The 72,089-nt window shown below is 43.6% G+C and overlaps 2 protein-coding genes across 3 annotated transcripts in view; both read left to right on the top strand.

Annotated features, from left to right (window-relative positions):
• Positions 1-662, top strand: part of en2a (engrailed homeobox 2a) — a gene marked incomplete at both ends in the record, with an annotated part of 2,682 nt that extends 2,020 nt beyond the window's left edge. Inside the window, one exon of the mRNA XM_084461540.1 lies at positions 346-662. Coding sequence (XP_084317666.1) covers positions 346-662 — 317 coding nt within the window. The remainder of the gene's footprint in view (positions 1-345) is intronic.
• Positions 663-34,805: 34,143 nt separating this feature from the next.
• On the top strand, positions 34,806-66,250 carry rbm33a (RNA binding motif protein 33a). 2 transcript variants are annotated; one of them, XM_084450601.1, is made up of 19 exons: positions 34,806-34,945; positions 35,857-35,938; positions 36,479-36,527; positions 37,104-37,177; positions 39,112-39,430; positions 44,277-44,429; positions 44,702-44,873; positions 45,611-45,813; positions 47,091-47,493; positions 48,715-48,776; positions 51,238-51,367; positions 56,076-56,425; positions 57,096-57,413; positions 57,759-58,049; positions 58,515-59,192; positions 61,519-61,707; positions 62,992-63,195; positions 63,703-63,791; positions 64,951-66,250. In XM_084450601.1, exons 1-19 carry the CDS (start codon positions 34,927-34,929, stop codon positions 64,997-64,999), a joined length of 3,834 nt encoding a protein of 1,277 aa, XP_084306727.1. In that variant the 5' UTR covers positions 34,806-34,926; the 3' UTR covers positions 65,000-66,250. The 2 variants fall into 2 exon arrangements, with proteins under 2 accessions (XP_084306727.1, XP_084306726.1); XM_084450600.1 differs by having other exon boundaries at positions 56,076-56,437.
• The last annotated feature ends 5,839 nt before the right edge of the window (positions 66,251-72,089 follow it).

The following is a 72,089-nucleotide window of genomic DNA, read 5'->3' as shown; positions in this document are numbered from 1 at the left end:
TTCCTGCAATGGCCACAATAAACCATAACCACGCGCCCGTCCACACGCAGGCACATAGCATCGTCCAGCTATGAAGTAGGCTATAGGCCTAATGCTTCTTCAGCACAGGTGTGGAACCGAAAGCTTATTTACAGTCTTCTTCGGTATTTTTTGTGCGTATGTGCGTAATGATAGACGATGGCATACAAGTCCTTGCTTTGCATTAGCCTACGACTACATTCCTTAACAACACGCATTGAATCGGTTTATTATTGGCTTTGAGTTTATCAGCTTTCAATCGTCAGCTTTAAAAAATCTGTGATTTGATTGGTTTTGAATAAAATACATTATTCCCTCAAACCACAGGTCCAAGATCTCGTAAACCAAAGAAGAAAACTGCCAGCAAAGAGGACAAGCGACCAAGGACGGCCTTCACAGCTGAACAGCTACAAAGACTAAAATCGGAGTTTCAAACAAACCGGTACCTTACCGAGCAGAGGCGACAGAGCCTGGCGCAAGAACTCGGTCTTAACGAATCTCAAATCAAAATTTGGTTCCAGAACAAGAGGGCCAAAATCAAGAAAGCCAGCGGCACAAAAAACAGTCTGGCCTTGCACCTGATGGCACAGGGACTGTACAATCACGCGACCACGTCAAAGGACGACAAATCAGACAGCGATTGATTTCAAGAGGGGGGAATCTGTTTATTAAGCCTACAATGCAATAATTTCATCGAATAAAGGGCCAGTGTATAGAATATACCAGCATAAATTGAGAAAATATATAGAGATATTTCTGCAATATCATATGAGAAGATGTTGTATAAAAGTATGTTTTCAATATACTGTAAATGTTGTTTTCGTCCAGGAAGTATAAATGCTTCATTTTATACTGCTACTCATTTTCATTTTACATATAGCGCTTTCAACTGGCACTTGACGTTTAGATCTGTCAGTGAAGTGAAAACTACTTGCTTAAGTCCAAAGAATATTTTCTGCTGCATCCAGGCAACTGTGAATCTTAATAAATGCTGGCAAGATTTTATTTCCATGGTTGTTGGTTTTATTGGAGTTGTGTTTGGTGTAAAAAGGACATAGCAAGGACTTTGAGAGTCAGTTCTGAGCAGACATGATTGGACAGAACATGGATTTTGATACTAGGCCTATATTTTGGAAATTCTTCACAAAGGAAGTTTGTAATCATATTTGACTGAGATGGTAGCGCAGTTGTGGTTAACGTGCGACTTAGCCTGCCTAAATGCTAATATGTAGCCAATACACGGTGGTCTCACATAATCACATCTAAATCAAGTTGATTTCTATTCAGAATGTGCGTGTTCTACGTAATATCAATGTATCGATGCCTCTATACATAGTTTTTGAAGAGCAATATGAATCACCTTTTGTAGCAAAGTGTTTCGAATGATATAATGCTGCCTATAATGTGAGGGAGAACTCTGTAGCATACTGACAATGATGACAAAATGTTTAGCGCAACCTTAATGGCTACTTTGTGTCAGAAGTAGACACAAGATATGCGTCATCAGATTTCTTTCTCTATATACATTTTATTACATATCCATATATCCGAAAAAAAGGCAAACGTTAGTGACTGTATAACAATTGTTGAAAATCTCTTATTGTTGTTGAAAGGACTTCATATGTGTATTTATATAGATTATATTGACAAAAAATCTATCCAATGACCAGTGTTGCTTTAGAGTAGATTTCTGAGGTGTTCACACTGCTTGTTTATCTTGCAATAACTTCTTTTTGTGAATGGAAATAGTTTATGGGGCCTTTGCATGAAAGTTGCAATTTGTTGTACTTGGGCAAATTACTGTGTTTATAAACTCTGGTCTTTGGCGACGAAAGTATGATCGAGTATGATCAAGTTTTAGACTGTATCCATACCAAATTGTGGACTTTTGCCTTTTGAATTGTTTTGTTGTGTATATCTGCAAAAAGTGTGTGTGAATTAAAATCCACCAAACTGAACACACTTTGCCTTAAAGTTCAAGTGCGAACTTTTTATGAAACAGAACTGTGCCGAATCAGAGAAGCAGTATTACTTAAATGCAGACTATTTGATTCAAGTTTATTGCCTTTACGAAAACTGCTGGTACGACATAATGAATTTACTCATCAGCGTATATCTATCTATATATGAACATGTTTAAATGAAATTACAACACAGAGTTGTAGAATACAATGCTATTTTTATTTTAAGTTGGAAGTATTCTTTGGTATGAATGTACATAATTTGTATCATGTATGTAGGCTATTAATCGTGTAATTAACTGCCTCCTGGAAGACTGAAAAAGAAAAGTTAATAAACTTTGAAGAGTATACACTTAAACACTTGTCAACAGTCATTTTATAAGGCCCATGGGCTGGTGCATGATGGCCAAACGTAAACACAGGAACATCTGAAGCTCAGAGGAAAACCTGAACCTCCATTACCAATGGGCTGTATCCATGTCGATGACGTCACGATTTTGGCAAATTTCGCTTGGCCAGTCACCATTGACTCACATTCTCATTCTGGTTACATATATAGGCACTTCAAGTTATCAAGTTGTAACCAGAATGAGAATGTGTAGGCTATGGATAGAGAGAGAGAGAGCGCGCCTAGGCTATATATATATATAGCCTATATATATATATATATATATATATATATAGGCCTATAGAGAGAGAGAGAGAGAGAGCCTATATATATATATATATATATATATATATATATATATATATATATATATATATATATATACATATATATATATATATATATATATACATACATACATATATTAAATATAAAAATAATGTGATCCTGCGTAATTGTGTGCACTTGATTGGAGCGTGGTTTTACCTCCCATAGGCTCCCCTACACCAATACTGAAGCGGGTGTTCAGAGGTTTCCACTAGCCTATAAGCCCTTCGTGGTGATGGTGATGGCGCCTGGAAGCCAGGATGGCGACACTAGGCTAATGGTGATGCGCCTCTCTGATGGCCTCCCTATCCTATCTATCCTAGCATATCAAGCGTATGGTGGTTCAAGGAAAAAGGTGACTGGCAGCATTCCACAGGCCAGGATCACTTAGATTACTAGCATTTCATTTGTGCTAGGGACCTTGCTATTCATCCAAATGAAGCCTAGCTTAACCGACATTATAACCAGGTTATTGAGTCCTGACAGGCGGCGCATAGCCCTTGTTTTCATGCGCTATAAACCCCATAACAACAGTCAAAGTAGTGTATAGTGTCTAGAAAACTGAATTATACAACACATAAATCATGCGGTGAAATGTGTATTGTTTGTTTCAGCACTCAGTTGTGATTAAAGATCAATTTCTTTCATGTTATAGAGACGGGGTGTCCAGATGTCCAGTCCCTCACGTTACTTGGTGCAGGGATTTGCTTTGGAATGCCAAATTGTAATGCAAGAGTTTATTTACAGTCCAGACATCAGGTAGATTGAATTACTTTTAATATTATGAAAATGACAACAAAATATTGAAAGTAAACAAAATATTGAAAGTAAAGAAGTTAGGATAATTGCATTGATTGATGCATTTAATTAAGGACATTGCCATCTCTCACTACTTGTCAAACACCATATATCCTAAGATATTTCAACAAATATAAACAAAAATATATCTTGTAATTATCAAAGCCCAAAGAACATTTCTGATCTAAGATTCTGATAGGTATACTCAAATGGGTTTTGTTTTTGTTTTTTTTTAAAAGAAAATAAAAAAAATGTTTATTTGAAGGGCTTGAAGTCAATGTTGATTGATGCACTCCCAAACAGAGACAGTATAGACCCATATCATTAACCTGCACAATCAAACAAAACAGAACCACTGGGTTTACTTTAAGTCGCACAACCCACAACAAATAGGTCATTCGCCTGGTATACTACCAAGCTTATACACAAAACATACAGGCTTTCAACCAAACCATTGTACACTTGCTTAGCCATTCGTGCATTCCAGGTCCCAAACACAAATGCAAACAATGAAGCAAATGCATTCTGTGATTGTTTTTATTGTACAAATAGCATTTTACTCAAGGAAGGTGTGAATATTGCTGATGGTGTCTTTACATAGACATAAACAAAATATAAAGTTCAAAAGGAATATCACTTGCTCATTGTATTATATCATGTTCATGGGTTTGAAGATTAAAATATTTAGTGTCTCAAAACAATGTCAAAAAGAGTCAACATATTTCCCTGCCCCCTTGCACACCAAAGACGCTTCTTTTAAACCATTTCTACAATGCTTTATTTGCCTTTCCATATTTGCGTGCTATAGTCTTTGAATGCAACATATCAGTCAATTACTGTCATGAAGGAAAGGCCATGTCTTGCAGATGGTCAATCCTCACTCTCTGAAAGAGTGCTGTGCTTCTGTGGCCAGGCAGGAATGTGAAAGAAAAGGAGAGGGTGAGAGGAAGAGAGGGAGGGAGAGAGAGAGAGAGAGAGAGAGAGAGAGAGAGACCAATGAAGGTCAAAGCTTGCTGCCATGGCTGCAGGTGGCTGGGGCCCCCCCACCCCAGAGTAACTCATTCTCCATGCAGAGATCTCACCCACAATCTCATACTTGCTCTCCCCCCTCTCTTCTCCCTCTCCCCCTTCCTTATCCCTCTCCCCGTCTCTCACACACACCCACAGACACAAACTCATAAGTGCCCGCACCTATGAATACACTCACTCACTCACTCACTCACTCACTCACTCACTCACTCACTCACTCACTCACTCACTCACTCACTCACTCACTCACTCACTCACTCACTCACTCACTCACTCACTCACTTGTGTAATTACATACACACATGCTCTATCTCACACACAGATGCTTTTTATTGGCACTTTTCAGTCAATAATTCAATAGGAACCACCATCAAAGTCCACTTTCCAATGCAGCCTCAAAACCACATCAGATTATAAATCTCAAAAGATTTAGATTCAATTTACCCACTAATAGAATCCCATGATTTGAATATGGAGAAACCAAGACGAGCTGGCATTTTGAACAGTAAAGTAGCCTACATAGTGGATGGGTGTCATGTCTGCTCAAAATACTGCATTAGGCCTGCACAACCTTCAGAACTGAAGCAAAATCTCCAATTATCCTGGATGCCATTAGGATAGGCTGTTTAGCTTCAAGACTAAAATAACAGATCTATAGATGCATTCAAATACTTTTCTATGCCAAAGAATAACTTTGTTCACAAGACTTTGCAAAAGTTCAAGGCCTACAGGTGATTAAGTGGAAGTCGAGGCAAGAGCAAGAGAGAGAAAGTAGAGGTAGAAAAATAACAGGACTATTGATGTCCCTCGTCTACTCTACACAACGGGAACCCATCGTGCTATGCCCTCCCTCTTCCCTACTATGTCATTTACCCAAAGTTTTCTAAATGCTTCCTATAGCCAGAGAGGAATCTGCTCAGAGGTGCCCGGACCTTTGTGGCAGAAACATAATTAAAGTGATGAAAGATGTAAAAGGTGGAGAATGGGGATGACATCAGGCCAATTTCACACTTGGCACTCCGATGGTCCGGGCCCAAGCCAGGACCCTCGCCTCGCAACGCAGATCAAAGCCCTGCTGTCGCCGCACTAGTGCGAAGAAAGAAACAGCAAAGGGACACCTAACTATGCTAATCCCCAGGACAAATATATTTTAATCTTGTTAGAATACAAGTTAATGCAAAGGCTCAGTAGACAGACTTTGTGGGGGGAATGAGAGTGGACGAATCCAGCTTCTACCTGGATGTAGTCAGGTCCAACTTTCCTGTGGGCAAAGTCAGGGCGCTACCAAATTACATGCTCATGGCACTCACCCACAGGCCACTGAGAGAAGAAGAGCAGTTTTCATTAGGAGGAATGATGAGACAAACATCCCACTCGGAGTGGTGTCAGTGACCCTGTCTGAATCCCCACCAGGGCAGCGAACATGCAAAGGAAATGAGCATTTGGTGGACCAGCTTGTCCACTTTCTCACCAGGCCCCCTCTTTCTCAATAGCACCTTGGTAACCCTTGATCTGTCATGGATGGAAGGCAGGGCACTGGGGCCTGTAGAAGTCGGCTGAGCAGACAATGGGAAAGCGGATGCATTCTAGAAAAGTCACACACAGGCGACTCTCATTTCACACACTGTGTTTGAGTGACCCTTAGAAGAAGAAAAAACGACGCAACATTTTTCAAGTTTTGCCTTTTAAGGAAACTTGGCGTTCCTCTCAAGCTGTTTTTCTCATGATCTCCAATGGCAATTTCTATGGTGGACGTTCTCTAATTCGAGAGGATTTTCATTGACAAGAAAATGTGCTCTCCCACGAAAACAGATTGTGCAAACTTGTTTGAAAGGCTTTCAGTGAACATTTTTTCCCTAGAACACACATAAGGACAAGAGTTGGGTTCCGTTCCCATTCCAACTGATATTGAAACTTTACAGATTGCTCGAGTTACATTCAGTTAGGTCGGTACATCTGTATCAATGTTGACTAGCTGTAGTAAAACTCTGCAATGTACATTTAAGCAACATCTGAATGTTTGGGGTTTGTATGCAAAGACCATGTACAACACATTAAAATATAAAAGATCAATCTGTAAAAATGGCATCTGCTATATTTTCGTTGAGACTATTTCAAATGAATGAATGAAACCGAAAACTACTCAATATAAATACTTTTTCACTTCAATCAATAGTATAAAAACACAGTTGGCCACAATTGCACTATGTTGTTATATTCCCAAATATGTTTGAATCCCTACATATTACCCCTGCATAATTACAGTATGATGATATACAATTCTTTATAAATGTTATCTTTCATCCACCTTTTCTCCAGATTACTTAAAGAAGAGATATAAACTCAAGGGTGGAGGCCATTTGATATCACATGCGGCAAACACATTTCAGCATTAAAGAATTAATTTCATTTGAGATGCTATTAGGAGGCTGATGATTTGGAAATTAAGACCTGAAGGGCCAGCTCAACTCATGTTCTATAAATAAGCAGTTCTTTCCATACCAACCAACATTGCTAACAGTCATTGATATGGCATTGGCCACTCAATCTCAATTATGATTAGAATGGACTGCACCATGTGGCCAGAAAAAGGTAGAAAGATTCATGATGCAGTATTTAGTGCCTGAGAAATCTGGTCTGGTATTCCACCTAACCCACCTTTGCAATGTTAGTGTGTTTATATACGAACAGACCCCACGCTCACAACAATCTTATTCCAAAAACAACAAGGATCTGCCTGTGGAGGAGTCACCTTCACGGCAGAACCTTCATCCATTTTATAATATGATTTGATCGTGTTGAACCACTGTATAAAGACCGCAATGCGGATTTTGTGCAAATCGTTGGTCTGGGGTTCCTTTTCTATGTGTACAGAGAGCCACTGAAACACTCATTCCTTCTAGGAGCCGTCACAAGCAAAGCAAGTTTTGCATGTACGTATTGCCAGGCCAAATCATTGAACAGGCACTGGGTTTGCAACCAAAGAGATCACAGAGTGAGCTATGTGTCAGATAAACAGGATATGTAGACAAACTGATCAATCAGGTCGTGCGGTCGGAACTACAAGATGCAACTTTTTAATCAATTTGCCACGTGGCCGCACTTTTATAAGATATTAAAAAAAGCATAAAGACAATGGGGTGTAGATTTCCACATTGGGCTTCTTCATTGTGATATCTCCTAAAGATACGCTGTTGTATCTTTTTTTTGCAGGGCATGTCTTCTTCTACTGTTTTTTTGTTGTTGCTGGGGCAGGGCATGTCTTCTTCTACTGTTTTTTTTGTTGTTGCCGTAGCGACACAAAGCCAGACAGGGTCAAGGGTGCATCCGACTCACCTCAGCCCCCCTGCTCTCTTTGGGGACCGGCCTGTCACTCACTCTATGGCTACGCATCCCGTCCAACAGAGGCACACAGACAGGGCCCCCACACTGCATCAACACCAGCAGCATCAGCGCCCAGCTCGTCCCCAGCGTGACATCTTCCTCGCTGAGAACTGCTGCCACCTCTCCGCTCTGTGGAGAAAAAAAACCCAAAACAAAGACACACATACAGACACACTTGGTGAGCCAATGGCAGGATGTCATCCCTACAGGATAACCAGGGATGTCTAAAAATAGATGTTTGATTTGACGCTTCCATCTCCTGGTCCACCGTTCCAGTGCTCTGTTGATAGTGTACTATACAATGCCTTGCCATGCCTTTCCATCTACTCCTCAGTTCTGTAAAAGCGAAAAATAAGGGTAATTGATGCTGAAAATAATGATTCCTGAACAACATTCATAATTGGGGATGCATATAATTTGTTACATTTGTAATTTGAGGGTAGTCGCAAATGGGTATTTTTGTTGTTCTTCATTTTAATTTCTTGAAGGAGGTTTCGGAGTACTTGGCATGAGTCAATGTATTTGGCTATTTGACAAGGAGGTTTTCATATTTCAGAGTTCATACAACCCAAAATGCCTTTCCTACAATAAAAAATGAATTAGTATTTATCTGAGATATTGCGCAACTTCCGAGCAGTCTTGGTGACGAGACAGATCTGGGAATATGATACTGTGGGGGGAGAAATGGCGCTGAAAATCTCATTAAAGATGAATAGTCTAGATCAATGGCAAAATCTTGGCTTGCCTGCACATTGAATGATACAGACCAAATCTCCATGATCAGAGCTGGATAAAACTGTAAATAGGAAATTACGGTTGCAATAGTTTGGTGATGCGGATGGCAAAAACAAGATGTAGAGACTCACCTTTCTAGCATGACACAGCGTCTGCTGTGTACTTAGTTACACTTGAAAGGAAAAACATCCATTATTGAGCCGTATTTGCAAATGACACCCCTGTTCACCAATCCCAAAGCATTTTGGTACCGCCAACCATTTTCAGAGACTACACCAAACCCATCAAGGAGCCCCTGTGCCATCAACCACTCATTGTGGCTTCATACAGTATGGAGAAAATGGTGGCTAAAAGATGCCCAGCATCTGTGTTAACACTCATCTACCTGTGCTGTCCTCTGTATACCTTATTTGTATACCATGCGCTCACAAGATTAACCCTCAACGTTGACCAGTAACTAAATACATTATTTCGGCCTGTTGTGAAGGGGGAACGCCATGGTTCAGTGGTGGGAGCCTCTCTCCTCCACACTCATTCACTCACTCACTCTGCTGCGTGCTGCCATTTTAACTGCTCCTGAGTGGCGGGCGAGAGGGCGGGGTGGCTGTTGGCGGCCATGATGGTGGGATCACTACACCAACTCCACAGGAGCAACAACCACCAGCGCTTCCTGCTTCGGTCTGCACGGTGATGAGTGCACACCAGCACCATGAAAGACTGGATTAACACTTTACTGATCAAGATTCCCCAAATACTGTACATCTAGTAGGCCTTTATTTCTTATCTTGAAACCGAGCATTGTATAAAGCGTTTCAAATATATTTATGACGACAAACTGCTTATAGATTTTTGTGCGCATTTATTGACAGTTCTATAAATTGAAACAGCAATCATTTTATGGAAATTGAAAGAAATATCAAATACATGGATGTCATCATCAAATAAATTCATAGACCATTAAAGACAAAAATGTCAACAGACCAAATATGATTGCTCAATGATATTCAGGTACAATTCAATATTCAGTCATTCAACAGAACTCATGCATTACTATAGTAATACTTGCTATGTTGAATGCTCAGTTGGTTAACATAGTTGCTTTCTTGGATAACAACAAAGCAAGATTGCTTACAACATTTTCTCTTTTTCAGTTTGCAATTTTTCAATGGATTTGTTTTCATATGATATGCTCACCAACTTTACATTAATCTGTAAGATTATCTCACTTTGTAGACAAAAATCAATGAAAATCTGATGTTGAAAACAATACAACAATTTGACAGATCACGAATGAATTGCTGACTATGAGCAATTCTGTGATCCATATTGATAAATGTATAAAATATGAATTTCAGTGATTACTTACTGAGAATGCCAGAGGACAATCCAAGTAAAAAATAAAGAAGATCCAGGAAAAACTCTGGCTTCTTAGAATAATTTCTTTTCTTAGGATATCGCTCCCTGTGAGGTCATTCTTCCTTCCAAAAGCAATATCTCGTAAACTGTTAATCTACAAAAAACAAATGTTTCTTTCTCTGACATAAGTGTTTAATGTAAACTAAATCTAGGCAAAATAAAAACTTCAGGGAAAACTTTTGACAATACATTCTGAGTAGTTCTTTGCAGGAGATTGTGTACTATGTGGGTCACTTCCATACCCCTGGCTTTCCACACGCCCCTGAATGGAAAAAAAACATCCAGAGTTACTCTTAACCAACTACATTTGAGGTCAGAGTTCATCATGTCCCCTTGGCAACACCACAGAAACGGGCAACGGTGTCTAGACAGGTCATAGTAACCCCCCACCCCTCTCAACCCATCCCCTCCCTGACTCTTTCCGGAAGGAGGTGTCAGCAGTAGCCAAGTACAGGGTAACCAGGGCAGAAGGGCAGCCTTTAGCCCCCAAGGGGTCGGACCGCCGCCTCCGCCCTCCGCTGATCAAAGCTGATGGTCCTCCATGCCAGGGCCTTGGTCAAAGGGGGCAGGGGCCGGGAAGATGAACTCTGAGTTTCTGTAATCTGGATGTGTCCAGACCCAATTGTCTCCTTTCACAGCTCAGAATGGACTCTTCCGGTGCCACTGATTACATTAGGGAGGGGAGTCTCTTTCACAGGAGCGTCCAGACAAAAGAGGAGCTTCCCTGCCCCTCCGCCATCTGGTCCCAGAATAAGAGAAAGGGTCCAGAGAAGAGAATGGGCCCGGCACACAGCCTCGCCGCGCTTTAATTAAAGAGATGGTATTTGAATACATGGGATGGCTGGACAGATAAGCAAACATATGTACAGTAACACTCACACTTTCACGCAGAGATTATAGGAACAATTTGCATTGGCAAATAAAGTTAGAGTACAGGGATTCAGGGCCCAGAATCACATTGGATGGTTTATGCTAATATGGATTTTAACCACAGAAAACAACAAAAATCTAAATTTGGCTCTTAAACAGCACTGTTGAGCAACGTCATATTGGAAATCATAATAGAGATTTTCTCAAATTAGTCTCTATTACATCCAAATATTACTGTGTAGATAAGTGGGGGAGTAATTTTGACTAAAGAATAATACGCATCAATCCATCAGTATTAATATTGGTTCATCAAAGTCTGTGTTTTTGTCCAAGTGAGATATTTGAATGAGACATGGCACCATGCAAAACACTAGAGTACTCGCCCAACCATCCTTAAAGAGCTCTCTCTCAATGATATCTATCAATGTGTTTCCACTGGACAGCCAAGGGAAGCCAAACATTCAGAGCATGAAGATTGAAGGATCTTTTGGATGGTAATCTAAGATGAAAATGTGTCTTACTAGATAAGTAACCAGGTTCAGCCATGCATGAACCTAAAATGTGTAGGTATAGTTGTCTGAAATGACTGAAACAATGGTAAAATACCAGTGTAACTAATGTGTATTTTTGAGAAGAGCATTCAATTAAAAGCATATCAACAAGCAGACACTGACTTCAGGATGGATATATAAATTGGCATGTATCAAATATCCCTTCAAGTACCACTGCAACGTGAGTCAATTTGAACAAGTGATGAACAATAACTCTTTAAATCTGTATTATTTTTTTATATAGACCTGCGTGTCTGCAATTAAGTTTATCTATGTATCTGTGCTAATTAGTTCAATCCATGATTTCTAATTACTCATTACTGTGCAAATCATATCAAATCACTCATTATACCAAAGAGAACATTTCAACTCATAGATGTGCTAGTGTGTTTTCAGCGTGTGTGTGTGTGTGTGTGTGTGTGTGTGTGTGTGTGTGTATGTGTGTGAGTGGGTGTGTGCGTGCGTGCGTGCGTGTGTGTATGGGGATAGACTGGCTCAGTTCTACTGTTCTGGAACGAGTTTGGGGAGTGTGGCATGAAGAGGGCAGATGTCGTTAGTCAAGTGGGGTATACCAGCACAGTCCCACTCTAAACATGCTTTCTAATTAGTGTTTGTTCCACACCAATCTCCTCCGAGCAGAAAATGATGGTACCAGGTCTTGTGGTTCACTCATTACTCATGGTAACAAGCTGGAAATAACTCTGAATCCTAAGGAGACCTGAGAATGGCGTTCCAGGGAGGGAGTCGAGTCACTGTGTGAAGTCAACAAGAACAGACAAGACACCTGGCGTTTCCCAGTCAAAGTGTGGTGTTTCACGCTGCTAAGCGCACTAGCGAAACAATACGCTTCTTAATTGTGCTAGTTTGTGAAGACTGGAGGAAAAAGCAGTTTACTCCCATATTTGTTGCTGTCAAACATTTCTGACACCTGATGATTTTTGGGAGAAGCATGTCAGTAAGAAAATGTTCTTGTTATGTACAATTTCTGATAAATGGAAGTAATAAAGAAGTGATAAAAAGATTTCCAGTTGAACTGAAATTCAAAGCTTCATAGCTGTCTAGGTTGATGAAACCTGCCCATGCATGACCCCGATCCAGAGACATAGCCTGTGGTTTCCTTGGCATCAGTGTTTGCCCACAGTCCTGAAGTTAATGAAAGTGTCCAAAGTCTACAACAATGGGCACACCAAAAGACAAGAACACAGGGAGAGTTTAATAGGGAACAAATACACAGGATATCTGCAATGTACCATAAAACTGTGTGAATGAATACAACTGAAACCAAGCCCAGTAAAGTGAAAAGACCATGAACATCTGGGCCATCAAACGTGTTGCATATTATATTACAAATCTTAGTACAAAAGTGTTGGATAGATTAATAAACCACACTTGGCCATGCAAGCCAAGTATATACACACGCTAGTAGAAATAAAGGTAAACTCTTCTCCACTTGTACACTTGTTGAACCATGCAAGCGACCATGAGATTGAGGACAAGAATATGGAGTTTATGCTACCCCTTGTTTTCAAGTCATTCCTTTCCATCTGTCCAAACATTGCAACTCATTAAAAACTTCAAAAAGTGGTTAATTAGCCAACAGTTTAAAGCATATAATCACCCTTTAGATGACGATGAAGAGGAAAGAGGTCAAATAAAAACAAACTTAATTTGGGCCTCCACCATACAGATCACAGTGGGATTCTAGGGGTCATATGCTAAGTCCTGTGAAGAGCCTCAGATGACCACTGAGCACATGTGTTAGGGTTGATTAAAAAACAGCTGGGTTTAAGCACACAAACATGAAAAATATCAATTTCACATTTGGTTTAACGCTTTAACACCTTGTGTCATTGACACTCTGAGAGAGGGCTGTGGAAGACAAAACACAGCTCCTGGATAAGGATCATGTTATTGCCTATCAATTAGGATCAAAAGGGGATTAACCGGCATGGTGGCTTGGGTAGGGTGGAAACCCATGCAAAGTCACTGAATACTAGGGGTCAGACCTCCGACTTCATTAGACCTGACCTTTCCACACCACTGTGTGAAAGGAAAGACACAGTGTACTCTGTATGTTCTCTTTTATGCTTTTTAAGAAAGTCAGATATTTCAAACGGGCAGAAAGCCTGCAAGTATCCACTCGAACAGTCCTGAGAGACTTGTTAGGTTACTACAATTCAGAGAAGGTAGGTATTTACTTATCAAACCCCAAACCCCCGGTACAATAAATCATTTCTTGCACCTTTGAGAGAGGGGAGATGTACTAATTAGTCGCGGTGCGGCCTCGGTACCTCAGGGTCAATAGGTTCTGACTCGTGCCTCTGCATCTTAGTTCGGAAAAGGTCACACTGTGCAACGGAAGCAGGTATTCCAGGTGAGGCTAAATGAGCCCTCATTAAAGGACACGTTCGGAATTTAGCATTATAAGCAACGTTATAAGGTTATTTAAGATCATATACAACGGCCGACATCAAAGTTTAATCAAACAATGCACTCTCGAGATATAGCCCGTCACCGCTTACTCAATGGATCCATAGGTGCATAGACAAAATCCCTCAAAAACACCATAAACTCTCGTTTTCAAAGACAGGAAACTCACAGAGTGGTCACTGGTGTCCGTTGATGTTCTGACAAGAAAAGAAATCGCAAAAGCACTGCTGAAAATGCATAAATGTGAAAAATCTGAAATGTCAAATGCATCACAATGCACAGCTGAAAAACCTTGGAAGCTTAGCTGAAATGTGAAGCTGGCTGAATTGGAAACTGAACTGCATTACCTAAAGAAACTAAGAACTTAAAGGAGTAGTGAAGGGACAATGCATGTTTAGCCGTGTTTTAAGGTTAATTATGATCATATACAATGGTTCAGATCAAAAAGTTGACAAAACTAGCACTTTTGAGAAAGTCTGATAATTGCTCTACCACCGTTTAGGTCATACAATGGATGTGGGTGGGCACCGTGAAAAATCTTTCAAAAACATGTTAAACTCTCGATTTCAAAGACAAGAAGCTCACCGAGGGGGTAATTGGTGTCCGTTGGTGTTCTGACATTAAATTCGCTGCAAAGTATGAATCCTGTAGGGTTTTATTGATCATTTTATGAAATCCATTGACTTGTATTGAAGCGACCGTAGATGTGTAGATCAATCCGCAGAGGGGATTCAGGAATTCAGGAAGCGGAACTACTTCAAGGCATTGGCGAGATCGGAATCAGTTCAAGCAGAAGTTTACACACGTATGTGCTGCGACTAAATAGTTCTATGCTAAATATTTAAAAGCCTTTCCAGATGAACTAGAATCTTACTTTATGCCGAATTATATGTCAGAACGCCAACTAACACCTCGGTGAGTTTCTTGTCTTTGAAATTGAGAGTTTAACATGTTTTTTGAATTATTTTTCACGGTGCCCACCCACATCCATTGTATGACCAAAACAGTGGTAGAGCAATTATCAGACTTTCTCAAAAGTGCTAGTTTTGTCAACGTTTTGATCTGAACCATTGTATATGATCATAGGTAACCTTAAAACAGTACAAAACATGCATTTTCCTTTTTCTACTCCTTTAAATACTTTTAAACTTTTCAGCCTGAGTAGTTTAAGCTTTGACCTGAGCCTGTACCTTGAAAGATGAGCAAGTTGTGCTTATGCTTATTGACCCTTAGAAAACATGCATATTAAGTAGAATGGCAAAGGGATGATGCTTTAAGCAATTAGACCTCACTGGCTGCGTTTACATGGACAGTTTCATTCCCTTTTCATTCGGAATGAAAGCCCAATCCTATTAAAAGTGATCATGTAAACACCTAAATCAGAATGAAAATGGCCAATGCGATTGAAAATCTAATCCGATGTAAGGGGCTGGTGTAGTTTGATTCTCAATCCGATTGAACAAATTTTTCGTACATGTATACGCTTAATCGTATTAAAATTAATTCCGGTCTTTCTGCGCAAACTTGTTTCCTTGCCCTTCTGGCGCGATTACGTACATAGCGTGCAAGAAGATGGATCTGTGCCTTGTGCTATGCAACTTATATCAATTTGTCAAAAATTTTGATTATTTTTTCTGTATGTGTGCATACGACCTTGATGCAATTACACTTTTGTAGTTATATTTTCTACAATAGCCTAAATGGAAAGAAAATAATGTGTTGTTGCTCTGAGTGTTTGCCTCGGGGGATGTACAGTGATGCCCCTGAGATGAGTGGTAAATGCGGGTCTACCGTTAGCAGGTCCCGTCACAATCCCTTCTCCTCCTCAACAGACGAAGGGTAGGCCTAAGCAGTAAAAGGTTTTGGTTGTACTGCTGTTTCACGAACAGAAGCAAAATTAGTCCAAAAAATGCACTAATAATGTGGTCAACCATCTTGCTGCTATCCGGAACGAGGACTACAGTGTTTTCTACTGGTAAACGTAAACCCCTGTTCAGTCAGAAGCCTTCCCAGCCCCAAACCTTACGCGGACCCGAATAAATGCGATTAAAAGTGTCTCCTAAGTAAACCCTCATTCGGAATGACTATTTTCCATGTAAACTCGCAGGAAAAAACTTTCATTCCGAATGATTTAATTCAGATTATTTAATTCAGAATGAAAAGCCATCATGTAACCGCAGCCACTTTCTGTTTAAGTGGCGTTGCGTTGTTATTGAGTGTCAGCCATAAATAAATTCTGCTTATTGACCTTTAGAGAACATACATATTAAGTAGAATGTCAAAGGGATTATGTGTTAAGCAATTAGACCTCTCCGGGACAGCGACCTGCACCCACTGGTGAAGACCGTGTGTCTCTAGCCCACTCAGAGGCCGAGCAGTAGTTGTAGTAGTAGGGTCAGAGCTGGACAGGGCCAGGTTAGGGACTCACGTGCCATCCCCATGCTCCCCCCGGCCAAGACTGCATGTCTCTAGCCCACTCAGGGGCCGAGCAGTAGTTATGGAGGTGTGGGTATGGACGTTGAGGTGAGAAGTGCTCCACTGTAGTCATAAAAAGGGTGCTTGTACCTTTAAGAGTGTGTGTGTCCAAATTCAAATCCTAACAGACACTCTATCTCCTAACGGACACTATCTCAAAAAGTATAAATGTTACAGATTAGATATTGACACCGTAGCAATCCTGGGAAATGGCTTAACATTTTAATGTATGTATATCTGTGTAGCTTAATGTAGGCGTGGCGACAAGTTAGAAAACGAGTATGAATTCAAAATTAGCAGCTCAAAAGTTAGAATGGGGAACCATTTGTTTGAATGGGGAGCATAGTTGTCAAACAAATGGTCATACCTCAAAAACTATAAGTCACACAAATTAAATACTTACACTGTCTGAATCAGCACAATCGTGTGAACACATTTGTAGTATGTGTATGAGATGTTAAAACTGTAGGAGTAACAGCAGTTTACAAAATGTGTGGATATTTTCAAAAAATTAGCTGCCACACTGAACTGAACATTCCACACATGCACTTCAATGTTTAAAAAGCTACAAATAAAACTTAAATTACATGAAAACAATTAAAATAATTTTAAAACACCTTGTATCCTTGAAACCAAAGCGGGAGAGGATTTCAAGTTCCGCCCATTGACTTTGATTGTAAAAAAAAAATGTTGAACAAATATTTTTTAAATCTGAAAGACACTCCTTGTCCTTAAAAAGCTGAGCCTTTTGATATTTGAATGGTTTCTGTAGCTCAAAGTATGAAGGAGTTGAAGGTTGAAGATTTAAAAATTCCCCCATTGACATTATTGTACAAAGAATGTTGAAAAAGCTGAATATCTTGAAAAGTATAAAAGATTTTTTTTTTTTAAAGAAGTCCCATTGTGTCCTTAGAGAGCTGAACATTTTGGTACTTGAATATTTTGAGTAGCTCAGAGTATGAAGGAGTTGAAGACCGCCAAAAAACGTACAGAAGAAGTAAAAAGAATAAACTGGAGAACAATAGTGGGAATGCTGAATCATTATTCACACTAAATAGTTTAAATATATATATATTTTTCACCTTTATTTATCCAGGGGAACCCATTGAGACAAAGGTCTCATTATCGATGGTGCCCTGGTTAGGTAGCATTAGAAACAGCAATATAACATTGTGCAGGTGAGGGGCTCAGAACCAGAGGCAGCTTTATTCACTGCGCCAAACAGACTGGACTCTGGAGTGTAGAGATAGAGACTCTCCAGGTAAAGGTCACTACATTTCTCCATGCCTTAAGTAACAGTTTCAAATCTTCAGTAATATTACATCAGCAGGCTATACCCTCAAGCATACGTAACTTTAACGGTGGCATGAAAAAGTAGACAATTATGGTAAATGGACTGCACTTATATAGCGCTTTTATCCAAAGTGCTTTGCAATGAAGGCCTCTCATTCACCCAGTCACACACACATTCTCACACCAATGGCAGCAGCTGCCATGCAAGGTGCTAGCCTGATCACTGGCAGCAATTTGGGGTTCAGTGTCTTGCCCAAGGACACTTCGACATGTGGACAGGAGGAGACGGGATTCGAACCGCCGACCCTACGATCATCGGACGACCCACTCTACCTCCTGAGCTACCGCCTCCCCAAATATGCATGTCACTTTAAAAAGCATTTCCTTAGAAAACAGGATGCCTCAAGTTCAACTGAGGTGAAAAGTTGCAACTTAACAAGTGCATGTTTTCTGATCTTCTGGAAGTGCTTCCTCTCTGTTCAAACGGAATAACACTGCAGTTCTGCAATGGAGTCAGATGATACTCCACCTCTGCTGTTTTTTTATGTCAATCTTAAGACTGTTTTATAGATGAGCACATCCCATTTCAAAGGCAGTGGCTGGAGGATTTGCAGTCAAATGAAAACGGGAAAACTGGGGCTGTCAATATTACCCAGCTGGGTGGGAAGAACACGCTGGGTGTGCATATCCTAAAACCAGACGCATCAAAAACACCCGAAAACCACTCGGGATTCATACTTAACACTACAGGAAACATCGAAACAAGACACTTTGCTGAACTCAAAAATAATATGAATTGTCCACTTCGTATTTATACAAATATCAGCCTATTGTATTCGAAACTATAACTTTATCAGTGATATACTTCAAAGCAAGATCTGAGGCACTGCCTGAAATAGCCTCTCAGATTTTTGTTACTTCTGACCTTAAATCATGAGTGTTTTTATGCTGTTCAAGAGCTCCAGTGGGACCTTACTGTAACCATCGACCTTCTCATCTAAGACACAAAAAGAGGACATACAGCCAAAATGTTGAGCGGCAACTTTTGAAACTTGATTAATTCCTTACCTCTAAAAATGTTTAGGATGGAAAAATGCCCTGATCAAGCTGCCATTGGTTGTCTGGGAGGTCCATCCAGGATCCAACCAAAGTACCAAATGTGATGGTATTGTCATGAATACATCTGTAAAGTGGAAAACAACAATTCAATACAATAATTTGATGCTAGTAACATTACTTGGACATCCATAAACATGGTCTATGAGAGTGTCCTAGCTGTCCGGTAAGGAATCAGGATAGTGTGACTCAAACGTCTCAGAACTTTTATACAACGTCAGTGTTAGCCTAACTATTAAAGTATTACAAAACAATAACCCCAGGCCATTTGTCGGCAGAATTGCTGTTAAACTAGGTACTCATTACTGTACCAAGATTGCAGAAACATACATATTCATCATGCTACGCAAAAATTGCAATTGTAATTGTAAGTTGAGGCTTACAAAGGCCGATAACAGATCTTAGGTAGATATCACCCACAACCAAAGACGGAGGCCGAATAATAAACAATGCCTGTATCTCTCATCATAACATGTGGGTTGATCTCATCAGGTCAAATGCAAACCTCAACCCTGCAATCTCCTTGTTGAACTCAACTCAAGTGTGATGGGTCTTGATTTGTTGCACCCGAAAGGTCAAGAGGTTTGGGTGAAAAGTAAAATGATCCCAAGCCATTCAAGTGCACACAATCTGGCTAAACTGTGGTTGGATTATTCCTCACCACCTCCCCCCCACCCCCCCCCCTCCCGCAGCTCCCTCACGCACACACTTACAGTCCTCCCTCTCTCCCTCTCTCCCTCTCTCTTCTATTGTGGCAAGGGAGAGGCAGTCTTGCTTAACCTGTTTTTGACAGCCATTCTTGTGTAGGCAGAGAGACATAGTTTGGCCTTCATGAACTTTTAAACATTACACCCACCATCAGTATTCTAAGAGTGAAGGTCAGAAACAAAGTAACTGTAACTCAAGAAAGGTAAACAAAGCTACTTGTTATACACAAGGCTTATAGTTAGTTTGGTTAGTATGAGGAATTGTCTGAAATTCATATACTTTCAACAAGACCATGCAATGGACAGATAATCTATGCATTAAGGCTTAAATTAAACTAATGGTTGTATGTGATATCATAATTCATATAATTTGCAGAACATTTATTCAGTTTTTTATCCCATTGGGCACTGAAAGACGAGATCCAACAATTCATCCTAAGTGGAAATTACATTAGAATAAGGAAATAGATAAATGCATCCAATCATTTAAAATAACACAACTTTAAAACCTTAAATATTGTGTCGTCATCACAGCATTAGCTTTATCAAAAAGCAGAAACATTTCATTATATTCCAAATACATTTCTGTGATAAATGGATCTAAATCTTAGTCTCATATCTTCGATCGTACAAAATTGTATAATATAGCATTTCTGTTAAAAGACTCAAAATTATAGGGAATTGAAATCCTCAAATGATGTCCTGAAATACAATCAATCTGTAATGGGTGATCCTTTAAATTTACAATTTAACTTTCACTATGTCTCCACTTCCCATGTCACAAATTACATTTGATATAATACAAAGCACACTATCTTCATTCATCTAAAAATAAATGATAAAAAATACATTATGATGTGCTTTACAAAAATGTGACATGACCTTTTCTCAGGAATATGTAACAGAAACATCTAATAATACATGCTTTTTAAGAAAATTTGGTGAATTAAAAAATGTAGTAAATTTTTAGTAGCACAATTAATATATGTCAGGCAGAAAGAGGCTACGAAACAACGCGTAAGAGTCATTATTATGAAATTTCGGCAGAAAGGTTTTATAAATTGATAAATACAAATTCAGTTTCTGCTATATATTAAGTGTTTCCAATCTCCAATTGTAAGCCAATATGTTAGAGAAGATTTAAATCAAACTCTCAATAACAGACACACAATCATTATACACTGATGAGAAACTAGAGATTCCTTTTAACAAAATGTCTCTAGAGTGAAAAACATCAATCCATGTTGATGAATGACGATATTCTATTAGTTCGTTATCAAATTATGACAGTGCTCTGTTACATGTCGTATCTTAATACAAGAATCCCTGATTCCTGCTGATTCGCACTGTAAAGGCTACACCGTTTGCCCATTTCAGAAGCTACATTACAGCACAACACTTTCCCCATCACACATCCCCACTAGCACATAAAATGGAGGCTGTTGGCCTTGAATTATCGATAGCTAGGACCACAAAAGGGACACAGCTGTGCAGAAAGTCCTAATCTTATGTTGCCATGAGGGAAAAGGCAACCGGGCTCATGTTTTGGCAGACGGCCAGAAGACCCCTTAAAATACAGCAAAGGCCTTGATTCAAAATATGCCACACCAATGTCAAAGGAAACGCCCAGTTTCCTTAGGGAGCTGCGTCATTACGTAGTCAGTACAAAGCAGTGTTGCTGGTGTCGCTATTGTACAAACCCCTGCTTTAAAGAAATATGCCCAAAACTACAGTGCTATGTATCCACAAGCACTGAGATATCCAAGAATTCCTTTAATCAAATATCAAGCAACGTCATTACTAAGACCAACTGCATTCTGTCTAGACATATCATGAAGCTAGAACTTATGAATGCAACCACTGCATAGTGGGTAGACAGGGAGCCAATAGCTGAGCAGCACTCACTCAATACAGAAACACTCCTTAACTCAGTGCTTTCCACTAAAATCACCACTGATCGTTACCAGATCCGCATGTCTAATTATCTTATAAAGAGATCAGGGTGTATTAAAAGTGATCGCTACATATGAGTGAAAGGCAGAGCTGAATGTGACGTCCCATATCCTAGCATCGTATCAATCACATTTGACGATGCAAGCTACAGCTTCTTTTCTGTTCCTATCAGTATGTGCAGCACAAAGCCCTCTTCCCTGCCCCCTGAGGCGATAACACTACCTCTCTTCCCAAACACCTTCAAGAATTCCTAGCATTGCTTTTCTCATCTTGCAACATGCCCAAATGTGCTTTAACGAACAGGTCAACACAAATCTTACCATGAGTAGTGGAGCACACCGCGATCGCCAGAGACAAGGTGGACAGCTACAAGGATCAGGGTATCATGCAGCATACAGGCCTCCTGTAAATGAAGAGGATACACCCACAGCTTAACACACATCTTACAGATTTGAAATAAACAGAAATAGACGCCTCCTAAGCACAACATCAACACATTGGTAGGAAATGTTATGCAAAATCAAAAGACACCAGTTTGCAGTGACATCAAATTTTGCTTGAATCTACAAAAAATGTATTCAAAAATTAATTTTCTTTGGGTGAATCGTTGTCACTGAATAGCTGTGTGAATCAAATCAATGAGTAAATCTTCTCTGAGGTAAATGATGGTCAGCCAGTAGATGCATTAAAAGGAACTGCAAATAATATTCAATCTAGACTGTGCATTTGGCCTAGGTTGAAAATAATAATATGATGCTGTGTCAACATTGCAAGGACATGCTTGCAAACTGCCAAATTCAACCATGTGCACAGCTTTCTCATTCTCTCTCCCCTCTCTCTCTCTCTCTCTTTCTCTCTCTCTCTATCTATCTATCTCTCTCTCTCACACTCACTCTCTCTTTCTTAGAAATGTCCTGGATTCACGACAAAACGACAAACATTAGGATCAGGTCTGGGACACACCCACAAAGATATAAGGCAACTACATGTTGAAGCATGGCTGCATGTGAACTGCAATGTTAGGTCACATAGAAAACTATCATCTAAAACCACTCAAGAAACCATTAAAGAATATTACATGATTAGACTACAGGGCAACCTGACAGCAGGTGAGCATGCAGTAAGCAGGTGATAATGAAGAGATCTGTCCGGGCTGGTCACTGATAAGATCAACAGATAAACATCACAGAGTCACAGACCGAAAATAACTGGTTTGACTGAACCCTGAGGGAGGTTAAAAATCACCTGACACTTTCGCCTAGCAAGATCTCCCCGATTATCTAAAAGTGGGCTCTTCTGTGAACCGATAACAAGTTTTTATTATTTCTCGGTTTGATGAATGTTTTGCACATTCAGTGGTATCATTCACATTGGTTACAGTAAGACAGCAACACCCACACAGGTACAACAGAGTTCACCCCTATGGACAAAGTGTTGATGGGTGTGCAAGCACATGCTCATTTGAAGTGAGGGTTTTCTGAGCTTGATCACACCACTCTACTGTGACATAAGAGAGTAAAACTCAACTACTATGAATGTACAGTACAAGTAACTTAAGCACATTGTTTCTGTACATCCATAGAAATTTAGTTTTTATAAATCCATAGTAATTATATATATAATACAAACCCTGGGGTTTAGTATGTTTTGTTTTTGTATAATGCTTAAAGAGAATGTTCACTCTTTATGTTCTCATAGGCACCATATTATAAATATTGAACACAGTATTGAACACATTATGTCTTAGCTGATCCATCTCTGATGATAAGTACAATGGATTTAAGTATTTGAAAGTCTGTTTTGGCAGATTAATGAAATTATAAACGTATGATTGAATAGGCAGTGGGATACATGCTATAGCAGCAATGCTAACCATGCTACAGCACATAGGGGCCATTTCTCCCTGCCAGAGCTGAGATGGTTGGTTGGAAGGGTGATTCCCTAGTCATGTGACTACAGAGCATGTAGAAAATTGTAGTGACAAAGCAAATGTGTCTAGTGTCTCTGAGGCAGCAAAAAAAGCACACACAAGCATTACCCTTTATTATCCCATATGGTTAATGCATGTTACATTTACTATGAATAAGCTTGTGTCCTGTTGGACTACACCTTAGGGTTGAGTTAGAATGTAGTTTTTACACACATGTAGTAATCCTAATGACCTTGTAAGAGTTGTCTATTCTACAAGATAGTATGGTTAACCCCAGGGATAAGAACACTTCAGAGGGTGTGGTTGAGGTCATCCCATCCGGGATCATCCCTTAATCAACTTTTTTTAAATGTTGTATCTTACTCTTATTTTTAGGGGATTTTCATTAGAAATATATATTTATATTATAGTTACACAGCTGTTGATGTCTTGACTGGACTACTTTGTGTATTGAGTGGTAATAAGACCAGTTAGAGCATCTGGCCAGATGTTACTTAACCCTAAAACATAGTCGTAAGTCGCTTTGGATAAACGCGTCTGCTAAATTACCTAATTGTGAATTACAGTTGAAAGGTTCTGTGGTATAGACTGTACACTACAATTACCATATGCTGTGCTGCGTGTGTGCCAACAAAACATAGGCTACAGCACAAACAGCCATGCGAAAGGTGCAATTATAGGCCTAATTCTTGTCATGTAAAGGTTTTAATAGTTCATATGGATCCCAATACACAACATGTATAGGCTACTGTATAGTCTAATTATCTTGACGTTGCTTGAACTCAAACAACGATTTAAAGCGGGTCATTGTTTATTCATGAGCAACAGGTAGACTGGTTACAGTCGAACGTCCAGTTAACAACAGGCTATCAACGTGAGCACAGGTGCGTCGTCACCTGCGCATCTTCACACAGTAGGTTGGCTGCAGTCTGACAAAATGAGGGCTACTAAAAAGCTGCAATGTCTGTTTGCTTAGCCGAATTGACAACACTGAATGCCATGCATCGTTATATTGATGAATTTAGGCCTACCTGACGTCAACGTGATGATGTTGTTTACTTTGACTTTTTTATTAGGCTAATATGATTTACGACGATTATCAAACACTTCACTTTAGGCTACAACTTTAAACGCTTTCATATGCTGTCTTTTTAAAGACTCGCGCTCGATGGTCTTACCTGTGCATAACTGTCGGTGACAAATATTGAGGGAAAATAAAAACTTTAAAAACGTAAAGCTAAACATTGTTGTGTTGTGCGTGGTTATTCAGTCGAGGCACTGGTGTTGTAGAATGATTGTAAATTCCCATTTCGCAGTCGCGATTCTCATGTGTGTGGATAAAGACTTAAAACTCCATCTCCAATTTGATCAGTTTCAGACAGACTCCAGACAGTCTCGGAGAGGTTGCGTGCCTGGCTTTTTGCGCGTGCACGACCCGCATTGTACCCAGACAGAAACATTCCAGACTGACAGCCGGTGAGCCAATGACATTGTGAATATGAACCAAGCATCCAATTCCAATAGGACATAACGATAAACTAGGATCCCGGTATGCAGTGGGTGGAAATAACAGAAGAAGTCGTTCATTGTATTTCGGCATGGTTGTATACAGTTTGTCATGACTAATTGAGATAACTGTGATTTCAAAGTATAAAATCCTATGGCTAGATGACCTGTGCACTCATAAAGTGAGATAGGTGTCACATCAATAGATTAATGTAAAGTTATTTGATGCGGTTATATGACCATTTAGCTATATTGAAGAGGTTTAGTTAAAAATACTGTTCCATTTATGCTTATTCTATGATATGACAAATATAATAAATCAATTATTTGATATGAAATAGGTAAACAATCGACTATTTCCTCACAGTGTCTATGTATCTTAATTAATGTAACCGTATATAGACCTATACAGTAGGCTACACATTACAAATGCACACAGGGCAGGATCACAAATACCTCACATTGCTGCTCTCTGGCCTATTTCTGGGAGTGAGGTATAGAGGGGTCCCTGCAGGAGCTACAGGCTGTGTGGATTACAATATGTGTTTATGTGTGCAAGAGACACAATGTACATAGTCTGTATATATCTTGGGATGATAAAAACCATATGTAGGATGCCCATATAAACCTGAGTCAATGTATGCCCGTTGAACTCATTCCTTAGTGTTTGTCTTTCCTGGTGCATCAGCTACTTTGATCTTTGTACTGTACATCTTTGAATAATGACTAAACTAACATTAGAAAGAAACTGTTGTGTGTGATATCTTTGGACGTCCTGACTCACGAAAGAACCCTTTTGGAGATCGAAAGGTTTTCCTCAGCAACGTGTCTACAGTACATGAGCTGCAGGTACATGTAAATTAGAATCCTACAACATCCCTAAATGCAGGTTGTCTCTCTTAAAGTAGAGTGATGGTCTCTTCAAGTCTGTCTGTCTCTCTGTGGCACCATGATACCGAGAGCCAGGCGCTGTATGAGGTTAACATTCATGAGGTTGTATTGCTCAGGACCCAAGGCAGTGCAGTGGAGTGTTTTAATATTTTATCCTGTGGCTCAGTTATACATTTAATGAATGTAAATAATAGTAAAATGTGAACCTGTCACTTATATCCCATTCTGCCATCTTGATCTTGGATCACGCACCCTACTCTCGCAGGACCTGCCGATGTTACTAGCCAGCAGTGGTACAATGTCATGCTGAATAGCATATCAAATGTTACAAGTGTGAAGTTGTTTGGATGAGTGGTTCTTGCAGAGATTCAGTTATACATGAGTTCATGGCAGCTTTTGTGAAACCCACGAAATCTGCATTATACTGACTTTATGCAGAAGGTATTCCTCAATCTACAAAGTTATGATTGATGTATTATATTGACGAGTAGAACTGTCCACTGAGTCCACTATCTTGTAAATTTGTAATTTGTAATTGAGTATTAGAGTTTATCTGTAGCATAATCTGCAACATTTCACTGTGACTGTACACTGTGCCAAATAAAAGGAATCTTGAATATTTCGCAGTCAATGAACAACTATGGACTGACATAAGATAAGAGCATACTTCCTTTCGTAAGTTTCATAATTGAAATGTTCTCAGAGACAGAAAACATATTGCTATAAAATAGAGCTTCCTAGCTAAGATAGCTATACAGAGCTTGAAGATAGGGCTATGCTCCACTGTAAGCAGGTTTACGGAGACAAAGCAGTATACCACCATCATAAAACCGTGTGTAATGGCAGGGGCCTTTGCGAATTAACCATTTATAGTTTGGTTTAGTTGACTGCAAGCTGCAATACATTGTGGCACTAGAAATTGAAAGACAGACTTTTCATGTCTGTCTCAAGTCTCTTAAAGGGGCCATGCTATCACAAAGCATTTTCCTGTTTGGGAAGCTGCATAGGAAAAAAGTACAATAATGTATGGCTATTGTACTGTGTTCAATACTGTGTTCAATATTTGTCTACAAGACACTGTCTCAATTCTCTGAAAGGGGCCAAGCCATCAAAAATGTTTTTCATTTTCATACTCCATTACACTGGCACCTCACCCCATTGCTAAGGGTTAGCTTATTAGAATTGTTTTTATATACTTACACCTCACCCCATTGCTAAGGGTTAGCTTATTAGTGTAAGAGAACCAGTCTAATGCACAGAACAGGCACTGCACAGAACAGGCACGTCCCACAATGGGCACCTGTACTAGTTCTTGATAATCCACAGTGAGGGTTCTGGGACATGGTAATTCAACTGACCCTGAGGTAGTAATTGACTCAGTCTGAATGTGTCTTTGTATGAGCTGTGTAGTCCTTAAGTTTTAAAATTATGTTGAGACTACACTACCACTTGTCTGGATTGTGTGTACAATGTAGGGGTTAGGCTGTTGCCTATTTCTAGTTGCTTCTGTTAACCTACAGTGGGGAAGTAAGTACAAATCTGACTTTTGACTTGGTTTTTAACAATACACCCATATGAAAAATGCATTAAGTAATGCTGATATGACATCATGCAATAATGTTTTTTTTTTCCTAAGTGGGATTCATGTCTGCTTCACGACAGTTTACAGTTACAGATGATAACTTGTTTGCACATCTCATATAGCTTAACTCAACTTCTAAGTTGAAGTTGAAATTTAGTCAGTTGCATCCAAGGCATACTGACTGACGGTTTGTTGTCAAAAGAACTTTTGTGCTTGAACTGAAGAGGAAAAATGATTGTGGCCTTTGGTTTCCCACCCTCTAAATGTCATTGTTATGGAAAACCGCTGGATTGGGAAAAGGGCACAGAATCATTGAGGTCACCATAATAGTATGTGACAGTTCTCTTCTTCACTTGTTATTGGAAATAAACCCCAAAATCTTGGGGAAAAGTGCAGGTGGGGAACATACAATATCCAGAAGAAATGTGTTCTTCAGTTGCTGATATTTCGCAACATAATCTATAACTTCAGCCCTAGTATACATGTTGGTTTTATTATAAATGAATTGCGAAGGTCAACAGCTCTGGTATGCACTGAAACTTACAGACCTCTGCTGTATCCAATCATTTTTGCCTTCTTGTTGGCTACCACTGCAGCTAATTAGCTATGTTGGATCACAAACAAGGCATTATTGTAGAATAGATTGCTATTGTATTGTATAGTATTGCATTTGCCACTTCGGTATTGTATTTTGCACTGTCTGGCTTGTCCTTGCACTGTATATGTTAAGACCAAAGCAAACTCCTTGCATGTATACTTGGCAAAAAATCTGATTCTGATCATTATTGCTCATTGCCTAGCATTTTTCACATACAAAAGAAATGAAACAAGCTAGCTGATTACAGGAAAACGCAAGCAAACTTTGGTTGAGTTGAAACTGAGATATCCATTATCCATCCTTTCAATCATTTCAACAATATTACAGTACATGCAAAATCGGTCATCATAACATACATGCTTACATGAATATTCACATTAATTACTGCTTCAGGACCAAGTCATAATTGAACGATAACATGCGTCATTTTTAGACACTAATGACAGTGTGTAATCAAACCATTATACTGGACATTTTGTTATATTGAACACATGTATGGATGATGACCGTGACCATACAAGTTAGGCCTACATGAATACTTGTCTCATTTCTATACACATTTATACCAAAAGTGTAAGGTTAACTAAGAAACCATCTCCAGGAAACCCTTTAAAAATGATCACACATTTTTCTCTAAAGCTAAACAAAATATATGCAAATGGTATGCCATGCAAAGGAAACCAAATAAGTATAAAAAAAAAAAAGATATGTGAAAGCCATACAAAGGAATCTGCAGTATGACTGTGAGGCACAAGTAAAAAATAAATAGATTAGAAATAGATTAAATAGATTAGTAGCCTAACTCTACACTAGCACTCAAAAAAATATTATCCTCCCGCCAGCTCAAAATCGTATCCCTCCAATCCCCACTGTCCATTAGAATTCACAGACAGTCTTTCGCTGGGAAAGTCCCTTCACGCTTTCTCAAATTAAAAATCTCACGGCTGATCCCCTCCATCGCTCTGGCTTTCAGATATTGACCTTGTGGTGCAACAAAATGGCTTCTTCCTCACCGCAGGACCCCATAATGAGCCAATACAACGAGGCTTCAGTTCACTGCTCACCTCTCTTTGGTGTCTCTAGGGATCTTTGTTTACGTTTATCAGCCCTGGAGGAATTTGGGGGGTTCAACTTCTGCAGTAGTCTAGCTACACAGACAAGAGTCAGACAAATGGTATCCTTACTTCTGAGCTTAATGGACTCCAGGCTTAAGGACTACAGAAAGAAAAAAAGAAAAAAGCATGCCAAAGCCTTTGTTAAAGTAGAAAAGCTTTGGCCCTCAGTTAGTAGTAGTGACTTCAGAATCAGTTTTATTAGTTAGGCTTTTACACATCTAGGAATTTACTTTGGTCAATTGATGCATAACAAACAACATTAGACAGGGTGTAAGGACAAGACAGGACAGTGCAAAGACAGGACAACGCAAATTTGCAGTGCAACATACAAAATACAATATACACAATTGTACAATGAGTGTATACTGTATATAGCAAGTGTACAGAGTGTTCATGTCTGTGCGATGTTTTTATATACAATGTGTGTGCTGTTGTGATATGTGTGTGCAGTGCGAGCCTATGTACAGTACGGTCAGCGGTCATGTGCAAGTAGTGCCCCCCCCCCTTGCTCTCTGTAAAGCGCATTGTGTTGCCTCTGTGTATGAAATGCACTACACAAATAAAGTTTGCTTTGATTTGATTTAGTGCAAAAGGGACAGAGTCAGTGGGGGAAGCTGAATCAACATTAGCCTAACTACACTTCAAGGATTGCAACTGAAGTGACACAAGCATACATAAAACATTAAAATGTACGCCCATCACCAACACCGCAATGTCACCAACCATCATCATCATCATCACCATCCTCACCAACATCATCGCATCAACATCATCATTACTGCAACAGGCATCAACAGTTGTTCAATAATTTAATACTTCTTGGCACAAAGGAAGTGCTGGCTGGTTTTGTCCTTGTTTTGGGCATTCTAAACCTGCGTCCAGAGGGGAGTAGGGGGAACTCTGAGAAGAATGGATGAGAAGGATCGTGCAGTATTCGTCTGGCAAGGTTGATGGTGTACTGATCAGAGAGTTGAGAGATACTCTGAACATCTGAGCCAGTGATTTTCCTCCCCGTCTTAGTAACCTTGTCCAGCATGTTTCTGTTCTGGATGGACAGACTTCCACCCCAGCACTGGATGGCGAAGGTCACCACGCTCTGAATGAAGGTCAGGTAGAACAGTCTCAGTGTTGTTAAATCTGCCTTGAAGCTGCGTAGCTTTCTTAAAAAGTAAATTCTCTGTTGTGCTTTTGTGTATCTTGCCACTGTGTTTGCAGTCCAGGTGAGTTTAGAGTCAATGATAGTTCCCAGGTACTTATATTCCTCCACCGTCTCAATCGGTGTACCTTGTAGGGTAACTGGTTGCAGGGAGGGGGGGCTTCTTCTAAAATCCATCACCATTTCTTTTGTTTTTGAAATATTTAGAATATTTCACTCGGCTATTGGCCCTAACATTATAGCCTACAATTGTTGTGTGATGAATATGGTAGAATTGTTATTCCCAAGAGTCTGGGGTATTTGTTATGGTAGGTAGAGCGGCCGGCTGGGGATCGTAAGGTCCCCGGTTTGATCCCAGCTTCCAGAGTGTGCCAAAGTGTCCTCGAGCAAGACGCTGAACTCCAAAATCGTTCACGTGCGGCACGGTGGCGTAGTACTTAGTACTGTCGCCTCACGGCAAGAAGGTCCCCGGGCCTTCCTGTGTGGAGTTTGCATGTCGTCCCTGTGTTTGCAAGGGGAGCAGATCGCTCACGCCGTCCGTCCCTGATGAAGGCGGACAGGAGCGCTCGGATTGGTCCCCGGGCGCGGCTCATTCACGCGCCCTTGTCTGCTGCCAGCTGCCCTTGGGGGAAGGATGAAGGGATGGTGGCAGCCTACTGTACGTGTGTGTGTGTGTGTGTGTGTGTGTTCATGTTGCCCATTGCATGTGTGTGTTGGAGTGTCCACATCGTATGACAAATAAAGTATTCTTCTGTCAATTCCTATAGCTGGCAGAGGTACTGGTAATCATCAGTAGGCTACTGTTTGATCCCAATCAAAATGATTCAGTCAGTGGGAAAACAAATTGGCTATGTTTGGTCATGCTTAAACTGAGCATCGCTCCAAAAGGGAAAACTATTCAGAGAGAGATGTTATCGATTGTCTACAGCAGGATGCTCATTAAAATAGGCTATCAGGTATTATTCACTTACTACAGTAGTACTAATAACTGTACCCGTCGACCCCCGGAACCCAAAATACAAGTGTCAACTGGGCGCCATAGAGAATAAATGTATTTTGCTCCCATGTCCCAACTGAATGGTGGTCCATGGACGGTTATTCTCTACGCTTATAACGACACTAATCGACTCTAAACTGCTCAAAGCACATCGCTAGATTCTGTAGACTGAGAGGAAATGCCTCTTGACATTTGGTAGATTTTTCATGCAACAACTAGAAGGACATTGTACGTAAGTGAGTGGAGAGAGAGAAGGTTTCAGTATGTGATAAAGAAAAGTGTCCTTTTTTGCATTTCGTTTTATATGACCTTTTATGTGTTGCACATTGTCTTGATGTTTTTAATGTCTCATGTAAAACACTTTTGAATTGCCTTGTTGCTGAAATGTGCTATAAAAATAAACATTTTACAGAACACTAAACATGGAATAAATACTACATTCTAAGAAATTTAACACTATCAGAAATAGTAGACCACTATTAATATGTTAGCTATCCCAGTAATCCAGTAGACTAGTAGTGGTTGCATGAAATCGGTCGTCTAGTACATATTTGGATTCCTCGCTGGACTTCCACCACTGGCTGTGATGCTAATTTTCGCTATGTTCAACTACATTCATTTATGCTACCAACGTTAGCGATCAGAACAGTAGTAGCTCAAGATTCTTTTATTTGTCACATGTAATGTACATATGGGTGAGTTATATACATGCTATAGCAGACACAAAAAAGTAGTCTGGACTTCCATCCGCACAGAACGATTTGAGTTTTCCCAGAAAATGGGGCACCAATCAGGAGATTGTTTTTCCGCCCCCAGTTCCTGATTGGTTCCCGTAGATGATGATGAGAAATACCACAGGAGTCCATTGGTTCTCAAGGCTACTTACTTACAACTTACATAAGTAAGTAAAGTTATTGCAGAAATAGACTCAATAACAACAATTACAGAAGAACAAGAGTACTGTATACACTAGCGAAGTTTCTCCGCGGAAAATACGTTTTTGCCGTTCTTCCGACTGGATTTGGCAAATGTTTGATCTATGTTATACTGATTAGCTGAAGGAGTTCATATGTCAAGGAAAGTACTCCCGCCCACTCAAATCTTCCTGGGCAGCTGGAAGTCCAGACTATATATCGTGAAATGTTTTTTTGTGCGTGGCGACGCACCAAAGATAGCAAATGTCTGGTTGTCACTCCCTCCCTCCCTCTGTCGGGTTGTTGACCTGCAGTTCTATGTTGCTACCACAAGAGGCAGTGTTTTTTTGTGCATGGCTGTAAGCCAGCGCACCTACCACAAGAGGCAGTGTTTTTTTGTTGTGCATGGCTGTACGCCAGTGCACCTAGACCAGTGGTTCTTAACCTTGTTGGAGGTACAGAACCCCACCAGTTTCATATGCGCATTCACCGAACCCTTAATTGGAAAAATAAAATATGAATTTTTCAAATTCAAAACATAGGTATATATTTTACTGGTGCACAAAATGAACCATGCATCAACATCACTGTGTTCAAAGAACAAAACCATCAAAACATGATTTTCACACAAAAACAAAAACATAATAATGAATATTTACTGCAAATCAGTGTGACTTCTGCTGTTGCCTTTCAGAGACCAGTTCAGAAATGTGCAGCTTCACCATGGCAAGTGCCACTCTCATGTCATTTTCGCAACAAAGTCTGTTCCTTTCACAATCACACGACGTACCATGACGACAGTCACAAGTCGACTACTGAGCACACCAAATTCCCTGCAGCACAGATAGGTCAAGCGATGTAGCGTGGTCACCTGCAGCCAATGATGGCCAAGCGGGGCGTGTCATCACGAATCATATGAGTCGGGTGTGTGTCTTGACTTCCGCCGAACCCCTGAGACTGACTCACCGAACCCCTGGGGTTCAATCGAACCCAGGTTAAGAACCACTGACCTAGACAAAAGGCAGTGTTTTTTTGTGCATGGCTGTAAGCCTGCGCACCTAGACAAGAGGCAGTGGTTTTTTGTGCATGGCTGTAAGCCAGCGCACCTAGAATAGCGTTTGTCCGGTTATCACTCCCTCCCTCCCTCCGGTCAATGTTGACCTGCGTTTCTCTGTTGGCACCACAAGAGGCAGTAGTCCCAGCACACCAAAATAAAGAAGGACACCAAAATCAACACACCGATCTCCGCTGCACAAGTAGAGTAGTGGTGAGAGCATAGGACTCCCACCCGGGAGATGGTGGTACAAGGCCCCGGTGGGGATGACTTTATGGGACTATACCCCAAACCTCCACACGTTCATCCTTTCACTCCAATCTTTTTATCCCTTACCTTTGTTCAGAAACAGAAGTTGAACCAATTGCAGCAAAATAGCTAACGTTACAGGAATCATCATTATAACTGCTTTAGCCACTGACCGCTACCATTAATGTTATGGAAGCTGCTGCTAGTTGTTGTGAGCTCATGAGCTAACGGGCTATCCCACTCTTATTGTGCTGGATTAGAATTGGAAGCATTGGAACTGATGTGTCCAGGCGACAAGACCTATCTTAATTTATCAGACATAATTTCATGTCATTTCAATTCACAGCCATTTCAGTGGCGTGACTAGCTTCCGTTCGACCAGTCCTGAACAGAAACAAGCCAGCCACGCACATAAGCCAGACCGGACCTGGCCTGGTTTTTCGAGATGAGTCTGGCTTCCAGGCTAGTTTTTTGTTTCCCTCTGCAAAATTAGGGGCAGGATCACTATGTACATTCTCCCACACACTTTCTCTTTGTAAATCGCATTGTGTTGCCTCTGTGTATGCAATGTGCTACAGAATATACTGTAAATAAAGTTTCATTTGATTTGATTTTGACTGCTCTAATTAGCATTACGGCGGACATTTTCTACTTGGCAAGTCCCGCGAGAGGGTGTGTGATCCAAGATATCAGAAGAGACATGCTATCATTCATAATTATTTATCAGTAATTGGCCATTTATGAATGCTGTCAGGCCGATGGTGTCCATGGACAAAGATAGATACAGACAGACAGACAGAGAGCAGCTCATTTATGTGTTGATTAGATGTGTCAGATGGGAGTAAACAGGGGTAATTGAGATGCATTACCATTTCAAAACTGAAGAGATAACAGAGGTAGAGGTAGTGGAAATATTCTTCAGGATGAAGGTCAGAAGACAGTCATAGTGACAACCTGACTAATAAGTAGCTAATGCTGACTTCAAAATGTAGGCATGCAGCCTAAAGCAGGATAGCTAAAGTGCTATTTGCCAATACAAACAAAAGCTATAGGATGCAATGTCCAAGCTTGACTGACATTAACAAACACAGCTATACAAACACACTATTAGCTAGGCTACTCAATTCAAAAACTGTATACAAAAACACAAAAATACACGATCAGTCCTAATCCTTATGGACTCATTGAGAATCAAGACAACAGAGCAGATCTAAAACCAGATATTCCTAGCCCAGCACAACCTACTGAATGCTACTAGGTACAAAGACCTGACCTCCAATCAGTTCTTATGGTGGAATGGCTCATTGTAGCTACCCAGAATGCACTGGCGCTTTTATTCTGTCATGTTTATGGTTTGATTGTGTTGCGGAGCGCTAGTGGTACAATTTAATCTTGTTATTTGAAGCCAAGCACGAGAATATATCCATGTTTTCCACAGTTCTATAACTATAACTACTGCACACTGCGGCAACCGTCTTTCCTAATGGCGGCGACCGCCCAAGGTATGCTATTTTACTCTCACCGTCAGTTAACGTTATATCTTTAGCAAACATGCTAGCTGGCTAGCTTAGCTTACTGTAGCTATGCTAACGTTTCCACGCTAAGCCGCAACAAGGCCACGTATCGAGCCAGCTACCGTTCCCATGAAAGCATTTTGCTAACAGAAGTGTTTTGTGACAAAAATATACTCTTAAACGTATTTATGTTTATGTTGTTAACGAGAATGGTTGACATGAATTTACCATGGGCGACAGATGTGTAGCTAACTCGCTTTGTTAGCGTAGCGGCAGTGACCACACCTGCCTCGCCTGGGCGAGCAAGCTAACTAGTGACTGGCATACTTGCTTGGTGGCTAGCTATCTAACTAGCAACATGTTAGCTGCTTGCGCGCGTAAACAGAATATAAGCGTTTGCCATCCGCCACTGGAGTTTTGCACATTTGCTAGCTACACGAATCATTGCTTATTTCTTGATTGATTGGGGAACAAGTTAACCAGCAGTCGCGGAGGCCTTGCTGTTCAAATGCTATTCTTAGCTAGCTAGCTAAATAAGCCCTCTTAGCGGGCGCCACCAAGCAAGCCAAAATTGCCTATCCACTACTTAGCTAACTTGCTTATAAGTCAGATAACTCAGCAAGCCATGACGCCCAGTTGCCGGCTCGAAAGATGTAACGTTAATGTTACTATTGACGCAAGCTTTTTCCCATCTGATTTCTCTCTCATGGCCATGGGCCTCTCCGACCATATCCAAATTAGCTAACGTTAGCACTACAAGTAAGTATGAAACCTTATGAAGTAAGTAGGAACACCATAGTGGTTCTCAGTTGCGTCGAGTACTATTGCACCAGTACTACACAGAAAGAGTAACGTTGGCCAACTAACTACAACACAGACAACTGTCTTTCTGATTGCAGATGATGACTTTGATGAGTATGACAAGCCAGGCGCAGAGAGGTCACGCAGAAGAAGAGGAGAGGACGACGATGATCCGGAGAGGTATGTTTGCTCGGGGTAACATGACTGCAGGGGTTCTTTTAATCTAGCAATCACGTGCATGCCTGTGTTATCTTTCTCCAGGATGTTTTGTAAAGTTAATAAAGGACCTAATTCCCATACCTTGTGCTAGTATCCATACTTTGTGCCATTGTCTTAAAAACTTTTGCACAGAAAAATGATCGTTTTTATTTTTCTTTTTTGCAAAGGTGTGTGAGATGATTTGGACTACTAGACAGTATAGACTGAAAGTAATGTTGAATGTCCAAAACTAATATTAAACTGCAAAATCCAACTTCACATTTCATCATTCATTTCACCATTTCCAAGTCATATTACACTGAAATAATAAAATGTATACTATCATTGCTGTTTCTGTCATCATCCAAACATCCATTTCCATTAATTTGATGTTTGAAAACAACGGACTAAGTGTATCTAACGTAACTGTCACTGAAATGTTATGTTATGTAGTACTTCAGCTCTAACTCCAGCGTCACAGAATTTGTTTACAACCTACCTAATACTTCTCTCCTCTCAAAGTGAACTTGAGGGTGATTTGCTGGAAGAGGATTGGCTGACATCCAAAAAGGTAAGACAAAAACACGCATTGTAATTGTCCTCACTTTCATAGATGCACAGTTGAATGGAGCTCAGGGTCAGCCAGCATGAGTCATGAGGATGTTATGAGCTAGTGTTGATGTTATGGCGCTTAGGCAAATCTCACGAAGCATGGGCCTATATACTGTTGGAAAGTGGAAAAACTCACTTAAATATCACAGGAAAATATCATATGGGTCTGGGTCAGTGATGTAGTCCTACTGCAGTAGGCTGGTGGCCGGTGGCTCCTCCACTGGGACACCTGATCATGTGAACCAGGGTGAAGTTCAGTGGACAAAAACTGCTTTAACCTGGCCAGATTGTCTTCACCATATGGGAATATAGCATCCAGCTGGGTGGACCACACACACACACACACGCAGATTTATTTGTGTTCTCTTAAGTTTCATTCAATGATTTGTTTCCCTTAAAGTTGTCAAATCTGCATCCAATCGGACAACTGTGGCCCATAGATGCCAATGTGCTAAACTAAGGAGCCCTTGTCAGTAGAAAAGTGACCGTGATGGACATAAATAACATGTGACTGATCTGTCCTGTTTGAATTTAGAACCCTTCAGAGGTGTCAGACGAAGAGCTGAACGATGACCTCCTGCAAAGTGATGACGAAGATCAAAATATGAGGTATGTTGTAGGGAGACAAGATATATTGGCAATCATATCGGCCGATGTTAGTCATTTTTTAATATATCGGTAGTAGGGATGGGACGGTTTGAAATTTTCGTATCACGGTTATAGTGACCAAAATTATCACGGTTCACGGTTTTATCATGTTTAGGGATGGGTCTCATTAATTTTTATCGATACTGATACCAAAGACAAATACATTCTTAAAAGAACTGAATTGGTATTGTTAATTTGTGACACTACTGATGCACAGGGCATAACGTGAAAAGACAAAAAATAAATTATACTGCATATAAATTAAATAAAGTAGCCTATAGGCTATGCTTTACATAACAACATAACACACCATTACATAACAAATGACTGCTCTTAACTAAACAGTATTAGAGAAAGACAATCTCCCTCCCTCTTTCCATCCCCTTCTTCCCTCTCTCGCTCCCTCCCACCCTCCCTCTCTCTCCATCTCCCTCTCTCCCACTGTCCCCCTCACTACAGTATACTTTACACAAAAATAACAACAACATGACATGACCAGCACTGCAGCTTGCTAACGTTAACCAGCTAGTGCTATAGCATTATACATGCAAGTGCTATGCTATACACTATTAGGCTATTTTACGTTGACATTGACAGTCCTTAAATCTAGATGTCTTCTTTGCAAGCTAGATTCCCTCTGTCATCCGCTTGCTAAAGGCTACAAAAACGTCGTAGTATAACTTAGACTACAGTGGGTCATTCATTCATTCACCAGTTGTGCCCAGTAACATCACTGCACCGAGCTAGCAAGCTAACAGTAGCTAACTTTAGGTATAGCTGGCTAGCTGCAGTACGTAACTGCTAGTCTATTGAATGAACCACTGTAAGTTATAGTTTTAGCAAGCCGATGACAGAGGGAATCTAGCTAGCAAAGAAGACATCTAGCACTAGATTTACTGTAAGTACTGTCAATGTCAACGAACGGGACTTATTGGGGTGCGCACAGCATGCATACCTGGGGTGGTAGAAGAGGATGAGGGAGTTGGTCTGTCTCGCACTTTGAGACTATCAAATGTAGTGCAAGTCCCAATTTTAATCTGATGGGCACCATTTAAGTTCTTTAGCATAGACGTTGTATTTCCCCCCTTGCAGGAAAATATCTTAGAGCACAGGTTGCATTTCGCCTCCTCCTTTTCTTTCACTTTTGTGAAATGTAACCACACCTTAGATTGCTTTGTGCGCACAGCCATTCTCTCCACCAAAATACATCTCACTTTCGGCCATGCCGCTAGTGTTGTGGTTTTCGCCTGAAGTCAAAACTCCGCCTACGTGCTGCTACCTGTGTGGCTTTTCCTCGGAAATTGAACGGGGATGAGGGTCAGAAAGCATTTAGCACTTTTTTGCAAGTCAGACAGCATTTAGTATGATTTTTCAGTGATGTAGTCATGCACTGTTATCTTTATTTATTTTTTATTTTTTTATGCACGGTTATCTTGATAAATAAAAATTTAACCGGTTGTACTGTTTTCACCGCGGTTCATCGTGACGCCGGTAACCGTCCCATCCCTAATCGGTAGCGGTCTGAAGCAAAACGGGGCCGATGTGAACAACCAATAATTATTTCTGTCTAGCTGCTGTTGTGTGTGTGTGGTGTTTTTCAGAGGAAACAATGCGCTAAATCAGTATGTATAGCATTTGATTATCATAGAAACTTTTATACAGATCATATCGACATCTGTAAGTATGGGTTATCGGCCATGACAGCAATGTTATCGGTATAGGCCCAAATGATCATATCGGCACATCCCTAGTATGTTGTTGACTACTTTGACTGAATGTGTGGCCCATTGCATTTCCAAACTCACCCCTCCTTCTTCAGTCACCTACAGCTGTCGGCTGTGTTTTTAGCCCAGGTAGGATCGTTATCATTTGTCTTTCGTCTTGTTAACTTTCAGCAAGCAGGAAGTGAGCACAGCCTTCAACCCGCAGGAGAACCTAGGAGACGGCGGCGACTACACAGACACGGTCCACCTAGGGATGGAGAGCTATGAGGAGGAGGACTACCAGCAGGAGGGTGAGGAGTACGCCGCAGAGGAGGAGCAGGAGGACTACAGCCAGGCCAATGACACCGAGCAGGAGGACTACAGCCAGGCCAATGACACGGAGCTGCCAGAGGAGCACATGGAATTCTCCGGAGAGGAGGAAGGGAACCAGCTCTTCCAGGATGAAGTGCTAGACATTCAAATCAATGAGTCCTTAGACAATGAATTTCAAGTGAGTCCTCTTCATCCCCCCGTCCCCCCCCAACCCATCTTACTCTATTGTATCTTCTTAAAAGATAATGTCAATTTTCCTGTCTGCGTGTTTTTCAGGGGCCACGTTTCAGATATATTCAGGGGCTTTATTGCAACAGGGGATGTGTGTTGGACGGGGGTGGCAGTTGGGGAGGGGGTGGGGGATTAGATTCATTATCACTCTCCGCCAGTTTATTTATCCGTCCGCTGACAGAGTTTGCACTGACAGCTTGTTTGGCGTGGGGTAATGGCTCTTGGTGGCTCCCTGAAAGGCCCGTGCCATTGTGACCTTGGGCCCTGCATCTTTGTCAGGGTAAGGGGCTGCTTTGTGTGAGGAAGATGTGCTGCCAATCGGCTGTGCTTAATGTTCCCGGGGCTTTTATCTGGGGCTTTCGACTAGATCTGATAAAGTCACACGTAGGTGAAAAGATTATTGACCTTCCTAAGGACGCCCCATACAGTCTTCTAATGATTGATGCGACTTTCCCCCGGCTCATTCCACCCCCCTCTTAGTGCAGAATGATAGGGGGAAAGATAAGGCCGGAGCCATGCGCCACGCCTGTTACGGTCCATTTACCGAGGTGTGATGGCGTTTGACACCTGACTAAGGTATTGGGGCCCCCTTTTTTTTCTTCTTTTTTAATTTTTTAAACACACCGAAGATAAGCCGTTGACCTTCTTACTCAAAGCGCGCGACACTGCTCAGTACTTGAAACGCATCCGCGAGAGTGTGTGGATGCACATTTGTATTCTCCCGCGTGTGTTATAACTGTGTTTACAAGGTCACGTCACTGACGCGGCTTAACATTTCTGTTTGCATTGGTATTCAGAGGTAATATGTGGAACTGTTTAAGGGATTAAGCCGTTCTGTGCCCTTGGGGCCGTCTGTCCATCTATCTGTGTCGCTGGGAGCCATGTTTTTCCCCAAATGCGTGTTTGGAGCTTTGAGGTTGATGTTGCCGAACACTAAACACCGTCTCCCTGACCTATGGACTGACCTCGTTTAGTCCTGTGGCCTACGTTATGTTATTACATGCCTTTGTACCAATTATGCACGTAAAGAGGGTTAGGTAAACATCTCAGGTCTATGTACTGTGCATTAGGGATGTACTGATCCGTTCCAGGGCGTATGTATCAGGCTGATATTGGCACAGAACTCTGGAGGGAAGGAAAAATCATGATCTGGTATGCGCAGTGTGTCACGTGATAACAGTATGAGCGTTAGCTACCTGTAGAAGAGTCGTGTCAGCGATGTGGAAGCATTTCTACCATGACTTTCTATGAATTCATGACAATTGAAAGAAAGCAATTATTGTCATGTGATTACGATTGTGTTGTTGTGCTTTGGCACGACCTATGAACTTTGAGTTTGTCCAATGTGGACAATAAAGCACTTGTGTTGATTCAAATGCCTTCTCTTAAAGCAATAGTACACATTTATTGAAAATGGATGATAGCTGCTTCTTGAAACCACAGAAGTTATTGAACAAAGAACAAGAAAGCCGACTTTTAAAGGAATCTACTCATCTCAGTAATGATAATTGAAAGGCTTTAAAAGGAAAGGAATGTCAATTTTACACATTGCAAGCAAATTAAAGACAAAAATCACCACTCTTGGCTTCTCAGGAAAATGTCTTTGTTGTTCAACAAAATTGACTTAATGGAGAGGGGGTCGCACTGAAAAAAAGGGAAATATTTCCCTTAAGGTTCTTAGTATTGCTTTTTAAGAAGTCAAAAACATATTTCTGTGGCCTTCATCACGTATGTTAAAAACGGAGAATGGGTAATAACACACTGATGAAGGCCTAGCTGTCGAAAAGTCTGTTTTGCTCCTAGTGTTGCACGGTGTATCGATACTAGAAAAGTACCGCGATACTCTGTCGTCAAAAACGGTACAATACCCAAATTTAAAGTATCGATAAGAAAGACAGTGTTTTAATAAGAGCCGTATATATTGAGTTGCGTTCATGCGACAGTGAAGCCGTGTTTGTTTGTAGGCTAATAGCGCTCTGCTTCTCTCTCCCAAGATCCCTCGAGTCGCGGGGCAGTGTGTGTGTGTGTATGTGTGTGTGTGTGTCTGTGTGTGTGTGTGTGCGCGCGCTCTCTCTCTCGCTCTGTCACTCTGCAGCGAGCAGTGCAACAGTTTTAACTAGTCTAACCTGAGATGGCTACAAGTACAAATGTCGACCGTCCACAGCTTGTCGATAAAGCTGATGCGCGCAGCGAAATCTGGCATATTTTGCTTACAGAGCCGACAGTGAGGGCAAGCCCACGGACATTAGAAAGCCCATCTGTAAACGATGCTACGAATCTATACAAACCAAGGGAGCCAATACGACCAACCTGGCAAAGCATCTTGCAGACAGACATGACGACTTACACAAATAATTCAAAGAGCGACAGGTTAGCGAATGTGATAGAAGATAAGACACACAGCAGCAACACCAGTACTGAATACAACCGAAGGATATTTAGCCTACCTTATGTTTGAATGTATGAATGCACAATACATTTATTGCACCAGATGATAGCTAGAGAAGCTAATTTTCATCCGTAGCATGAGACTTTTAGCTAGCATAGCTGCAGCCTGGCTGCAAGCCTAGCTCTCTACTCTAGCGCACGTGTGACAAAAAAAATCTATACCTGCTCCAACCTCCTAGAACGAGAGAACTGTTAACCGTGAGACAATTATCTCTTCTGATAATTAGGAATAGCAAAAATGCTTCAATAGGCCTGGGTTAATTAATAAAAATAATAATAATAATACTAATAAGCTTTTCAAGTTCTTCTGATTATCTCACCGTTTGCAACAACATAGGCATAATTTATTGATTTCTCCCCACACAGACAAACAAACAGATGCCAGCACAATCCCAAACCACCCAGTCGAGGCAGCCTTCCCTTCCAGCTGTGTGTCCAGGAAATATGATAGACTCAAAAGATGCAAAAAGACTGAACAGAGCACTAAAAAAGCCAACAATTTAAAGTTCCATGTTCTGTCATCTATTATTCCATTACTTTTCCTTATGTTTTAGATTTTCGCCGTGGTATCGTTTCGGTATCGGTATCGAGATATTTTGGGCAGGTATCGTATCGAAGTCATAATTTTGGTATTGTGACAACACTATTTGCTCCTCTATGCTCCCAATAGCCAATATAAAAAGCAATGCTAAGAACCTTTTGAAATACTTCTCTTTTTTAAGTGCGACCCTATCTCTTCAAGTATATTGTAGCACGCCCAAAATCTACCCTTAAAAGACACTGGTTGAGCGCAATGGAAAATACTCTCCTTCAGTAAGATCGGAAAAGTTCCACAACCTGTCGAAACGCATTGCTCACTGAGTTTCCTCCACCCGATGAAGAGCAGAGAAAGCAGGAAGTGTGGTTTCATTCAAAAAAGGCTGGCAGTGAATGATATATATATATATTGAAGAAATATCAACATGGTTGAAGGGGAATAGAATTTCACAGAAATGGAATTTCACATGATGGTGGTGATGATGATGATGATGATGGGGGTGATGTTGATGAGAAGAGTGCCAATATTACATTAATCCTGGAGACAGTTTGTCTAATGTGTAAATTAGGGCTGGGTTAAAAAAAATCGATTAATCGATTCTGAATGAATTCAAATGATTCAGAATCGATTCATGAATCCCAAAATCGATCTTTTATTTAATGAATGAATGAATACATTAAGGAATGAATAGTTCATTCATTCAATGATTCATTCATTCATTTTTGGAAATCAGTATCGATACCCAGCCGTAGTAGGCCTGTTGATGTGTTGCATAACTTGGCAGTCATGTAATTAAGGTTACAGCAAAAAAACACAAAAAAAAACAGGTTTTAGTAACACTAACCCAATCGATATTGAATCGAATCGTGATAATCGATTCTGAACCTTGGGAATTGGAATCGAATCAATTCTTGAAATTCGAATCGATACCCAGCCCTAGTGTAAATATATTTCCCTTATATTTAGTTAGCCTATTATTTGTTCAAGAGTAGAACACGTATTGGATATCTGTATCTTCAGATAGCCAAAGTTGTGGTATTTGAAGTCAAAAATTGGTATCACTAAGTGAAGTTAAAAATTGTTATCGGGACATGCTAGGTGCAGTCTAGGCTGGGAAAGGTGACTGATTATGACCGTTGGGTGTAGGCCCATGTCGGAAGATGAGTTGGAGGAAAATGATGTTATGAAGTAGTAGAAATGGTCTTGTGTGTGCGTGTGCGTGTGTGTGTGTGTGAGAGAGCTGCCCATGCCACTGACTCATGAAAGTAGTGTGGCCAACACAGAGTTAGTCTATGATATTTTCACCAGTTTGATTTTATCCCTCACTACCTTATTTTTTGTATATTTTGTCAAACATTTACATCTCATTGAATTTCAAATCCCGTCTGGAATAGTAATGAAGCCTTGCTCCCACTGTTATGGTAATTCTAGGGGGTGCGGTGGAAGCCCCTGCCCTCTCCAAAACCCTTCATAACATTTTCACTGTTCTCCTTTATGCCTTTGTAAAAATAAAAGAAGCTGTCTTACCTCTTAGCCCACAGCGCGTCAGCCAAGCTCTTAGTGCCCCATTGATAGCTTGTTTATTGTTGTTTTACTTGAATCAGAATTAATTTATTGCCATTGTACTTACATACATAGGAAGCACCTGTGGTCCTTACAGAAATACAACAATGGACAGGTGCAAGGACAGGACAGTGCATGACAGTAATGTTTGTAAATGGGTATCTAGCTAGTATCTATAATTGAGTGGTATTTGACACTACTATGTATCATTCAGATGATATTAAGAGTCTTGATTTGTGTTCAGGTGGATGACTACTCTACGAGCTTCACTGACCAGCTAGAGGAGCATGGAGAGGAGGAGCAGCAAGCCGAGGAGGAGGCCCTGGAGGAGGCGCGTGAGGAGAAGGAGGAGGAAGAGGAGGCCGCAGACACCTCTCAGTTCCCAGACTCGGAGGAGGTAAGGCTATAGCTGGTCCCACGGCTTAAATTTCAAAATGTCTCCCATGTCTCTGGTCGTGGTACATCTCTCCCCTCTTTGCCGTCCAGTGCTCCCTATGTAATGGCGGCGTCCCCTAAAGGGCTGAGAGTGGAATAGTCAGTGTTGAGTCTGGAGCAGCGGGCTCACGCCATGTACGCCTGTTGCTTTCCCACGGGTTGACTGTGGAATCGGACAGCACACACGAGAGAAAGCGGCGGTCTGATTTTCCTGGGTTGTTCCCGTCATCTCAGGTTGAGAATGAACAGGAGACAGAGGAGGAAGTCAGGGAGGAGTCGGACGAAGAGGAAGACGACGACGAAGAGTCTGGCCGACTGCTGCGCTTCAACACGGAGCGGAAGGACGTCAGCGTTGTGCGGCTGGCCGACGCTGCGAGCAAACGGAGGAACATCCCCGAAACACTCGGTACATTTCAGTTCCACAGCATCGGTTCTCATCTCAGAGGAGGGGGAACGCAGAATAGTTTTTCATCATAGATTATTACTGCTTTGCTTTTGAGTTGCACTTTTAATGTCTGTGCTTTTGATAGGAGCTGTGTTCGAAGCCGTTCCCTCTTTACTATATAGCGCACTATATAGTGAGTCTGACGTTTTTTTCTAGCGTTCAATCTAGGGATGTGCACGGCGACTATTTCCGCTGACGACTAATCGGTGGTTTTGCAACCGACTATTCGACTAGTCTAAAACAGAGATTCCCCAACCACTCAGAGGCCATGGACAGCTAGCGTTAGCACTAACGTTATGGAAGCTGCTGCAAATCGTGAGCTTGTGAGCTAACTGGCTCCGTGCAACTTTATAGCTTGCTAGCAGACGGCACTATAGTTGGCAAAACCACATGTGCACATCATTAGAATTTCGACCCTTTATTTGGGATTTATTCAAAACTGAACATCCTAAACTCAATACTTACCTGAGTACATTTCAACCTGCTGCCATCAATGCTCGGTTTGTTTATTTGATACTGGGCGAGTCTGCTTGCTTTCTGACGCAACAACGTTCAGTGTGGTGTCCAAAAAAAAAAGTTTGATTGTTCCCTATAGAGTTCACTATATGGGGAACACTACATAGGGAATAATTGGTGGGTGAGTGGTTTCAAACACAGCGACAGAAGCCTCATGTGTTCTGTCCCCCCCCCCCCCTCAGAGCTCTCTGAGAAGGCCAAAGCAGACCTGATGGAGTTTGAGGAGCAAGAACGACAGAAAAGGTATGGCCGATTCGGCGGACGAGGAAGAGGAGGAGGAAGAGGGGGATTCCCAGGGTTCGGCATGGGAGACTTCAGGGGTGGCGGAAGAGGAAGAATGAATGATCAGAGGCTCCCAATATTGGCACTTCACATGAGCATGCAGGTAAATGTCTCTAAATCACCCTTTCCACTAAAAGACACCTTCCCTTGGGGTAGCAATAGCCACTTTGATTATATGAATTTGGATTATATTATATGATTGTATTATGCATTTTATATCATAACAGTGAATATTGAAGTTAAGCTGAGTGGATAAAATCTTCATAGGATACAATAATATGAAAGTCTTTAACCTGACTGTCTCCCAATGGGAGGAAAAAGAGAAGAGATTTGTACTTGTATTTTCCACCTGTGTGGGGGTCCGGGGTGGTGCGCTTAAGCTCTTGAGATCACGCGCTCGTAAACAGTCAGCCAACCCCCTCCTCAGCCTTCTATCAGGGTTGATATATGGATTATACAAATAATTTGGCGTAAGTCCATTTGGTTTGCATTATGCCAAATTAAATTTGTTCTTTGCCAAGGATTTAGTTTCTCGCCAGTCTTGTATTGTTGGATATCTCTCACAGCATATAAGCCGTTCATTTCTGTTGCTCATCCATTCATGTAACATTGCCTCGGAAAGCCATGTCTGTGAGGAAAGTCCTTTAGACTTAAGTGATCGTGATCCTCCAAATGGCGGCGCTGAAGAGGTATGCGGATACTGAATAAGACTCCATATCGCAGGACTAGTGATTCATGATGTGAATGAAGAGTAGGCCCGGTCTAATTTGTGTGTCACTAAAAGCGGAGCCAACCAGCTCAGTGGCTTTGTGGTTAGAGAGTCCTTCCTGAGATTAGGAGGTTGGGGGTTCGATCCCCGGATGAGTCATACGAAAGGCAAAAATAATATGGTAAAAAAAAAAAAGGCACCCTTGGCATCAGCATCACGGGTTAGATTGGGGGTAAGTACCTGCGACATACTAGCGTCATGTCCAGGGGGGGTACTTGTACATCAAGCTGCCTCACGCTAAGGAATCAGGAGATAGGCTCCTGTCCTAGTGGCCACTAGGCTTGAGAACCATTGGTTACTTACTAAAAACAGAGGCCTACTATAGCATACATGAACGCATAAGTCTTGGAGGTGGAGAGGTTACAAGATACATAATTACTGGTTGGAAACATCTTAACTTTGGTTTTTGGAATTGATTCTTTGGCACTCGGCAGGTCAGCGAACTGTGTGAGAACTAAACCAACCAAATCGTGGGCACTCAAGCATAGTTTATTGAACTCATATACTGAAATGCAGAGTGTCTCTCCAAGACACAATATATGTGACTTCTTGTGTGTTCTCTCTCCCTCTCACTCCCTCTCCATATATCTCCTCTCACCTCAATTTCGCAGTCCCTCTCCAGAATGCCTCCCCCTCACCAACACCACCATCCTCCCCATCACCAGCAGCACCACGGCGCCATGGGGCTCCGGGGCCCCCCCCCCTTCCAGGAGCACGGCGGCCCGCTGGCCCAGCAGCCCCTGCGGCCCCTCCTCCCCCTCCACATGGCCCAGCGCTCGCCGGCCTCGCACGGCGGGGGCCCGACCCGCCAGCAGATGGAAGCTCCGCCCTGCAGGATGAACTCCCCGCCGCCCAACCACCCCCACAACCAGAACCAGCAGCAGCCGCCACAACATCAACAACAACAACATCAACAACAACAACAACAACAGCAGCAGCAGCCACAACAGCAGCAGCCCAAAAACATCCACATTAACCCCCACTTTAGGGGCCCAGCATCCTCTTCTGCACAAGGTAGGCCTGCATCCATGTACACTTTCGGCCTCCTCTCCATGGAGGTCAGAGGCCTTTTGGTCGGTAAGGACTTGTGATTGGCCATTTATATAGTGGGTCGTTCTTGAGTAGGGTAGCGGCGATATGCCGGCCGTACATCGTCATTGTCCAATACTCGCCTTGTTGATTGACCTTGTTGACCCCCAGATGTGGTTCCGGGGTTTTTAAACGTCTCTTTTGGGTCGCGTTACCGACCATGTACTGCTCGCATGCACATGCGTGCACACGGAGCCGCAAAATGCATTCATGGGCGGAGGTGTGTGCTCTCTGAACACCATTTGTCGTTTGTGGAATGTGTTCATGATTTACATGATTTATTTGGGTTGTTGCATGCTCAGCTAATGCCTATGGTGCCGTTTAGCTTGGCATTTATCCTTGCACTGTGTTGAAAGGTGTCTGGATTAGAGTGACATTTTGTTGTTTGCGTGAATGACGAGTGAATCGGTCTGTGCCAGTAATGGGTTTATCTTCTGGTTCTTTTGGCGGCATCGCCATTCCATTTCCCCAGATGGGTTTATCTTGTCTGTCCCGGCTACTATTGAAATTTGTTAGCTAGGTCTGTGTGTGTTGTGTGTGTGTGTGTGTGGGGGGGGGGGGTGGAATTGGGGTGTATGATTTCCTGTGTGTGTGGAGAGAGAGGGGCAGATGGTATGTTTGTGTTAGGGGGGAGGACAGGATAATAGGATGGTTTTTCAGGGTTGGCATGTGTCCTACCCCTGATTTTGCAATAAATTGTCCCGAACTGTCTCCCATTTATGCCCAAAATATCATCGATGCTCCAGAATATCGCAGGGATGTTGGAAGTAGAAGATGCGTGTAGAATTGAGCAAAATCCAAATATGGATGGATGAAAGGGTGTATGTCTGCCTAATCTGTGTTCCATCAGTGGGCTAGACCGCATGCCTTTACCATTTCCTATGGCTGCTGGCCTCTGCTCAAGCGGTGTCAAAATATGAACACATCCTGGAGGTGAAATTTAAGCCTGTGTAACAGCCTTTAGCTCAGAGGTATCTAATGGACTCCCCCTCCTCCCTTTCTCTCTGCTCTCTCCCCCTCCCCCACCCCTCTCTCCCTCTCCCTCTCTCTCTCTCCCTCTCCCTCTCTCTCTCTCTCTCCCTCTTTCTCTCTCTCTCCCCCTCTCTCTCTCTCTCCCTCTCTCTCTCTCTCTCTCTCTCATTGCAGTGTCCTTGATGCCTCCTGCTCAGAGCCAGCCCAGACCTGCCGGTGGTCCTCCCAGGTTTCCCGTGAGTAGCAGCTGCCCCTCTCTCGCCCCCCACCTCCCCCACCCCCCCTAAACCCCCTCTCTCCCCTCCGCCAACCCCCCCCTATACCCCCTCTCTCCCCTCATCACATGGCTAGCATGCCTCTTTGTGAGAGCAATATCATTACGCCAATTAGGCCGTCCGCCCTGGCCAAATACTGTTGAAGCAATTCTGTAAACAGTGATACCGAGTCTGGCTGCACAACTGGAAGGGCTTGATAGGCTGCAGGCGGCGGGGCAGCGGGGGCGGGGCTTAGCGGCACGCCGTTCTTCAGGGATCTGCCGGGGCTCAGGCTGCCACGGCCTGGCACATAATGGAATCCTGCTACCAGGATTGTGCTGCCAGTGAAACCACCACGCCCCCCCCGTCCCCGGTCCCCCCCCCCCCACAAAGTTTGTGTCCCCCAAAGCAGGAGAAGACTTTCGGAACAAGGGTTGAATGATTAAAGTAAATAAAACTTTTTTTATTTCTGTTCTCTTTTTCAGAATAGTACTCGAGGCAAATTTTCGATTGAAAGATAAAGGAATCTGGACTCTTTAGAGAGCATGTAGGAAAGATTTTTTGAATGAGTAACAAAGATGACAGGAATGCCTTTAAAATAGAGCGTTTTATATGGATTTATTTATGCAAATTGGTGATTAGGAGAATGGCTGCATCCAATTGCGTTTCGTGGGGTTTTTAAACAAACCCCATCCACATGAGCCAGGGCCGTGCGTTCGAATGTTATAAAAAGGAGAATTTGAAATTTCTTCAGCGCCCTCACTGTCACTTTCCACATTTTGTCTCACGTGATTTGGGTGGACACTGAAGGTAGAGTAGCGTAGTGTGGGTATCGGCGTATGCTAGCGCGGGAGGGCGGACTGCGCTGAGGCCTAGCGTAGCGTCGTACTCCCCAGATGTCAATCGCATTTAGCCTGGCGGTGGCTGGCAAGGACGCAATTTGAAATGCAAGCGGCAAAGCACCTCAGCGAGTTCCCCTTTACCACCGGGTACCTGACTACCCATTATCAAACATCATCAACCCATCAATTGTTAAAGGAGTGGACAGGGATTGAGGGGGGACTCATCGTCTGTAGTATTATACCATCTTGTTTTTCCCAAAAGATGAATATGTTGTATGAGGTGTTCGAAGACAAAGCCTGAAATAAATGTCACTCCCGGTCCTAATCCCATGAATTTCCTTTTCTCATTGAATAGTTTTTGGCATTTTGCCCCCAGCCCATCGTATAACATTTGTTTTAGCTGGCCACCTCTGTGTCCTCAGACGGGCGATCTCGGCATCACCTGGCCGGCATATTGAGCACCTTTCAACCTGTTTATCAAGGATTAGCCACGAGCCGCGCCTTATCAAGTCCATACAAATTTCAGCGGTATTATGTAGACGGCCGGGCTCCCATTGTGCAAACGCTATCGACCTTTAGAAACGGAGCGATAGTGTCCGAATGACGGTGTGATCCTCTCATTCTGTCGCCCGGAGTAAAGCCCCTTGATTAACTTTCCGTTAAGCAACTTTGCAGCCCCCCCAACTTCCCCTCCTTTCCAACATTCCACCTCTCCGTTCCCCTCAAAATAACGGCAGCTCGCGGCAGAATAAAGGTGGATTAAGCCCTGATTGCGGCATCTTAAGTAATTTACAATGGGGTTCGGAGGAGGTAAGCGCCCCATTTTGTGGAAGCGCCACGTGTTGAACGGAAGGTTAATTTTTCAACAAGAGACGGATGTTTAAGAGAATAAAGGAAGCCGCTATGAAGGGGGGATTGGTATTCCAAGGAGGGATTAGAGGATCGTTATCTGTTTTTCCTCGGAAGGTAGCTGTGCACGAGGGCGGGGGGGGGGGGGGGGGCATGGCGTGCGCGTGCCGTGAGTGGAGAACTGATGAACATAGGAGAATGTGGGTGGGTGGATGGAACAAAGAAGTTAGCCTTGGCTTATCCGCCGGCTGAAACGCGTCCTTGGTCCTGACACATCGGCCGTCCGTATCGCCGCGTTTAGGATTACCCATAATTCATTCCCAGGGCGTTCGCTCTTCGTATTATCAACATGCATATTGATGTATGCAAGTCGAGATCCTGCTTAATATGGATGACCCCAGCCATTCAATTACCCCAGGCTCCTGTCCAATGGAACATTCCACCCACAATCGCCCACTTTTCATTACGTTAATTTGTTTGTGATTACTGTGTTCCCTGGTACAGGTTATAATTCATGAGTGTGTTGTGTGTTTTGTCTCTGTGTGTGTGTGCGTGCGTGTGTTTGTGCGTGCGTGCGTGTGTTTGTGCGTGCGCGCGTGTGTTTGCGCGTGCATGTATGCGTGCGCATGTGTGTGTGTGCATGCGTGTGTGTGTGCATGCATGTGTGTGTGTGCATGCGTGTGTGCGTGCGTGTGTGCGTGCGTGCGTGTGTGTGCGTGCGTGTGTGCGTGTGTGTGTGTGCCTCCTGACAGGGACCGGGAGACTTCCAGCAGCACATGGTGGGTAATTTTGGGCAGCCCCAGCGGCCCCCCCATCACATGGAGCCCTGGAGGAACCAGCCCCCTCCACCCCTCCAGGACAGAGCGTCCTTCTTTATCAGCGGTAAGACACACACACCCACACACACACACACACACGCATGCACACACACACATGCATTCACACACACACGCATGCACACACACACGCGCACGCACACACTGCACTCTAAGGTTAACAAAGCCATTGTTGGCATATGAGCCCTTCTGGGCCTCACCCCCTAGCAGTTATACCTACAGGCTATGCTACTAGCATAATAGTGGTGCTGCATTAACACAATTCATGTTATATGTATGAGAACATGCATACATTTGCCTTGAGTCTTCATACGTAATTTTTTTTTGTCATTATTTTTGACTGTGTAATATAGAAATACGTCCATCCAATAAGGTACTGGTAGTTTTTTTTCCTAACAGAGATGTATTGTGTTAGCTCTACAGCGCAGCTTTCCCATTACCATATATTTAAGTATTACAGAATAAATAATACATTGCTTTATTTGCACCTGTTATAGCCTAATCCATTATTTTGATTAGCACGTAGTTGCTACAGTCTTTTGATTTGCACTTCATCAAGCTATTAACTGCATCTGAGTTAATCTTATAGAGATGCACCGATCCACTTTTTTTCAGTTCCGATCCAATTCCAATACCTGGATTTGGATATCTGCCGATGCCGATACCAGCGGTCTTTTGACTTGAATAATTATTTATCATTAACTTAATTAATTATATTAATTAATATACACTTAATACACTTTGCACACACACATTCGTACTGTATTGCTACTGTACTGCTTTGAACTGTTTTTATTATTAGGATATCTTGTATCTTGTTGTTGAGGAGCCAAAACAATCATTTTACTCATCAATTTTACCCAACATATTGCAACTTGTATATTGGATGTAGGCCTACTATATATTCATTTTCGCGTATCAAGCCAACATTCATCAAATAAAAAGAACTATTTAGTAAAATAAATGCTTGGGATGAGACCCCCTGTCTGCTCTGCTCTCCTGTCACTCACTCTGCATGTGCCACAGAGCCTCAGTAGAGCAATGGTGTCATATTCCACTGTGACACCACAAGAGGAAGAGGGAGAAATGGCTCTAGTTTACAGATTGCCTCATTAATGTTATCAGGTTCCCTATCAGCATTGGGTTGAAATCCAAAATATTGCATATTGCCAAATAGGCACATTTGCTTTTGGAAATCCTCTGCCGCCTCTAGTGTAACCAACTCCAGCAGCGCAGCAACTCCAGACTTTCACTCGCCAACATTCTTGGCAAACTATTAAAAACTTTTTTCAGCATAATGTTTGTTTTCACACCAAACGTTTGCAAACATAAGGAAACAGTCAGTAAAGATAGGCTAGTTTGGTGAACGAGATGCTGGAGTGAGGGAATCGTGAATTGTAGCCTATGATTGAATGAATGATTGAATGAATGAATGAATACCGGAGCTTCACTTCATCTGGATCGGTAGGTGGATCGGCGCCGTCAGGCCGATAACCGATCCGTGAACCACGTCTGAATCGGAGCCCGATCCCGATACTGGACCGGATTGGTCCCATCTCTACTCTGAACTACCGTAGCCTGATGCCAAGCCTGTACGTCACAGCATTCCAGTGTTGGCGTCCTGTGAAGCACCAACACATATTTAGTAGATGACTGGCTAGCTAGCTAGCTAGCTAGGTAGCTGAGATACTCAGAGCAACTAACCTGATGCGCCAGATGAGCTTGCGAAATCAGGATGGTCTCACAAGGCTAGAAGAGTGCCCTTCTAGCGTCAACCGTTAAAGACTCACTTTTGGTTTTGTCTTTGTTTGACGTTTGCTGTGAGTTCTCAAAATGATATCGCCCTTTGCTTTATATCCCTGTCCCGTTGTGTAGGCTATTTCGTTATGATAAAATGTCCAAAGCTTCCCGCAAAAGGGCTGCCGACATATTGGCGGCCACAGTGTTGGGTAGGGCTGTACCCGACTCTGAATTCTGCGAGTCGAATCAGATTGGCATGTCCAAACCAGAGATTCGACGATTCGTTCCTCCTCCCCCCCCCCAATATGTCTAGGCTTGGGGGGAGACCACGGGAGGCGGGACAGCTGTGAAACTTTAAACTAAAACTCACAGGCAGCACAATAAAAGACACCTGTTTTTCTGGCTAAACATGCATCATCTATCTCACATTGTCCATCTACTAGATGCCCCCTTGTTTTAATGCAGTGTTTCCCAATTCCCATAGCCTACATTAGGGTTGGGCGATTTGTCGTCTCAGCTGCGCTTTTGAAAGCGTGTGTGAATAGGCTCATGCGTTGGGCAGCAGTCAACAAGGAAATGTTTTAGCTGTCACTTTTCGCAGATGTTAGAGCTCAATCTGTCTATGGGAAAAGAAAAAAAAATTGTACAGCGAATATCTTGGTTAATACGAGAAGATTGATCTAGACTGATGATTCGACTCGTCAACTCTCAGGGGACAGCCCTGGTGTTAGGTCTGCCGCCCTGGTGTTGGGTCTGCTGCCCTGGTGTTAGGTCTGCTGCCCTGGTGTTAGGTCTGCCGCCCTGGTGTTGGGTCTGCTGCCCTGGTGTTAGGTCTGCTGCCCTGGTGTTAGGTCTGCCGCCCTGGTGTTAGGTCTGCCGCCCTGGTGTTGGGTCTGCTGCCCTGGTGTTCGGTCTGCTGCCCTGGTGTTGGGTCTGCTGCCCTGGTGTTAGGTCTGCCGCTCTGTTGAGTGGAAACCAAGATGAGCAGTGTGGCCACACCCCCTCTGCCATGTGACACAGCCGAGAGGCGCCCACTGATGGATTAACAGGGCGGTTGGTCACACTTTGTAGGTGTTTATAGGCTATGCCATTTCCTTATGAGGGCATTGAAGAAACACGAACACGAGGAAAAGTGAAGAAATATGTCCACACTAGTTTTGGAGAAGTAGGTGTGTTAAATGTGTCGTCCCCTGTTCAACCTATGGAGAATGTTCTCCTCGTAGTGCGCCACACAAGGATAACCACTACTCTATCCACCCATAGATTGCACCACTGGCCAGAACATGCCAATATTTACTTTAGGTGCACTTCAATTAGAGCGCCTTTCAAGGACTATTTCTGGTTATATTAATTCAGCTCGCTAGCTAACGTTAGCTAGCTAGTTTGCTTTCTTAAGGTGATATCAATAACTTTAGATAGCTAGTTTGCTTTCATAAGAATGTTATAGTTGTGCTTTTTTGGCTAGCTATCTACCACTACATTAGTCATTTAGCAGACACTTTTTGTACTACTACTTGCCAGAACTCACAAGTGCATCTCCTTTCTTAAACAAGTGACTTAGAGCATAATCTAGTGCTGAAGGCAAAGTGCAAGAATAGCAATCTAAAATACAATAGGTGCTTAAGAGGGTGCATCGTTGTAGTACTTCTTGAAGAGATGAGGCCTAAACATCATTACTAAAAATTATTCTATAAGCAGGGTGCCCAGGGGTGCTGGAAATACTTGAAAATGCTTGAATTTCAATGTGGCGTTTTCAAGGTTTGAAAAGTACTTGAATTTTGTATAAATTACTAATGGAAACTCATTGAAACTGTAATAACTAGGCTACTTTCATAATAAATTGCTATCTGAGAGAATTTGTGTTTTAGAATAAGTCAGAGAGACTGTTCGTCCTAATTGCTTTCACACAAAATGAAGACAAGTCCTCTCGAGCATCGTACGTGGCTTGGCTTGACTTGTGATCCGTAGTGTGTTTTTATGTGGCGCCTGATGACGGTGAGTTGGACAGACAGACAGACAGACAGACTAGGCCTACAACATGCCGGGAGGCTGTTTTAATGACCGCTGGCTTGATGAAGACAATACAAGCTGTCTTAGTCACTGTCGTAGTTTTGGTGTTTTGGAATGCATGGAAAGGAATGGATGACTAGGCTATGCTAGGCTAGGCTATGCATCACCACATAACATCAGACCTGGTGAACTCACATGGTGGTCGATTTTCAGGATGGAGATGATACATTAGTACTAGTATTGTATGTCAATTATGGCATGTTAGTTTATGCAATATGCAACTGCACAATACAAAGTGTTTGATTTTGTATACATTTTAAGGCTCAAGTAGCTCATTGACTGCCTACCTCAAAGACTACTGTTCTCTTATTTTTCCCAATACCCATTTTCAGTCAAGTCATTATTGAAATTGAAATTTTGTCTGGGGGTTGTTTGAAGTGATGCTAAGTCTTTTTTTTATAGCACTATATCGTCTGATTTAACGTGATGAAGAAGTGAAATTATCATTTTGAGTAAATATTGAATTATTATGCCAGCGTTAGGTGCTGGAAAATCTTGAATCTGCACCTGAAAAATGCTTGAAAAGTGCTTGAATATCGCTGAGGAAAAGGTGCAAGAACCCTGTATAAGTCAACATCCTTACCATGGCTATCGATACTTGATATAGTTAAGTAGCTTGTTAGCTAGTCTCCCAAGATGAGCGCGTAGCATGGAGGTTTCTATGGTAACAACAACAATGTGGAATTTGGAGAGAAAAAAAAAAAAGCTAATTACCACGCCCAGACAGTTGAGGTGAACTTTTATAGTGGGAAATTAGGAAAAACAAGAATAAATGAATAATATAAACAAAATTATGCACATTTGTGTTGTTGCCTGAAGACAACTGGCATGTGTCAGATTCAACCACCATGTAACCCGTTAGGAAACGTGGCGAACGTCAGCAGCAGAAGAACCTGACTTCTTGGTTCCCCTGTTCCCCTGTCCTCATTCCTCCCCGTTCTCAGAGCCGCGGTTCCCCGGGCAGCACATGTTCGACCACCAGAGTCCCTCCCCTCTGATGAACAGCAACAACCATCAGCAGCAGCACCAGCAGCAGCTCCCGGGGCCGGGCCATCCGCCCTACGGACAGCCGGGCCCGGGCTTCAACCAGGCGGGCCAGGGCCCTCTGCTGTTCCAGAGGGAGCCTCCCAGACCCAACCACCCTCACCAGGGCCACCAGGGCATGGGCGGCCTGGCGCAGCACAGCGGCCCCCCCAACGCCCGGCCCTTCCTGGGGGGCCCCGGCCCTCGCCAGCCCTTCCCCCCCCAGACGGGGAACCCCTTCACACCCCAGCAGCTGCAGTTCGGCATGCAGGTACGGCTGAGAGTAAGTGGCTCCTATAACCCGCACGTGTGGTGCGCTGTGCTGCGTATGAGCCGGCCTCGCATGTTTTTAACGCATGTATCCATAAAATAGAATAATCTTTTACTTCTTTCCTCGCTAGTATGAACTTGTTAATTAGATTCTTAAACCTTCCATCCATGCTCATCCATCCATCCACTAAACCCCCTCGCAATCATATCATGTATTGTACATTCATGAATATCTCCAGCTTTTGCGCCAGACTTTGTTATTAAAATGTTGAAGAGCTCGGTAATGAACACATAAATAAAAAATCAGGCTTGTTTAATATTGGCAGTTAGTGAAGCGTGAAGAGGAGAGTCTCATTTGTTGTCAGAGTGAAATCCCAACCAAGCTGGCTGACACGGAGAGACACAGACAACAGCGCCCTCTAGTGCTTCACTCATTGGTATATATCCACTGCACGGCTATATGAGGACACGGATTGGAGGTTAATCATATGCGTAGCACATGAACAAAACAGAAATGTATGCAAGAGCACTGTTACCATGTTTAAGTTTGTTTATTTAAAATGGGAATACAATGTGCGTATGTGACCAGATTATCCTTGTCCCCTCACCTTTACTCATGTTCTTTTCCTTCTTCTTCCTCTTCTTCCTTCTCCTCCTCTTCCGCCACGCAGGGTTTGATACACGGCCCCCCACCCCCGCAGCTCTCGCTCCACGACCCGCCGCCGTCCCATCAGCCCCTGCACCGGCCGCCGCCGTCACATCAACCCCTGCACCGGCAGGACCTGTCCCAGCCGCCGCCCAACCACCACCCCGGCACCCAGCACCAGCTCCAGCACCTGCTGCGCCCCAACGAGCAGCCACAGCGGCCCATGATGCACCTGGCCCAGAGCCCCTTCCAGCAGGGGCACGGCGGCAGCCCCCGGCAGATGCCCCCCCGCTCCCAGAACCCCCAGCAGCAGCAGCACGGAAGCCCTATCAGACCCCGCATGGTGAGGCTCAGCCGCTCGACTGTTGCTTTCTACTCCCAAAATGGCGGCGCTTATGCAATGTTGCTGTGCCCTGATGAAGGCCACTGCTGGCCGAAACATATTGGATATCTGTTGTTCTGGGACGAACTAGCCTGTAGATTAACGCTTTTTATATATAGGAAGAGTGCCTTGGACCATTTGTATGATGGCGCTTATACAATATTTGTATTGCTACTTGGGTTTTTGGTGTCCTACAGAAAAGAACACACTGGTTAATATTTGTGATTATCAGATTGATACCTTTATTTTTATTTTTTTAACAGCATTTTATTGCATAATATGATATTTGTTTTAATCTCCCAACAGAGTAATCCCAAACAGCAGATGCTCCTTCCCCAGCGCAACAGCAACCTCCGCGAGCTCCCCGTAGCTACCGGCAACATCAACATGAACAATGCCCGCCCCGCCGCCACACCCACATCCAACGTCAGGCCCGTTGCCAGGGCAATGCCGGGGGTGCGGCCCGGGCAGAACGTCCGGCCGTTGCCTGCCGGCGGCAGGGGGAGGGGCCAGCCCGTCGCCGGGGCTACGGAGAGAACGGTGGTCAGGAAGGAGATTCCCAGCGCGCAGGGCAACGCCGCCCTCAGAACACCAGCGGTTAGTGCTCCGTTAGAGATGGAAAACGGGGTGCCTAAAACACGCCTAAAATTTAGCTGACACACAGTCTACATGGACCTAGACTTGTTAGCGTAGCTAGTAGCATCATTGTGAAAGCCCTCCTTCCCTAATCACGTTTTTACCGTTAAGACATCTCAAGCGCTGAGAGGATTTCATGCCGTGTAGCCAGTGCCGCTGTAAAATCAAGCAGCTTGACACAGTAAGCCGGGCTAAGCCTGTAATTAGCACGACGGCGGCGTGCGCCGTTCATTAACGACCCAATCATAAGGTTATTAACGGAAGCCTCTTCACTCGGTGAAAGAGATCAATACCGTCACACGTCTCTCTTGGTGGGGGGGGATACCTTCTCTCGGTGCAACCAGTGTGGCAGCGCCGGTCGGTGCCTGGCAGGTGGAGAAAGGAGAGTGTGGCGGGTGACATTGACGCGTGTGTGTTTCCCCCCAGGACCCCAGCGAGGACGAGGAGACGAGGCAGTACCGCCTGAAGATCGAGGAGCAGAAGAAGCTGAGGGAGGAGATCTTGAGGAGGAAGGAGATCAGGAGGCAGATGCAGGCCAGCGTCAGGAAAAGGGAGCTGCTGGACCGCATCACCGGCCAGGGGGTCAACCCGGGGGTCAACCCGGGTCACGGTCAGGCCTCCAATCAGAACCCACCGCCGCCACAACAGCAGCAGAGGCAGCAGCCACTGGTTCACCCGCAGCTGCAGGGGCCGGCCTTCCCCCTGAACGGCGCCCCGCAGACCCCGCCAGCCCGCCAGAACGTTAAGACCCGCCTGCAGATGGCCAAGGGAGGCCAACAGCAGAACCCCGGACCCGGCCCGACTCAGCAGGCCCAGTGGCAGCAGGAGCAGCAGCAGCATCAGCAGCAACATCAGCAACAGAGGAGGAATGTCCTCCAGCAGAACCCCATCCGACCCGGCCCGCAGCTCCAGAACCCCCAGTCTCTCCTCGGGAACATGCCCATGCAGGGGGGCCCCGGGGTGGGTCAGGGCCTAGGCCAGGCCCAGGCTCAGGGGCCTAAGTCGGCAGGAATGAAAAGGACTGTGGTGCAGCGCAGCAACAGCGGGGGAAGTGAGAGTCCACAGATTCCACAGAAAGTGAGAGTGGTCAAGCTTCTCGGAGGGGTACGTTTATTCGCTTGATTTCTGGGTTGATAGCTTTTTTTTTGGTCGTTTTTAGGATGCACTTTTATCGTCTCTGTCTTGCCTCGTGCTTGCGATCGTCCCATTCACTGCACCCAGACACAGGCAAAAACGTAAAAAAAAACATATAAAGATATTCTTTAAATGTCTCATTCCCTTGGAGGGCCATTTCTCTCCTATCAGAACACGTGTAACCTATTCAAAATGACACATGGCTGCGTCTGTCATTTGGGTGAAATTGATCCGTCCAAGTGTCCCGTTCCCTTTGTGCTTTGCCCCAGTATCGAGGCTGACACGCCCCATCTTACCTTCACAACTCCGAAAGGCAACCGTCATTAAACTGATCTCTATGACATTTAGCCAGCGTAGTCCGCTGCTCTTAAAGGTTGACATCCTTTTTTAAGAAGACAGGACAATGTTCGCTTTAAACGATACAAGATGGCAGCCTCACAGAATCCACTACCCCCCCCCCCCCCACACACACACACACACGGCATCTTCGTCACTGCCGACCACTTCATTCTCGTTAGCGCTGGCTCTTGATTATTCACTAATCTCCGTTTTACGAGCCCAAAAGTCCGTGTTGAAACAGTCCGGTTTTTCGCGGCCGTACCGAGGCCCCGTTTCCGAGACGCAATAGTATTTGGATTAAGCCGCAACCCCCCCACCCCCACCCCCCTCTGCTATCCACACATCCCAGAGGATGCCAGGGTGTGCCGGCTGGCTGCAGATGAAGATAACCGGGTGTCTTGTCAGGCGCGTTAAGGGAAACCCGCGCCGAGCTATCTGAAGCGCTGCATCTCAGGGGGAGAGATGGAGAGAGAGAGAGAGAGCGACGGGGAGAGAGAGAGAGATGGAGGTTGAGGGAAAGAGAGAGAGAGAGAGAGAAATGGAGAGGGGGGGTTGAGGGTGAGTGTGAAGGCCCTTAGCAGTGCTGAAAAACAGAATCTCCAGATGCTCCCTCTCTTGCACATTGTTGGGCTGTCATCGACGGAAGCCTGACAATGTTATCTCTGTCTCTCTCGCTCTCTCTCTCTCTATCGCTCTCTCTCTCTGTCTCTCTCTCTCTCCATCGCGCCTCTTTCTCTTCTCTCTCTCTATCCTCCATCCCTCAGGTGTGAGAGCCGGCTATCAGGATGTCAATCCATCCGGCAGTCAGTCAGTCGGTGTAATTAATCTTTCTCTAACAGGGGGCGAGGCGCCATAACACCTGCGTAAAGAAAAGAGTCCTCGCCACTTTTGAGGATTTTGGATTTGTATGGCTTAGTCGCACAGATAAGGGTGCGAGCGGAGCAAATTAAATTTTCATCAGGCATAACACAAGGCAGCACAAAAGCCAGCGGGGGCTGGGGGCAGCGTAGAGGGCGGGGGGGAAGGGGAGGGGGAACATATCAAGGCGGTGTCACTCCAGTGTAGCGCAGCTTAACGTCTGATGGGCGTAATCAGGAGCAGTGATTTCTATAGGGTGGATTAATCCATTTGTTGGGGGGGGGGGGGGGGGGGTTGAAGATGGTGGATAGTGGATATTGATCTGTCACATCTCTCCTCTCCAGTCTGAGAGGCGAAGAGGCGACCTTCAATTCCCTTCTTCCGCGTGCTGTCGCCTCCACACCGCTCGGCTGTGACTTCATTCAATAACGAGACCGGTCACCTTGTCCAGCGCGCTTCTCAGCCCCCCCCCCCCCCCCCGCCGCCGAGCTGGCACCTTTTTCGGCTCGGCACACGCGGGCGCACCCGCGCTCTCCCCCATGTGGCTTCGTCTGAGCCGCGTTTAAAGTCACGGAGCGCGGAGCACGAATAACTCAATGAATATCAAATGCGTTGAAATGGAGGACTAAGGCCTGATTCATACTCTACGCTGACGCGTCTGTGAATGCGGCTCCACGCAAATATTTGGGTTCACTGAGCGCGCGGGGGTCTCTGCCTTGCGTCAGCGCCCCTATCGGCACAAAATAGCACTTGCGCTCGCTTTAAGTTAAATTTTTTGGGCATGACACGTTTCTGTGCAAGGACGCGTCACCTTGCGTCACCTTGCATAGCTTGCGTTAGCGTAGCTTGCGTAGAGTACGAATGGGCCCTAATGCTGTGTTCACACCGGGCACGGCGAGAAAATTTGCGCCGCCCAGTTCGCCCCAATCTCGCCGCGGGATCAATGGGTCGCCGCGCGAATCCGCCGCAGAAAGTTCAAAGTTCGCCTGATTCGCCTGATTTGCGCCGCCCTGCAGCAAGAGAGTCAGGTGGTGTCGGGCGGACGGACGGCGAAGCGGACGGGCGGTGACTTTGCTCTGTGCCGTTTCCCCACATCCAGGGCAGAGACGGGCTTGACGCCACGCAGCAGCAGCCGCAGCAGCCGGGCCCCCGGACGCTCCCCCAGGTCCGCCAGAACCCGGCGAGGAAGGTCACGCTGGCCGGCAGCCCCGCCGTCGGGCAGCTGCTCCAGAACACGGGCGCGGCCCCGGGCGGGAGAGGGGCCGTGGCCATCCCGCAGCACAACAGGGTACAACCCCCCCCCCCCCCGCTGTTAAAGACCAGGCAGAAGGCTAGCCTAGCCGAGGCTCTTTCGCCAAGAGACGGAACATAATAGAAGCTAAACACAAATTGTCTTGCTGTGGTGCGATTAGTTTTTTTTAAAGATATTTTGGGGGGCATTTGAGCTTTATTATATAGGACAGTGTAGAGTGACAGGAAAGGTGGGAGAGAGAGAGAGAGAGAGAGGGGGGGGGGGGAGGACATGCAGAACAGGGACCAGGCCAGATTCGAACCCGGGCCGCTGCGATAAGCACTAGCCTCAACATGGTATGCGCCTTAACCCATGAGCCACCGGGGCGCCCCGTCTTTCCCTCTTTTCAAAATACCACCGCCCGTTCGTTGTCTCCCCCTGTTCGAGTCGTGGAGGTAATGGCTCGGGACAGCGAGCCGGGCGCTGTGATATTGACGGGCGGAGAGCGGGGTGACTCGGGGCTGATGCACGGTGTCTCCCGGCCTCCGCTGCTCGCCCGTCACCTCCACGCTGTCGCCGTCAGAGCCGGGCACGCCAGGCCGGACCCGCCAGCCCTCTCTGCCTTGCTTTCTCTCTGCCTCCTTCTCTCTGCCTCTCTTTTTCTGCCTCCATGCCTCACTTTCTCTCTGCCTCTCTCTCTCTCTCTCTCTGCCCTCTCTCTGTCCCTCTCTGCCTTGCTTTCTCTCTGCCTCTCTCTCTCTCAGCTCTCTACCTGCCTCTCTTTCTACCTTTGCCCCCCTCCTCTTCTCTCTCTCTCTCTCTCTCTCGTGGAGGACTTCCTCCTCAGAGATTAAGGAACCGTTCCGTTCTCTCCCGAGCTCCTATGAAGATGCAACAGACGCACGTGCGGCGCACTCATCACATTTTGACGTTGACGGCGTGCGTAGAAAGATAAGTCAACGAAGCGAAAGCAGCTGCAGCCTCGGGGTGTTCTGAGAAATGGGCAGAGAGGATTTTTTTTTTTTTTTTTTTTTTCATCATTCATGCCGATAAACAGCAGACCTCTCGTCTCCACTCGGCCGAACGTGGAATTGAAACATCAGGAGCGCGCCTTCAGTGAGACGAAGTAATGTCAAAACAAGGTGCGGCCTTGGTACAAGGGCGGCGACTTTAAATCAAAAAGGAAGGATGGATTTTTTCTACGAGTGCCTTGGTCATCCTTCCTTTTTGGTTTAAAACATTGTGCCCTCATGAACAGAGGTCTCAAGCAAGCCCCCCCCCCCCCCCCGTCTCTCTCTCCTCGCTATATCTCCCCCCCCCCAATCCCAAAACGCTGTTCAGGTGGTGGTTCCGGGCCGCGGCCGAGCCAGGGGGGCGGCGGCGGTGGCGGGGGTCGGCCAGGTGGGCCGAGACCGAGCGCTGCCCGTCAGACAGAACCCGAGGGCGGCCCAGGGCCAGTCCAGCACCGTGTCCATAGAGGGCCTCTCCTCCTCCACCACCGACGCACAACTCATTAACCTGCTGAACTCCATCGGACCCATCCAGGTAGGATGGCTCCCCCGCTACCCGCCAGCATCGCTAGTACGCGCCCACTAACACATCCACACTCGCCCACTAACATATCCACACTCGCCCACTAACATATCCACACTCGCCCACTAACTTACAGCTACTTGTGTTCCAAGGACTTTAGAGCTTTAAATAATGTGGAGAGAAAATCCATAGGCTCATCTGTACTAGTTCAAGAAATTTTTTTTGGTAAGTAACCGCAATGCAATCTTTTCAGGGGAATGGGAATTGCTTTGGACTGTCACTATGGGTTGATTTGGAATTTAGACACCACTGTTTCTCCCTCACCCACTGCTCCAGACCGGTGACCGAGATGTGTCCGATCCTCCGGCGCCCCCTGTCTTCTCGTTTTAACACTGCTTCACAGCCCGCCCCTGCCCACCCCCACAACGTCATGTGCACAGCCTTGAATAGCAGCAACTGGCCTCTTTCCGTGTCTAAACGGCTGCACTCTCTTATCCTGTCTGGTTTTAATGCCTGCAGATGTTCCAAATGCTACCGCAGCAGAGGAAAGCCATCGCCCAGTTTGTTAGCCCCCAGCATGCTTTGAGCTTCCAAGTCAGCTTCCACAGGTAACCTTTCCCCTTCGTTTCCCTTCCCCAATATTAACTTTTCAGTAGATGGTGGTCGGCCTGGAAGCCAGACTAACGTGTTCGTTGCGATACAGTCTGGACCTCTGGTCCACCCCCCTTGAACCATTTCAGTGAGCGGGAGTTCTTGCCTTGAGCTGCTTCTTCAGCCACACAATGTTTGCCAAATCCAGTCGGAAGAACGGCGAAAACGTCTTTTCCTCTGAAACTCCGCTAGTGCATACAGAACTCTCGTTTTTGTTTAATTGTTTTTATTCACCTTATTCACCTCAGGTCAGTCTGCCGTTGTTTTCGCGTTTGGAAATACATGGAGGTGAATGAGTCATAGTTAGCCGTCAGCTACGTTCACTTGCATGTATTTCCAAACGCGAAAACAACAGCAGTGAAAAACATTGAGTATGGTAATGATGAGTTTGTAACCCCGATAGTGTATTCAGCCTGTTATTTTGACTATTTTGGTTCTTGAAGTGGTGTTTTTACAGTGAACTTTTAACATTAAAGTCAACGGGCACTTCCGCAACCACACCCCCAATTACGTCAGACTGACCAATATATGGCAGCTGAGGTGAATAAGGCGAATTGAGTCTATTGCTGCAATCACTGTACTCACGGCTGTGTTTATAACGTTAACGTTGCCGCTCGTTGCTTCAGGAGACTGTTTTGCCAGCGTCCTGTATTTCATTTTCACGCAACAACAACAACTACTACCAATCAGGGGCTGCTTCCCCACTTGGGGGTGAACAGCAGTTAGAACGCAGTCCTCGATTAACCCGCTATTTCTGGAAAACCTTCTGGGTGGCTTTTGCAAGGAAGTCTGGCTTCCAGGCTAGACGATGGTTGTTGGTGACGGAATAGGCTCTGTGCCCCAGCTCCACTACTTCCTGAAAGGAAGTGGGCATCTTTATTTCCTGTCCTATACTATTGGATTAAGTGATTTATCAGGTGTGCGCTGGGTGTGCCGCACATCTGATCAATCACTTCATCCAATAGGACAGGAAATAAAGATGCCTACTTCCTTTCAGGAAGTAGTGGAGCTGGTGCACAGAGCCTATAGCTGTAGTTCCTTAAATGTCGTCACAAAACATGTGTCCAAAGCGAAATGGTGGTGACTCACGTGCGACTCCTCCTCTGCTCACCGCAGGCACATGATAGATCTGTCCCATATTGACGTGTTGCTGATCGACGGCTGACGGCGCCGGCGGTGGAGCCGGGCGGGGCTCCGGCGTGGCGGGGACGTCGCACGCGTCCCCTCGGCGTGGCGGGGAACGCCGCTCTCTCCTGCGCAGCGGCTCCTCCGGCTTGCTGTAGCGTGCGCCCCCCTTCCCCCCCCCCCCCCCTGTCCTCAGACAGCACCTCCGCTCCCGCCCACCAGCGCCCACTCATCACCCGCCGGCGAGGAACAGCGAGCAGCACGGTCGCTCATGTTGGGAAGCGCCAGGCCGGCGTGACCCTCCTCTCTACCTGTGTGTGAGCAGACACTGGACTGCTTTGACTCTAAGGGTCCTCTACCTGTGTGTGAGCAGACACTTGACTGCTCTGACTAAGAGTCCTCTCTACCTGTGTGTGAGCAGACACTGGACTGCTTTGACTCTAAGGGAGAATAGATTTGAGGAAGGCCTCGTGCATCCAGCATAGGCAATAATTAGCTTTTGGTTGTTGACACTAGATAATGGTTGCTCCCCTCTGTCGCCCGTGAAAGATTACCGTCTCGTTTGTTGAGGACCTTTTCCGAAGGTTTGGCCCCGTTCGTTGTTTCAGGTGCGTTTGACTTGGTTATAGTGGCTGTAGATGGCAGCCTGCCTATTTCTTATGCTGCCTACTGGCCAGTGGCATTTTGCTCCTGTAGGTGGCAGCATCTGATAGCAATCCTGGTCTACCCCTTTGGCATCCTCAGACAGACTGTTTTAAAGTAGTTCATAGTTTGTGGGGTGAATGGCACTGCCTAGTGGAGAACATGGAAGAAAGTAATGGCTTTTTTTAATCATAAATCTGGTTGACACAAGGGATATTTGGGGATGAGGAATGAGTGATAGTTAAGTCAACAGGTACAGTAGTTAAGTCAACAGGTACAGTACTGGTAAATGTAACATTTTCAGCGGATAAAGTTAAGTTCATACTGTGACAGAATGTCTGTCTAGCCCACTTATTGACTTTACTTACTCAAGAAAATCGGATAAAATAAGATGGACATTTCATATAACTTTCTACAGGATTATTTATGTTCCTTGAATAGAGAAGGTTTGATGTCCCCTGTCCGACTGCAGTATCAGTCCTTGATCATCGAAGACGTTGCACCCGGGGCCTTGGTAACTGAATTGGGTCTTTTAGCTGGTTTACCTGGAATCCATTTTGTATAAATTTCCTTTTAGATGTTTTTTAATGTGTTTTTTTTTTTTTTACTCAATCTTTCTTTCGTAGACTTTATCCGTGGTATATTTTGATTTCAGACACACGTCGGGAGTGAGTATGTTTGCTAGAAAGGCTGTGTTTTAAAGGTTAAAGACGTTTGACTGGTCGTTAGTTTTCCATGTTGCAGATTGAGTTAAGAGAACAGGTTTTCACAATTTGACTTTGCAACTGGTTCATATTAATTGCTTTCCTGTTGCTCTCGAATCAGGTTTAGGCTGTTATCTGTTTTGGGGGAAGAGTTAGATGCATGTGCTCTACATTTTCACACCTACTGTGGACTGTTGATTTGAGTAGCTTCATTTAGTTGGAACAGTTGGTACTTTGTTGGGTTGGTTTTCTATGAGTGAAACAGTACCCTGAACAGCACAGTACCCTGAACAGCCCACATTCACACTGAACTTCTCTCCTATATAAGATTACGTTTTTACTCATAGCCTAGAATACAAAGCTGTCACGCAACTGTTAACCATTAAGGCGAAAACTCACAGTCATCCATTCATGTATTCATACTATGAGTTAAGTTACTTGATAGGTTAGTTACAAGTCGTTATAAAGACAGCTGTGAGAACTTTAATTTGATTCACAAGCTTTCCCCTCAGAACATTTATTTGATGAGAATCAATGTTTCATGATTGTGACAGGGCTTAAGTAGATATCCTAGTTCACCTCAGGAAAGAACATCATGGTACAATTCAGTGATAGATCATTAAGCCTAAACTACATAGTTATACACCCCCCCCCCTCCCCCTCCAACTTCTAGGCGAGCTTAGAAGTTCCAGACCTCTGTTAACAAGTTGGTAGAGTGTGAATTAGCAGCCATAAGACAGAGCAGCTCGTGATTCCGGTGGCAGAGCAAACATATTGTGCGTTGGTGTGGGGGCAACCATTATCAGTGTCTTACAGATCATGTAAATAACACAAGTAGAATTCTCACGTTTATCACTGTTCCAAGACATTTCTGTTCTCTTATACAGTATGTGCTTTGTTGTATGTTTGAAGTTAACTTTTGTTTTTATATATACTGTATATATAAAATACCGCGTCCAGACGTTAATCATTTTACAAGCGTTTAATTTGTATGTAGAGCCAAAAAGGATAAACTGGACCACATTTCTGTTGATAGGTATTTGAAAGCATTTTAAAGGTAAAGAAAAAAAAAATAAACAAATTGCCTATATACCATGAAACTACAAGTATGTGAAGCCGATTAACTTCTCTGGCCCGCAACGTTTGCTTGTTTGTGTTTTGATGTCGATGTCTGGTGCTTTTAAGGTGAAATGGCTCCGTACTTATGCCGGGTCTGGCCCATTGTGGTGTGTTTTTCTGAAGGTATTCGTTGTTTGGTTTCCACTCGCTCTTGGTATTGTGCCCTGCACCTATTCCTGTTTTGTCTTACTCTTTTTCCAAAGTGCCTGCAACACTCAAATCAGAATCGAAACATGAGTGTGTGTAAGATTCGGCCTCTTGTATCTAATTACACACACATAGACAAATTCCATTATTATTACATTACAATTTGGCAAAACTTTCATTTGGGATACATAGGTCTACTCATATTGATAATAATAGTTTACTACTTCATTGGCAATAATGGAAATAATTAGTTGATTACGTGACTTGATAATTAGTGTAAATTTGATTCAGCTCCCCCAAACAGGCACGCTAACAATCGCTCCTCCACTCTGCTTTAGACAGCTCCTCCACCTCCTGTAGATCCCCCTCCTAACACTGAAGGTCACTTCTGGTTTGGAGGTTAGAGGGGGATGCATGTTTTGTTTATTGTCAATTGGTCACATGGTTTAACTTTGACTTCTGACTCAGGCATCGTTTATTTTATTATTTATTTATTTTCCTTTTATGTTTCCATTTTTAACTGATGCAGAGTTTCCTCATTGTCCTTAAAAATGTGGTGGTAAAGCTGCATTTATTGTAGCACTTGGGTCAAGCACTTGGAATGTTTGCGTATTGGTGAAGATTATTATGTACTGAAATTACTAGTAAATCCTGTGGATTATTTAGTATCGGCAATGCCACATAAATCACGTTGTTATAAGACTAGTTGTCTTATAAATGCAAGAACAGGTTCATATTGGACCTATTTGTACTCTGTTTTAAGGGATTTATTGAGATTCTGTGCACCAGCATGAACTTGTAATCATGTCTATGCCAAAGGGCAACTCCTTAGGTTTGGATCTCCCTCGTCAGTAGACTGATACTAAACCCTCACTAATTTAGGTCTGAACAACACGATGCTCCATATCACAACGTTTATCTGCTCACCCCTTCATCACTCGCTTTGCAATTCAGTTTGTTTTAATTTGTCCTGTTCGTTTCGCCCCCAAATCTCTTGAGCACCACCAAGAGAGAACTGTCTAATTAAACAAATGTGATTCTTCCACCAGGTCCTGCTGATGAGATGGAGTTCTGTTTTATTTCTCTTTTTTTTTTTTTTTTGCAGGACAGCGGCTCAGCAACCATAACCCTACTTCCCTTTTTAGGCTGGACCCTGACCGACGCACATTCCACAGATCTAACAAGGCAGGATCAACAAATTAGCCAGCCGAATCTCGTAGTTATATTGAAATAGCTTTGCCAGTTAGATTACGTACTGCCTTATGATACTCCTGAATGCTGACTAACTTGGTGATCCTGCTTTGTAATCCCCAGATCCCATGTTTAATGCCTGTTGATGTTAATTATGTATTCCATTGCAGGGAAATCGACCCTGCGAGAATGCCCTTGACTGTTTTTATTCCCTCGATATACAGCGGATGTTGCAGCATGGTTATTGGTTATCGGGCTACAGCTTCAGCTTGGTTCTGCCTCCGTTCATATCCCCTTCCCTAACTTGGATGCTGAAGTCTTGTTTTTCTTGTTGCTGCCTCTGTTGAACCAACTCCAGCCTTCTGTCCCGAGCAGGGGGCCCTGCAGGATTACCTTTGTTTGTTAGCCCAGTGGATGGAGTTTCCATCTTCAACACCGAGGTTCACTGGTCTGACTCACTATAAGCCACTGGTTTCTACTCCACCCAAGTCGATCACGCCAGCTATGTTTGGCACTCACTTTGTGGTTGGATTATGAGAGACACTACAGTGATTTCTTGGAACTATTTCCGAGCACCCCGATGATACACCGATGACTTGAATTGTAAACCGCTACAGTAGCCTACTGTACATTTCCACAGCTGTATTGTCAAAGAGATGCTGGTGCAATTTAATTGTACTGTTTCGACACCCATGTGATGTGCAATGATGTCAGTGTTCTCTTGGGATCAGTTGTACACTGCGTGTTGAACTTTGTTGAACTTCTAATGCAATATATCACAATGTACAACGTTTTACAACAAGCCTTTTGTTGATTTTACCAAAATAAACTTTTTATGTGGATCCTTTGTTTCTTGTCCCTTTTATGATCATAATGCAAATTGTCCAAGACAATTGTCCTACAGTCCTCTGTAGTCCTTCAATCAGATTAGACAAGATTGCCTTATAAGTGCCACACTAGAGCACTAGACATTGAATGGCAAGGTCTTTTGAGAGTGCTGGGTACACTTGTGTGATTTTGGGTAAAGAGATGCTGTAGCCTACTACCAACTGTCACACGAGTTAGTACCAACTGACTATTTGCCATTTGTGGTGTAACAGAGACACCTAGTGGTAGTCACCACTACAGCAGGTTAAAAGATACCTGGCATCTCGGATTCGATTTGTGTTATGTTGTCCAGGAATTTACGCACGCGATCATCAGTTAACCGCTACAATCACCGCAGCAGGAGTCAAAACGAGAAACGAGAGTTTTGCTTTCCACAATGCCAGACTGCTTGTGTTTGCAAAATGTCAACATTTGCAGAAGCCGTTCTTCAACCATGGGGCAGACGTGAGGCCCCCAGAGGAGGGATTAGAGTGGGCTTCTATTTACCTGCCCTGTGGAATGCTTTCGCCTGGGTGCTTTTGTATCTCCCAGAGACCCAAGGTCACATCTCGGGAGGAGACGGGACGCTTTGTCTCCCCGCAAGTTTCCACCTCACAATATCAACAACAACACACAATGAAGGACAGAGGAGACTCGAGAGAAGTGGAATTCCTGGTCGTGTTGCAACAGTGTTCAGAAACTTGTCAGTGTAGGCTAGATGAGGAGGAGGCGGGGGACGTTACCTTTTTGACCGGTCTAGATTTTCCTCAGCAAACACTGCTGCACACAGTTTTATCATGTGACCTACTTCCATCGTATAAACAGACTATGCTAATTCAAAACCCAACGTTTGTGTTCATAGTTATAAACCTAAATTATAAATAAATGTCCATAGATCATTTCAGTCCGTCACTATGGAATATGCCGCTTTTATAGTCTAGGTCTATAGTCAAAGCAATGGTTGTTTTTTTTGTATATATATAGCACTGGCTTCCCCTCTCACGGTGCCAAGCTCATGGGGGTGGATGATCCCCGTATGAGACTGGCGAGACAGACCACCACTAACAGATTAGGATACAACCGCTTGAACCACATGATGTCGCACTTGCACAATTTATCAGAGACGACGAGGCGTTTCAGTGAAAACCATATTTGTCAGCCTGTAGCCCACGTACGCTATTCAAGCAAATAAAGAGATCTAATCTCGGCTGTAATAGATAATTGATGTTACTGGCTGGGGATTAATTTATTCTACGAGCCTATTTGTGGCCTATCCCACTCAAACTTTCCATTATTTGCTTGCTCCCTGCAGTTTTAGTTTGAGTCACCCGCCTAGACTACTTGTAGACTGCAGTGTTTCAACTGAACATTGATTTGTCCACAAAAACACAGCGTTGGAATCCGGGGTGTCACACTCAAGGATTGCTGCGGTATTGTTATACAAACTGTCCCTGTTCAGAAGTATTTGCGAGGTGTCAGTGAAAGGTTCATAAGCAGCCTGGTGATTGAGCAAATATCTGATTTAAAGGACGTTTCCTGTAAATGGAACTGCCACCGTGCTCCGCCTGCAAGCAGATTTAGGGCTAACAAACACTGTTCTGTTTAATCTGTCTGCAAGTTTTTCAGAAGTTATTTGCGAAAGGCAAAGCTCGTTAAATTTAACATGGGGTCTCTACATTTCGCAAGCAGACATCAGGCAGTTCAAAGCAAAGTTGAATCCCTCCATTTTCTCATCTATAACCTATTAAACCTACGTTTTTAGTCGGCTAGAAATTCTCGTTTTTATTATCATCGTTTCAATAGGATTAGGCAATATTCAACTCAAATGACTGTGCAGGAAATCTATTCGTGGATCAAATTTTGATTTGAAGTGGACGTGAACCATTTCTTGGTCCTATTTGTAGATTTCTGTGTATGCAATTGACGCTTTCAGACTAAACCAAGCAAGCGTTTGTCATTCAATTATAACATATATCACAGTTATAACATATATCACATGTGGGTGATTTGCATCAGGTGTGTCCAGCTGGCTGTGGGCTGCACGCTGACCATTACAATAGTCTACCCGTAGCGCGCGCCTAATTGAGACAAAGACATGTAACACTGCAGTTTTGAACATTTTCTTTATCTCATTTTGTAATAAACATATAAATAATAAACTCTAGACATTTTTGACACATCGCCCTGTTATGAAAGTTAACTGGTAAGGTCACGCTATTATACTATCCAAGCTGTGCATCTGCCGCATGTAATTTCTATAAAACTATTTCCCTATTACAAAATATGAAAAGAAAAATACATTTTAGTAAATTTACATGAGTTACTTATTAATTTATTCAACAAAACGTTTGTTCTGTACTACTTATACTGTTACTGAATTGTCAGAATGTGCATTTCATATTTCCTCAAAGAAAAATAGAAAAAAGAAACACAGCAAAAGCCGAGGGAGTAGACATGAGG

This window comes from Borostomias antarcticus, assembly GCF_949987555.1.
Source record: "Borostomias antarcticus genome assembly, chromosome: 2".
Classification (NCBI taxonomy): Eukaryota; Metazoa; Chordata; class Actinopteri; order Stomiiformes; family Stomiidae; genus Borostomias; species Borostomias antarcticus.
This window is presented reverse-complemented; position numbering and strand designations above follow the sequence as displayed.

Coding starts and splice junctions, on each gene's coding strand:
- rbm33a (XM_084450600.1), top strand. Junction 44,430..44,701: donor AGTTCCCAGACTCGGAGGAG/GTAAGGCTATAG, acceptor CCGTCATCTCAG/GTTGAGAATGAACAGGAGAC. Junction 61,708..62,991: donor CCATCCCGCAGCACAACAGG/GTACAACCCCCC, acceptor AACGCTGTTCAG/GTGGTGGTTCCGGGCCGCGG.